The 70,817-nt window shown below is 48.5% G+C and overlaps 3 protein-coding genes and 2 long non-coding RNA genes across 7 annotated transcripts; 3 read left to right on the top strand and 2 right to left on the bottom strand.

The window, feature by feature from the left end:
- The first annotated feature begins 1,525 nt into the window (after positions 1–1,525).
- LOC109747027 (organic cation/carnitine transporter 4) lies at positions 1,526–9,776 on the top strand. Its single transcript, XM_020306121.4, has 3 exons — positions 1,526–2,049; positions 8,359–9,184; positions 9,266–9,776. Exons 1-3 carry the CDS (start codon positions 1,671–1,673, stop codon positions 9,615–9,617), a joined length of 1,557 nt encoding a protein of 518 aa, XP_020161710.1. The 5' UTR covers positions 1,526–1,670; the 3' UTR covers positions 9,618–9,776.
- A 4,942-nt stretch (positions 9,777–14,718) lies between these two features.
- Positions 14,719–21,549, top strand: LOC109747026 (organic cation/carnitine transporter 4). The gene is made up of 3 exons (XM_020306120.4): positions 14,719–15,216; positions 20,091–20,916; positions 21,007–21,549. The coding sequence occupies exons 1-3, from the start codon at positions 14,844–14,846 to the stop codon at positions 21,356–21,358; spliced, it is 1,551 nt and encodes a 516-aa protein (XP_020161709.1). The 5' UTR covers positions 14,719–14,843; the 3' UTR covers positions 21,359–21,549.
- Positions 21,550–45,160: 23,611 nt separating this feature from the next.
- Positions 45,161–46,949, bottom strand: LOC120974705 (uncharacterized). The gene is made up of 4 exons (XR_012203916.1): positions 46,827–46,949; positions 46,566–46,728; positions 45,946–46,490; positions 45,161–45,859 (listed from the first exon to the last, which is right to left on the bottom strand). It is a non-coding gene; the product is annotated as an uncharacterized lncRNA (long non-coding RNA).
- An 852-nt stretch (positions 46,950–47,801) lies between these two features.
- LOC120974706 (uncharacterized) lies at positions 47,802–52,520 on the bottom strand. Of its 2 annotated transcripts, XR_012203918.1 has the most exons (5): positions 52,392–52,520; positions 52,211–52,296; positions 51,728–51,812; positions 51,543–51,636; positions 47,802–48,207 (listed from the first exon to the last, which is right to left on the bottom strand). It is a non-coding gene; the product is annotated as an uncharacterized lncRNA (long non-coding RNA). The 2 variants fall into 2 exon arrangements; XR_012203917.1 differs by lacking the exon at positions 52,392–52,520 and having other exon boundaries at positions 51,728–52,343.
- Positions 52,521–62,597: 10,077 nt separating this feature from the next.
- Positions 62,598–64,433, top strand: LOC109745447 (xyloglucan endotransglucosylase protein 6). Of its 2 annotated transcripts, none has more exons than XM_020304565.4 (3): positions 62,598–62,891; positions 62,997–63,101; positions 63,544–64,433. In XM_020304565.4, the coding sequence occupies exons 1-3, from the start codon at positions 62,711–62,713 to the stop codon at positions 64,269–64,271; spliced, it is 1,014 nt and encodes a 337-aa protein (XP_020160154.1). In that variant the 5' UTR covers positions 62,598–62,710; the 3' UTR covers positions 64,272–64,433. The 2 variants fall into 2 exon arrangements, with proteins under 2 accessions (XP_020160154.1, XP_020160155.1); XM_020304566.4 differs by having other exon boundaries at positions 62,997–63,097.
- Positions 64,434–70,817: the final 6,384 nt, after the last annotated feature.

A 70,817-nucleotide genomic window follows, 5' to 3' on the forward strand; every position in this document is an offset into this window, starting at 1 on the left:
GGACCTCCATTAAAGTGGGCACCGGGTCCGGCACCCTATTCTAGCTTCATAGGTGGGCCGGGACCTGTCCCTTTGCGGAACGATTTTACGCGTTATTCTCGATTTGTGCCCGCCCACAACTTTCTATGGCTGTGGCGTTAGCTGACTTGGGCGCTATTGCCTTCCGCCGTACCTTCGGGGCGGTGGAGCTCGAGCAACGGGACAAATTATTCGAGTGTATTGCCCTCCACTCCCCCTCCCTTGAGCCCGATTCGTTGTCTTGGTATCTCGAGCCAAGCGGCAGATTCTCGACGAGGTCCCTATACCAGGCGATTGTTTCCACCCCTGGCCCGGTGGAACTATCGGTGCTTTGGGAGATCAAACTCCCCTTGAAAATCCGCATATTTCTCTGGCAATGGGTCCGGGGCCGACTCCCTTCGGGCACGGAGGTCCGAAAACGGAATGGCCCTGGGGACAGCCTCTGCCCCATTTGTATGGTACCGGAGGATTGCAACCACATTTTCTTCCGGTGCCCGGAGGCGCAGTTCCTATGGAGCTGCTTTCGGGAGGTGGTTGGCAGCAATTGCTGCCACGACAACCTCCCGGACCTGTTTGGGGAGGTCCTTAGGCTCCCCGGTCCTAGTCGCGCCCCCACTTGGGTGGCTTTGGGTACCTTGGCATGGACCCTCTAGTGTGGTCGCGATAAACTAGTCATCGAACGCGTGATTCCGTGCCGTGTGACTGATGCAATCTATAAAATGTGTGGCTTCTTACATCTCTGGAGACCGCTTAGCAAGCGGCGCGACCGAGACGCCGTCGACAACATCATTGCGGGTCTTCGTTCCTCGGCGTCGGCTTTTGCTCCACCTCCGCCGCCACCACCTCCCGAGCCGGATTAGTTTTCTTAGCTTTCTTTGGGGTTTGTCCTGCTGTGCCCTCAACATGACTTTATAACTTGATTGTACTATGTACTGTTGTATTGGATGCTTGGTTCGTTACTTTATAATATAAAGCGGGGAAAACCCTTTTTCTTAAAATCTTTCAGCTTGGCCGGCCATAACCGGGTCTTTCAAAAAAAAACTGGTAGAGTTGCTCTTATGATTGAGTATCCAACGGCTTACCCGGCTTCCATTGTTTACATATTATTAAGGTAAAAACGCAACCATAATTTGGATCCCTCTGCAATCCCCTCCATCAAGAATCCATTCCTAGGAAACGGTTATGTCGCTCCTGCATCCCCTTCATCCTTCACCTTTCAGCTTGTCCGGCCATAAGCGGATCTTTCAAAAAAAATAAAAAATCTGTCAACTTGGCGATTTTGCTGACGCATCTTGGATCGGGCAGACACGCTTCCTTAATACTCCCTGCAGCTGTCGTGATGCCAAAACGCCACTGCTGTCGTGATGCCTACACCTTGTTTATTTAGACTGTACTTGCAGCGAGTCAAATCTTTGCAGCTAGCATAACCAACTCAGTCGCCGATACGGAGTAGATTACCCTGAATATTTCGCTTTTTATTTGATCCGCACGATACACGCGATGAGCGAGACCGCGCCACAGTTGACTCCTGTGTCGGGCAGTTGCCTCGCTCCGCCTACGCGGCTACAAGTACCACGCGCCCTAGCTGCTAGCTAACGACGAGCGCCAAGGGTAGTAAACCAGAGTGAGTACTGCCAACACCACGCTCGCACATGTCGACCACGGAGGCGCTCCTCCCCGCCTCCGGCAGCGGCGGCGCCGGCGGCGGGGAGCGCTTGAGCATCGACGACGCGCTGGCGCTGCACGCGGGGGAGTTCGGGCGGTGGCAGCTGTGGCACTTCCTGCTGGTGACGGCGGCGTGGACGCTGGAGGCGATGCACACCATGGTGATGATCTTCGCCGACCGCGAGCCGGCCATGTGGTGCCCCGCGGGGGACGGGCGGTGCCGCGACCGCTGCGCCGGCGCCGCGGCCGGGTGGGAGTGGGAGCAGGGGAGCGGCTCGTCGACGGTGGCCGAGTGGGGCCTCGTCTGCGGCGAGCGCTACAAGGTCGGCCTCGTCCAGGCCTTGTTCTTCGCCGGCTGCATGATCGGTGAGTACGTCACTGCTCTGCTCTGCTCCCATCGGTCAAGCTTTGAACGATTCCGCCGTCTCGATGGTTCGTCATGCTATCTAGCCGTCTTGATGGCGATCCGTGATGACTCTCTAGCCGCTTACGTACATCACAAGCGTTGTACACCTCTTGTGGTTGTGGACTTGCTAGCCATGCATCTCTAGTTATATTTTACTTCAGCCCTTGTTGGACTCTCGCTGCATATTTTTTTTACTGAACTGCAGCGGAATCTGTCAGCCCCTAATGTAGTAGTATAAGCAGGTAAATGTTGCATTTTACTGTCATCCAGCAGTGTTGCTTTTTTTAGATTAGCAAGTTGGTGTTCACAATTGCTGCACAAATAACTACTCATAGTCTGCTCAGTGGTCTATACTATGAGCACCCATTATTAGAGGTAAAAACCAGGAAAGTTGCGTATGTAGCTGACAGTGACTGAGATCCGGTGTACGCCTCAAAAAGACAAAAACTGGTAACGATCGACATCTGCTTCATTAGAGCAACTGTATCGGATAACCTCTAAATTTACAGTAGCAGATAGCAATTCTAGCAAAAAACACACCGAATATATCCTGTAAATAGCAGATCCCGTAAAAGAAATTGCAGGTCACCAGAGATGTTTTGCAATACAATAATCGTTGTATTGATGGGGTGCTGGTGCACGTATATATAAGTACAGGGTAGGTCTCAACCTCAACTATACACAACTAGGAGGTGAGCCACAACACGTAATACATGCAACACAAAATACAACTCAACGCCCCCCCCCCCCCCCCCCCCGGCACTCGAAGCGTCGCCAGAGACACAGAGACTGGACCGAAACTCCTCGAAGACGGAAGTAGGCAATCCCTTAGTCATCACATCAGCAAACTGTTGCGACGTCGGCACATGAAGAACCCGAACACGGCCAAGGGCAACCTGCTCGCGCACGAAGTGAATATCGAGCTCAATATGCTTCGTACGGCGATGGTGCACCGGGTTGGCGGAAAGGTAGACCGCGCTGACGTTATCACAATAGACAAGAGTAGCTTTATGAACATCACAAAGCAACTCCTGGAGCAGCTGACGGAGCCAAGAGCACTCAGCCACGGCGCGATACTCTGCCTCGGCGCTGGAGCGGGAGACCGTAGGCTGCCGTTTCGATGACCAAGAGATCAACGAGGGCCCAAGGTAGACGCAGTAGCCGGACGTGGAGCGTCGAGTGTCGGGGCAGCCAGCCCAGTCGGCATCCGAGTAGGCCACGAGGTCGGTGGAAGCGGAGGCCGTCAGGGTGAGTCCCAAGGACATGGTGCCACGTATATAACGGAGAATACGCTTCACCAAGGTCCAGTGGGAGTCACGCGGGGCGTACATGTGGAGGCACACCTGCTGAACAGCGTACTGTAGGTCGGGTCGAGTCAGCGTCAGGTACTGTAAAGCACCAACAATGGAGCGATAAAACACTCCATCGGACGCGAGAGACCCCTCCAGAGCAGAGACCTTCGCCTTCGTGTCGACGGGTGTGGGCGCCGGCTTGCAGTTAAGCATACCGGCACGCTCCAGGAGCTCGTGGGCGTACTTCTGCTGATGCAGAAAGAAGCCGTCAGGCCGGCGGACCACCTCGATGCCGAGGAAGTAGTGCAGGGGCCCCAAGTCCTTGAGGGCGAACTCATCATGAAGACGAGCAGTCAACCGCTGAAGGAGATCGGGGGCGGACGCCGTGAGGATGATGTCGTCGACGTAGAGCAGCAGATATGCAGTGTCAGCTCCCTGATGATACACGAATAGTGAGGCATCGGAGCGAGTGGACCGAAAGCCCAAAGACTACAGGTAGGCTGCGATATGCTGGTACCAAGCCCGAGGCCCCTGCTTCAACCCATAAAGAGAACGGAAGAGCAAGCACACAAAGTCTGGGTGCTCGCCGTCGACGAAGCCAATGGGTTGCTCACAGTACACCTGCTCGGCAAGGTGGCCGTGCAAGAAGGTGTTGGAGACGTCCAACTGGTGCACAGGCCAGGCGCGCGAGACCGCCAACTGGAGCACGGCGCGGAACGTGCCCGGTTTAACAACCGGGGCGAAGGTGTCGGTGAAGTCCACACCCGCGCGCTGCCGAAATCCGCGAACCACCCATCGAGCCTTGTAGCGCTTGAGAGAACCGTCCGGGCGAGTCTTGTGGCGAAACACCCACTTGCCAGAGATGATGTTGGCACGAGGGGGTCGCGGAACAAGCTGCCACGTGCGGTTGCGCTGTAGGGCGTCGAACTCCTCCTGCATCGCAGCTAGCCAGTGGGGATCCCGAAGGGCAGCGCGAGCGGAGGTGGGGACGGGTGATGGCGTCGACGTTGAGGCGGTGCACACATACTCGTCGGCGGAGTAGCGCGTGCTAGGCCGAAGCACTCCTGCTCGGGCACGGGTGGTCACACCAAGTGACGGGGCAGCAGGGCCGGCGGATGCCGCGGCAACGGGGGCCACGGCGGCGGGGGCACCCGGTGCGGCGATGGGGGCCGCGGCCGCGGAGGGGATCGCGGCAGCAGCGGCGTCGGAGGCCGCAGCGGCGGCGGCGGAGGCGGGGGCCGCGGCGGCAGCAGCGCCGGCCGATCCGGCGGCGGAAGAGGCAACGGGCGAGCTTGACGTCGAGCCCGTCGCAGGGGTGGCGGGCGGGGTGCCGGGCTCAACCTCGTATGAGGGAGACGGGGACCCGAGGGCTCGCTCGGACTCGACCTCGGGGGAGGGAGTCGCGAAGCCGGGTGGGGGCGGCAGAGGGCGCCGGGCCGGGGGTGCCACCGCGCATCGCTCCATGAAGGGGGCGCGGGGGCCGGCGCCGAAGGAGCCGATGCCGGAGGAACCTGGAAAAAAGGAACACCGTCTCGACAAAGTACACGTGCCTCGAGGTGTACACGCGATGAGTGACAGGATCATAGCACCGGTAACCTTTGGTGTTAGGAGGGTAGCCAAGGAAGACGCATGGGACGGATCGTGGTGCGAGCTTGTGTGGCGTGGTGGACGCGGTGCTAGGATAACAGAGACACCCGAAGATGCGGAGACCATCATAGGACGGTGGTGTGCCGAAGAGAAGATGGTGAGGGGCGTAGTTCCCCCGAGGGCGACACGGACGAATGTTAACTAAGAGAGTGGCGGTGGCCTATATATACCCCTCCACCCACTCTTCATTCGTGGAGAGAGCCATCAGAACATGCCTACACTTCCAACATACATTTTCTGAGAGAGAACCACCTACACTTGTGTTGAGGTCAAGATATTCCATTCCAACCACATAAATCTTGATCTCTAGCCTTCCCCAAGTTGCTTTCCACTCAAATCATCTTTCCACCAAATTCAATCCTATGAGAGAGAGTTGAGTGTTGGGGAGACTATCATTTGAAGCACAAGAGCAAGGAGTTCATCATCAACAAACCATTTGTTACCTCTTGGAGTGGAGGCGCCGGCGTGCACGGGGTAGAGCTCATCGGGACTGTCACATCGATGAAGGACCATTCGGGTACGGGCGTCTTTCACAGAAAAGCCAACACCGTCAAATTCAACAGTAAGTGGGTTCTCACGAGTAAGATGACGAACAGAAACTAGGTTCGTGACTAATTCAGGTGAAACAAGAACATTAGACATAGTGATGGGTGTGGAAGTGGAGGGAAAACTAGTGCTACCGATATGACTAATAGGTAAGGAGGAGCCGTTGCCGACGGTGATACGAGTGGGTGTGTGAACGGGAGTGGAGGAGGTTAGGTTACCGAGATGAGCTGTCATGTGCGCAGTAGCACCTGGGTCCATGTACCAGTCGCCTCCGCCGACAGAGCTACTCGGCAACGGCGCGGAGTGCTGGGCGGCGAGGAGGGCGGGGTCCCATGGCACAGGTACCGGCGGCGGCGAAAGGCCCCCGTAGGGCAGCGCCGGAGCGGGCGGGCCATAACCACCGAGGGGCGGCGGCAGAAGGAGGGCACCGTAGCCGGCGCCGGTCGACTGGTAAGGCGCGTCGATGAACCCCTGGTGGCCCGCGGGGAGATCCTGCGGGTAGTGCGGGGCCCACCCTGCGCCCTGGGCCGGCTGCTGCTGGGGAGGCGCGGGTGGCGGCAGCGGGTAACACCAGCCCGGAGAGGTCATGGCGGGGCGGGCGGAGCATGGCCGCCGGCCATTGGCTGGGCCTGCTGCATGTGGGTGACGCCGGATGCGCCGTAGGGGGCCGACGCGCCGTATGGTGGCGGGGCCGCACCGAAGGGCGCCGGTGGCGGGACAGCAGAGGCGGCGGCGGACAGGCTGGTGAACGCCATCGGGGGTCCGACGGCGGCAGCGGGCGGTCGGCGGCCGGCGGGAGAGCGGCGGCGGCGCGGGAGGAGTCGCGCGGCGGCGGTGGCGATGGGGTCGCGGCGGCGGCGGCGCGGGAGGAATCGCGCGGCAGCGGCTACGGCGGCGGGGTCGCGGCGGCGGCGGCGCGGGAGGAATCGCGCGGCGGTGGCGGCGGCGGCGGCGGCGGCGGCGCGGGAGGAGCGCGCGTCGGCGGTGGGGTGGCGGCGGCGGCGGTGCGGGAGGAGCGCGCGGCAGCGGGGCAGCGGAAGACGAGGATCAAAACCTAAAAACTGATACCATGTAGAGAGATGTTTTGCAATACAATAATCGTTGTATCGATGGGGTGCTGGTGCACGTATATATAAGTACAGGGTAGGCCTCAACCTCAACTATACACAACTAGAAGGCGGGCCACAACACGTAATACATGCAACACAAAATACAACTCAACACCGCATATTATCACCCACATACCCTATATCTGCAGTTTTCAAGCCAATTTTAAGATGAACGGTAAAATAGTCAATGCCGGAGCAGGCGGCCAGAACATCGCCAGAGCAAGCGGAGGAGCTCGGCAGCGGCCGCCGGACCGTAGTTTTATCTATCTATGTATCGTTTATCTATCTATGTATCGTTTATCTATCTATGCTATGACTATGTAATACTCCCTTCGTTCCAAATTACTCGTCGCAGAAATGGATGTATCTAGAACTAAAATACATTTAGATACATCCATACCTGCGACAAGTAATTCGGAACGGAGGGAGTATATTGTTTTATCTATCTATTTATTATATGTATCGTTTTTATTAAAAAATATGTCTGCAATGTTCGTGCGATAGCGCGCGCTGCATTTTAGCGTGCCTGCTGGAGCTACGCGCGTGCGCTAAATTTTAGCACGGCTGCTGGAGCCAGCGCTGTCCGCCGCGCTTTTTCAGGCGATGGGCGCGCTGCAAAGTACTTTTTAGCGCGCCGGCTGTTGGAGATGCTCTAAGCAGGTAAATGTTGCATTTACTGTCATCCAGCAATGTTGCTTTTTTTTAGATTAGCAAGTTGGTGTTCACAATTGCTGCACAATCTACTCGTAGTCTGCTCAGTGGCTTATACCATGAACACCATTATTAGAGGAAAAAACAGGAAAGTTCCGTAGGTAGCTGACAGTGACTGCGATCCGGTTTATACGCCTCAAAAAAGACAAAAACTGCTGACGATCGACATCTGCTTCGTTAGAGCAGAACACACACTGAATATATCCCACATCGCGATCGACTCTAGCAGATAACCTCTGAATTTACGGTAGCAGATAGCAATTCTAGCAAAACACACACTGAATATATCCCATAAAATAGCAGGTCCCATAAAAAAGTTGCAGGTCACCGCATATTATCACCCACGTATCCTATATCTGAAGTTTTCGAGCCAATTTTAAGGTGAACCGTAAAATAGTCCACGCCGGAGCAGGCGGCCAGAACGTCGCCAGAGCAAGCCGAGGAGCTCGGCAGCGGCCGCCGGACCGTCCCTGGAGCGTCGCTGGAGCAGCGGCCGCCGGAGCCTCGCCGGAGGGTCACCGGAGCAAGCCGAGGAGCGTCGCCGGAGCAAGCAGAGGGATTTGTTTTTTGCAGTACAGTTTGGCAGTATCTGTTCTGGCAGATTCAATTTCATACCGCAAAGACAAGTTTATGGTGACCCGTAAACTGATTTTACAGTATCGCGTATAGACCATCTGCTAGACTTGCTCTTAAGTTAGGCGGCATAGCAGTGGCTGACATTTGGGTCTATATGTTAGTTCGCCCACATGTGAGCACTGCTAAGTCACCTAAGTTAAGTGAGAGGATCCCAGTCCCTCTATCTACATGGGCCCTGACTCTTCTTCACTAGGATTTCACCTAATTAGGAAATTGCTAGACTAAGTTATCAACTGGATTACAACACAAAACCTGGTTCAATCCAACAGTTTTTTTTATGTTGTCGTTGTTTCATGTAGTTGTTCATTATACTATTTGCTTGTTGCAGGCGCCGGCGTTTTTGGGCATCTGTCAGACTCTTTTATGGGTCGGAAGGGGACCCTACACATGGTGTGCTTTCTCAATGCCATCTTCGGCCTCCTCACCGCGCTCTCCCCCAATTATTGGGTCTACATGGCCTTGCGCCTTCTCACAGGATTTAGCGCTGGAAGCGTTTGCCTTTGTGCCTTCGTCCTCGCCACGGAGCCGATAGGCCCATCCTATCGTGGGGTCACCGGCATGTCCACTTGCTACTTCTTCTCCGGAGGCATCGCAGTCCTTGCCGGCATAGCCGCGATGTGCCAGTCATCCTGGCGCTTGCTCTACGTCGTCACTTCCATGCCATCACTTGTCTTCGCGCTCGCCGTCATGCCGTTCGTATCCGAGTCCCCGCGTTGGTACCTCGTGCGGCGACGCACCGACGACGCAATGCGGATTCTACGAAACATTGCATCTACTAATGGCAGAAGCATCCCAGATGGTGTCACGCTCAAGCTCGATGATGAAGATGACCTCAACAAGAAGGTCGAGGAGTCGTCGTCGACGATCTTGGATGTGTTCCGATCGCGAGCAACGCGGGGCAGGCTCGTGCTGTCGGTGATCATCAGCTTCCTTTGCTCCGCAGTGTACTTTGGGCTGAGCCTCAACGTGGTCAACCTAAAGCTTAACCTTTACATCAGCGTGGTTGCTAACTGTCTCGCTGAGATGCCCGGGTTCCTGCTTACTACAGTGCTCCTCCAACGTTTTGGCCGGAAACCACTCGCTATTGGCTCGATGATTCTCAGCGGCATTTTCTGCACATCTGCCAGTCTTATTGCCGGTGTCGGTGCCTTGAGGTAATTGAACCCTTCTTGATTTTGCATGTGCATGACAGGGTGAGGTTTGCTTTAACCGCATACAAGTGCGTGTCATTGTAGGGTGGTGAGGATGGCATGCGGGATGGTAGGAATCTTTGGAATGGCAGCGACATACAGCCTGTTGGTCGTATACACTGCAGAGTTGTTCCCAACAGCTGTACGTACCGCGGCGATGGGATGTACAGCACAGGCATCGCAGATGGGCGCCATACTGGCGCCCTTGGTGGTTGTGCTTGGGGAGCAAGTGCCATTCGCGGTGTTCGGCGTGTTTGGCATCATTGGTGGGCTGCTTGTGATCTGCCTCCCAGAGACTATGAACAAGCCCTTGTACGACACCATGTTCGGGCTGGAGAAAGGGGAGAGGGCGCCTATAAGTGAAGGAGGAGTTATACCGGGGAACTCCGAAATTTGACTAGTTTTTGTAATTATCGAGACTGAAAGATGTTACCACGGAAATGTTGCACACAAGAGCGATTGGCACATGCTTCAACGAATTGTTATTTGGCGTTGTGCTAATGCATAGCTTACTTTTTAAGAATTCAGTTGATTGTTCCTACATGTAATATGTTTCTAGTTTTGTGTCTCTGTGTATGCCATTCTTTTGGGTCTTCTTTTATAGTGCTAACAACCTCCTATACTAGTTAATTTGTTTGTTGGAAAAAAAATACTCCCTCCGTCAATTAAAACAACCTCATGTGGTCATGAGTAACGTACCCTCTTGTTTAGGGTTTCTCTCCTCTGGCGGCGACTCCATCACCGCTGCGAGTTTACTGGCCGCCAAACCTAGCCACCGGTGCAGTCTCTCGTGGCTGCTGCTGGCCGGGCTATGGAGAGGCCGATCTGATCTGTACCCAAGATGGCGGCGCCGACAGGATCGTCGTCTTCGGGGGGGCTGGAGCGGGAAGAACCTCGAAGAGATGTTGCAGCACTTGGACCTGCAGGATAACGAATTGGACAATGTGATCGTGGGGGAGGAGGAAATGAAGAAATGCGAGGTAGATGCAAGATGGCTCACGATTGGTAGGTTGAACGCAAATCGTCCCTTTAGTTCATCAGCGATGTTCGAGACGCTCAAATCGATCTGGGGGCTGGCTCATGTTCCAAAGTATAGGGAGGCAGGAGACAATCTTTTTGTCTTCCAAATGTTTTGTCTCGATGACTGGAAGAAGGTCGTCCATGGCGGCCCATAGTTGTTCCGAGGTATGGGATTACTCGTGGAGGACTATGATGGAAAAACGGACCCTACTTCGGTGGTGTTCGATGGCATGTACGTTTTGGCTCAGATTCATGGGATCCCAGAGATGTACCATGATGCGGGTATAGTGGATCAGCTCACTCGTCGCATTGGCCGTGTCAAAGAGGTTCAGTTGGCTCCAAGGTTTTTCTATGAAGGCGACTATGTAAGGGTTTGGGTACGCGTTCTTGTGGCTAAAGCTCTTACCAGAGTCACGCCGTTGAATGTCACATGTGAAGGACGTCGTGTGCTCCCAAAGTATGAAAAAATTCCCTACTTCTGACAGGTATGCGGACTCATGGGTCACAATCGAAATATGGGCCACAAACAAATTGTTCCTCTGTCTCGAAGCCAAACAATAACTATCCAGTAGGTTTGATACTTCAACTTGCCCATCATTACTTGACTTAAAAAGCAACAGGCTATCATCAGAAAAAAGAAGATGGTTCACAGTCGGAGCTGTAGGAGCCACCTTAATACCATCCAGTGATGATGAAGAACTAGATTTCAGGAGGCACGAAAGGCCCTCTGTGCAATTAAGAAAAGATATGGGGATATTGGATCTCCCTGCCGAATACCTCTGCTTGGCATGAACTGGTCAAGTCCCTCTCCATTAAAAAGAACTGAGAAGGAAACTGATTGGACCATACTGATGACAATGTACACCCATGATGGAGCAAAGCCCAACTTCAACATCATAGCTTCAAGGTAACTCCATTCGAGCTTATCATATGCCTTCATCATATCAAGTTTTAGCGCACAATAGTTGTTCGCCTTTGCCTTGCTGCGTTTAATAAAGTGAAGACACTCATATGCACTAATGATATTATCCGTGATGAGCCTACCAGGAATGAAGGCCGATTGCTCCTCCGATATGATGTCCGGCAAAATTTGTTCCAACCTGTATTGCTCCTCCCAAAGGTAACAAACCCATCCCAAAGGTAACGGACTCGTCTTGTATAGTACGTTGCATAAATTGACAGGTCTAAATTGTGTTAGTAGAGATGATTTCGTTACCTTTGAGATCAAGACCAACACTTATCGTTGATACATTCTGGGCTTTAATTCTTCTCCTCTCACAATACTCAGCACCGCCTTTGTCACATCGGCCCCGCATATGTCCCAATGCCTTTGGTTAAAATGCGTTGGGAAGCCGTCTGGACCCGGGGATTCGGTCGAGAACATTTGGAAAAGAGTAGTCTTGACTTGTTCACATGTGTATGGAGCAACAACAGCTCGTTCATCTCAGGCGTAACCTTGTTGGGTACGTTGTTAAGCACCGCGTTCATATTGCTTACCCCCTCCGACATATAGAGGTTTTTATAAAATTCATAGAGGTTTTTATAAAATGCATGCACCATATAAGCTCGGCTGGCAGGTCTCCCTAGTATCCAATGCGGGGTCGATTCCCACCACTGCAATTTTGTTCGAAGCATGTGAATTGGGCCGGCCCGTTTGCACTTGCCCTTAGCGAAAGCTCGAGCCAAGGCCCAAGCGGGCTAGCCAGCCAAATAAGGCGCCGAATACAGGCCATTTGGTACAGGGCGCACACCCCCCTGTACACTTGGTTTTATAGCGGGCCGGCCCATTTTGCTTTCCTGTTTCTTAAAAATTCCCCAAAAAAGGTGCGCCAGCCGCGACTCGAACCACGCCCGTTCGTTTAGGTAGACATCACACCAACCAGTTAAACCAGATAACCACATGTGCTATGGTCGTTCTTTTTATTTTCTTTATATATAAACGCAGAAAAGGCAGTTGTTTTCCCTGTTTCATTTTCTATCTTTTTTTTTCTCTTTCTTATTAAAATGAGTGAACTTTTTAAAGGTGACCAAATTTTCGCAAAATCGGTGCACTTTTTTCAAGTTCAATGAACTTTTCTCAAATTCGATGAACTTTTTTCAAATGTGATGAACTTTTTTAAAAAAACGATGAACCTTTTTTCAAATTGATGAACTTTTTTCTCAAAGTTGATGAACTTTTTTCAATCTCGATGAACTTTTTTTGAAAACCGGTGAACTTTTTTCAAAGTCGATGAATTTTTTTTTAAAATCGATGAACTTTTTTTGAAAACCGATGAACTTTTTCAGTTTTATGAAACTTTGAATCGGTGAACGTTTTTGAATACATGAAATTTTTTTCTAATTCGCGATTTTTTTTAAATATGTGGACATTCAAATTTTGTTCATATTTCTTTTCAAAAGAAATCCCGTTTTTCTAAAAAGCGCGTCTAAAGTTAGTTCTTAGAGGTTTGGTGTTGCAATCTATCAATAAGAGCTTAATAGGTCTATTGGTTGGCCACCAAGCTTTGGAGCTAACTGGCGCAGGATCGAATCCTATCAATATTTAGTTTCTCGGGTAGTTTTTCTGCGCATTAATACATTTTTTGCACTGCCTTGCATTCTCATGGGCCGGCCCATTAGCGTGGTGCAGTGGGCGCCAGTTGCGTCAAAGGGCGCATAAGGCGCTGGGGAGGAGCTCTCGGCTAGCCAAGCGAGAATATATATCGGGAGAATCGCACGCACTCACGCCAGAGGATCGGTAGTCGGGACAGACGAAGGAAACTAGTCCCACGACGGGCGAAAAAGTGCCTGGGTCCCACCGTGAAAAAAAAGTGAAGATTAGCAAAATACAATGTTCGATACTATATTTAAAATCGAAGACTAATGTAATAGTACTTCAAAACAAGACAAAACTTTTCATTCCCCGGCAAAAAGGAAAAAAATCATACCCGGAAAATATAGCGTGAATCTTTAAATCACCGGCGAACCGTGGATCCATGCAAGGGATATACTTCCTTCATTCCCAAATATAAGTCTTTCTAGAGATTGCACTAAGGAGTACATACGAAGCAAAATAAATGAATCTACACTCTAAAGTGTGTTTATATACATTCGTATATAGTCCGGATTGAAATCTTAAAAAAGACTTAGGCCTCCTTAGAGCATCTCCAGTCGCCCTTCAGGAGGCATTTTTCGCCGCTTGGAGAGCTGCCGGTGAGAATTTCGGCCTTGGGACGACAAAATCTCCAATCGTTTTCACCCCCAAGCGAGTCCTCGCCTCTGCTGGCCGCTGCTGCCCCGCCCGCTATGGCCGCCGCTGCTCGCGCCTGCGCCTGCTGCTCGCCACCCGCGCCAGGCCCTGCTCGCGCGCGCCCGTGGCCGCTGCTCCCGTGGCCGTGCCCACTACTAGACTGCTAGAGCTAGTTGTTGCCGATCTTCAGGCCGCGAGCGCGCAACAAGTGTGGTCATGCACGGGGCAAAGAGCACCGGATCACCACCACCTCGCAGCAGCAACAGGTTGGCGCGGCGATGGGCGGCGGCGTGGACAGCCACGGGCACCGGCGCGTCGCTGTCGCTCAACATGCCTGCCTTCGCGCCGAGCATCCACCTCTGGGACTCCACGGCGCTCCTCCGGGACCTCAACACCACCCGCGATGCGCTCTCGCTGGCTCGCGCGGAGCTGGCCTCCCTTCGGGGGCCGTGCGGGACGTCGTCGCTCCTCCTCGAGTTCGTGCTCGCCAAGCTCGGTGCCGTCCACGGCGATACGCCGGCGGTCCAGGACTTCAATGGCTGGCCCGAGGAGCCCACGGGCGAGCTCAAGACGCGCCCGCGCCTGGCCGCCGCCGCCGAGGACGGAGAGGAGGAGGAGGAAGGGGGGGCGCCCGGCACGCCACGCCCCACGCGCCGCCCGGCCTCCCGCCCTGGCCGGCGCGCCCGTGGCGCCGTGGCCGCCGCCAGTCATGCCCGTGCGAGGGGCCGGTGCCGCCCGTGCGTGGCTCGTCGTGGTCGGGGCCGCCCATGGCCGGCGCGCTCGGGGCCTCCTCCGCCGAGTCCTTCACACTGGCCAAGACGGGGCGACACGAACAAGGACGGCGGGTTCCGGCGTGGCTGGAGCTGCAGGAGAGAGGCCATGCACGTGGTGGGCCTGTGAGGAAATGAGGAGAGAGACTGAGGAGAGAGGCTGACGTGTGGGGCTTTTGCGTGCAAAAAAGAGTGCTGCTCCACAGCTTTCTGGGTTTGGGTTGGTACCGCCGGCCGTAAATTTGGCTAAATCCCACCCTATTTCGGGGTCTGGGGGCCTGACTGGGCGAAAAATTGCATGCCGGCGATGAAAAAGGCCTCCTGAGGGGACGGCTGGAGATGCTCTTAGACTAGATTTAGGAACGGAGGGAATAGAATGTCGTCATTCCTGAGGGGTGCTAGTTTGTTTTGGTTTGCTGCGGGTCTTGGCTGGGTCCAGCGACTCTGATTGATAAACGCAGGTGCCTCGCTACAAGCCTACAAGCAGCACACGATCAAGCTCGTTGCCCCAACTAGTACACGCACGCACTGACGCACACACCACGAGCCCCAAAGGCAACTGAATAGCTACCACTCTCGCTCCGCGCGCGACCTACGGGCGGCCATGTCCACCACCGAGCTGCTCCTCGCCGCCTCCGGCAGCGGCGGCGGCAGCAACCGCGTGAGCATCGACGACGCGCTGTCGCTGCACGCGGGGGAGTTCGGGCGGTGGCAGCTGCGGCACTTCGTGCTGGTGACCGCGGCGTGGATGCTGGAGGCGATGCACACCATGGTGATGATCTTCGCGGACCGCGAGCCGGCCATGTGGTGCCCTGCGGGGGACGGCCGGTGCGGCGACCGCTGCGCCGGCGCCGCGGCCGGGTGGGAGTGGGAGCAGGGGAGCGGCTCGTCGACGGTAGCCGAGTGGGGCCTCGTCTGCGGCGAGCGGTACAAGGTCGGCCTCGTCCAGGCCATCTACTTCGCCGGCTGCATGATGGGTACGTCCGCCACTGCTCTATCATTCCGGCATAGCTTGACTGTCTCTAGTGGTGGCGCATTCCCGCATAAAAAAAACGAACCGATGCGATTTGCTAATTCTCTTTTCGCCGGTCCCTGTCATACACATGACTTTTCCGCTTCAGACAAAGAACCACTACTCATCTAAACGATCATATGTTTCTTTACAGATTCTAGAGCATGTGCAATTATATCTTATGCTATACTTCCTTCATTTTAAAACCTAAGGTGTATTTTTTTTAAGTTAAAGATGTTTTTATGTTTGATCAAGTTTATACATTTATATCAACATATATAATATTAAACAAATAAAATATGAAGTGATGACTGTTTGGTGTTGTAGCTACTGAAATTTTGCTATACAAATTGGTCAAACGTTGAGAAGTTTGCCTTTCTATAGAAATTAATGCACCTTATAGAGTTTGTTGCTTTTCCAAGTTAGGAGACGGGTACCTATGAAAGTGAAAGGCATGATTATTGCAAACAAAAAAAAGTGAAAGGCATGAGTTCTTGTATAAAATAGCATTTTCTTTGGGTATCTTGAACAGAGGGAGTATAAGTCATTTAGAGAAGACTAAAATACATACTACACTACACAATAAAGTATCTTCCAGTTTGTGGGATGAATAATTTTAAACTAAAAAAATACTCCCTCCGTTCCTAAATATAAGTTTTCAAGAGATTCCACTATGACTACATACGGAGCAAAATGAGTGAATCTACACTCTAAAGTATGTCTATATACATCCATATGTAGTTCGTAGTAGAATCTCTAAAGAGACTTATATTTAGGAACGGAGGAAGTATATATGTAACAGTGGTATAACTGTCTTGTCTTTTTCCTAAGATATGATCTCTTAGCTACAAGAAGGCAATATTTTTTCTCTTCTCTCTTACTCTTCCAATTTAACAATTCTTTTAGCTGACAGTGTTCAGATAGCATCATTGTGTATGTCTTAAGCCTCCTTCCAACCACTTTTGGCTCACATCAGAGATGATGTAATCCAGAGAGCGGTGTCATATACTCTAAAAGATCGAAATTTGCCATCAAGTGGCTTATAGGATTTTTTTTCTACGCTAGTAATACAACACTCTCAACTATCTTTCAGCTGTTGTTTGGTTTAATTAACAAGAGAAACGTGTCTTCGTCAATCATGTCTTGATCGTAATTGGCAGCTCGCATCACTGGATCGCCTGGACGGATGCATTACTAATTCAACAGGGTATTTGTAGTTGTATTTTACTTCGGCCCTTGTTTGACTCTCACTGCACTCTTCTCTACTAAACTGCAGCTAGAGAAGTATACATGTGCAGCGGAAACTATCTTACGGGTACAAATTACTACGTAATGACTACGTTGGAGTAGTCTTTTACTGTCATCCAGTAGTGTTGGGGCATCTCCAACAGCTACCCGCAAATTTTCACCTGCATCCGCCCACAGATAGGGGTCAGTCCGCTTACATTTCAACTACCATCTGAACTAACCGGACAAAAATCATGCAAACGCGGTCAGATTTCATTCAGGTTCGGATATAATTTACATAAATGGACGACATTCATGCAAACACGGCGGGCTTTTATTACATTTCAAACATTTAGAACAAAAAAACCTACAGCAACCGCCGGCGTCCAAGCCCTTATTGTTCCTTTCCTGGGACCGCCTCCTCCATCCGCCGTCTCCATGAGTGCCGGCGATAAAACCCGTGAAGTGAAGGTGCGGTCTCCAACGAGGGGAAGAGCGAAACATGGGAGACAGACCGACCCACATGGGACACAAGGCCCTGCCGCCTCACGTGTCCGACTCATTCTTGGAGGAGTCCGCGGCCTGTTCGTCGCCGGTGGACTTGAGGTCCATGATAAAAATGGTGGCGCCCACACTATCATCGTCCCACCAGGCCGCTGGATAGTTCATCGGCGGCACGTAGGAGGCACAGCTGGCATTGTTCTCCTCCGCGGCGGCGGCTTTCTGGCGAGCGGCGCCTTGAGCGCGGATGGCCTCGTAGATCGCACGATGCTCCGCGACGAAGTTGGGGTTCGCCGCGGTCATGGCCGCTACGGCATCCTCACTCGCGCGCTCGCCGTCGATCTGGCCCTCTGCCAACTGCTGCTGCTTCAGGAGGAACAGGTTGTACTGATGTTCCACCTACGCCTGTTGGAACGCCGACATAGGCGCCGAAGCTGGCTGCACCTCCGCCATGGCGGAGTTATAGTGTCGACAGCGCCTGCTCCATGATGAAGCCGGCGTGCACAGGCGAGGGTGTCGGTTTGGTGTCGTCTGAGCCTGTCTTCATCGTGGGATCGTCCTCGTCATCGGAGAACTTGGGCGAGCTGGCCGGCAAGCCGGCCTCGATCTGACTGGCATGACGGCTCTGCCTGGCGGCCTCAAGGGCGGCCACCTGTGCTTCATCTCCATGAAAATGGTCTCTCACAGAGCTTCGCCGTTTGCAGTCATGGCGGATACGTGCAAAGGAGAAGGATGGGGAGTGCCTTGTATTGTGGCGTGGAGTTAGTCGGCCGTGGCCGCCTTTTAATAATGGATTCCGGTGAGGCCACGCGTCCAGATGCGTCAATGCACGGCACCGGAGTGGGTTTCTCGGCCGGCGAGCCTGCTTAATGGCGGCATACGGACAAACGGAGCATTGTATAGGCATGGTAGATATATGTCCCGTCCTGCCCAGTAACTCGTCTCCGGTATTGAACGTTCGCAAATTGCGAAGGCAGTGAGAGGTCACGTCCGCTCTGGGCCGGCTTCAATGTGGAGCAGCCACTCTACAGCGGCATGAATGCAGGTAGTTGGTGCCGGCGGAAACGCACGGGCGAAGGAGGAGGGGTTTGGGTGGGCCAGGGTGGTCAGAAGCGGGCTTGGGTGCTATCCGGACGCCCATAAAGCACCCTTCATGTTTGTCTTCGGTTTGTGAGACAAAGTGCGTCCGGACTGCCCTGCGGACCAATACAAAATTGTGTTGGATCGCACAATACGTCCGGACGGTTTGAGAATCGACGTTAGAGATGACCTTACTTGCTAGTTGGGGTTACAACGACAATTATTATCTACTCATAATCTGCTCGGTGGCGTATAATAAGCACATAATTGAAAGTTTCCGAACAGGGTCTAGGATCCGACATATCTCATCTCTCCTACCTTAAAACAGACGTAAAGTTCTATTGTCGATTGCTCATCTTTCGTCCAACATTCTTTACCTTTTCTCTAGAAAAGAAGGATGGCCCATGACCTCTGCATCTGGAAGATGCATGCGGCCATTTTATTGGTTATTCTCGAGGACCTTACAAAGTAGAACAATAATATGCATAAATCCATCATCTTGGCAATCTGCCGCTAGTCCTATCTATAGGATGAAGGGTGCAAGCTGGGCCACATACCCGGACCTGTCACCTAAGCCTAACATCTAAAGCCGAAGGCCCCGACTGAGCCATCTGCCAGGTCCGGGGCACAAATCGGTCCGACGCACTCACATGTGTCGTCGCCGCCATCTTCCACTCGTCCATCTTTAGAGCAGATTGAGGTGTCAACCTTGGCAGGTCCTCTGCCATCGATGCCACCACGACGCTAAACGACGACCTCCACCTACGCGAGCCTTGGCAGGTCCTCCGCCATCGACGCCACCACGACGCCAAACGTCGACCTCCACGAACGCGAGTCCATCTCCAAGCAACGGACGTAGATCCATGCTAGGATAGGACCGCACCACCCACAAGCGCCACCCAACCCCAAGGTTCCCAAAGCGGTGCCTTCAAGAAGGGAACGGTGCCATGAGCGCCGCCGCCGCCAACAAAGTTAGAGTTTTCGCCCGGGAGACCTAGGGGAAGGGGAAGTGAGGAGATCAGTCCATACTGACGCCTCAAGGAGGTGAACAGCGCCCTCAGGTGTCGCCGTCGGCGCGGCCGGTCATGGCCGGCCAGGGATTTTGCCCGAACTATATCCCCGCCACCAGCAGCGCCTCCTGTACAGAATCGGCGACCAAGGGAGGCACGGCCCGACTAGGCTAGCCCGCACGCCGAATAGGGGAGGAGGGGAGGCGCCAGATCGCGCACACCGACTGCTGCAGAAGCCGCCGCCAGCCGCCAACAACCATCGGGATCTCACCGCCTGCGCGGCCAGGACGCCAGATCCACCGCCCGCACGGCTGCTTGCCGGAGCCTGTCGTGCCTCGCCAAAGGAGCCGCCGCTCCAGATCCGGGACTCCCCACGCAGGCAGGGCAGCCGAGGCCCCGCCGCCACCATCCTTGGTGCCCCGGGCTTGCCCGGCGGCTGCCTCAGGCGGCGGCGAGGAGATGGGGCGAGGTGGGGGAGGGGGCCGCGGCGGCGCAGCTAGGGTTCCCCCCGCCGCCACCGGGCGAGGCTGCGCGGGGGTCGTGGGAGGGGTTAGGTGCCTATGTCTCCTTTTTTTATCCTCATCTTTTTTGATTATTTTTCTTCTGCATCTAATTTTGTTACTGGTTTGGCTTCAAAACATCTTCAATTGTCCTATCTTTCATTGAGTTACCAAACAAAATCATGGTTTCTTTTGTAAGCTAATAAATGATTATGCTTACAAAACAAAATTCAGTTTTTCACGCAATCACATTAACATTCAAATTACAGGTAAATCGCGGGCTAACCTACAAAAATATGTATACCTCCCTTGCCATGCACGGATAATTATAAGTGATGATATCTGCAGGGTTTCCACCATGCGGCTCTGACTTTTGTTCACTTGGATTTGGGCTAATTAGGGAATCTCTTCACTAAGTGATACATTAGATTAGAACCCAAAACACAGCTTATTAGCTTATTTGTTTGCTTTTACATTGTTGCTTCATGTGACTGATCATATCGTTGGTTGGTTGGTTGCAGGATCCGGCGTCTTTGGACACCTGTCAGATTCTTTTTTAGGTCGGAAAGGTTCCCTCCAGTTAGTGTGCTTCCTTAGTGGAGGCTTCGGCCTTCTCACCTCGCTCTCCCCCAACTATTGGGTCTATGCGGCCTTCCGCCTACTCACGGGCTTTAGTGCCGGAAGCATTTGCTTTTGCTCCTTCGTCCTTGCCACGGAACCTATTGGGCCATCCTATCGAGGCGTCGTTGGCACATCCACTTGCTATTTCTTCTCCGGCGGTATTGCAGCCCTTGCTGGCATCGCAGCATTGTTCCAGTCCTCTTGGCGCATCCTTTACATTGTCACCTCTCTGCCATCCCTCGCATTCATGCTCGTCGTCATGCCATTCGTCTCTGAGTCCCCGCGTTGGTACCTCGTGCATTGCCGGACGGATGATGCGATGCGTGTCCTACGAGACATAGCGTCCACCAATGGCAAGAGCATCCCACATTGCGTGGGGCTCATGCTAGACGACGAGGACGACATCGCCAAGAAGGTCGTTGTGGAGACGTCGTCGGTCTTAGATGTGTTTCGGTCGCAGATAATGCGGGCTAGGCTCATGCTCTTAGTTATCATCACCTTTCTTTGCTCAGTGGTGTACTTTGGGTTGACCCTCAATGTGGTCAACCTAAAGATCAACCTTTACATCAGTGTGGTTGTTAACTCTCTCGCTGAGATGCCTGCATACCTGGTCACTGCGGTGCTCCTTCAACACTTCGGCCGGAAGCCACTCACAATTGGCTCGATGCTTCTCAGCGGCGTCTTCTGCACAACTGCTAGTCTTATTCCCAACTTCGGTGCCATGAGGTAATTAAACCCTTCATGTTTTATGTATTTGAGTCACAAGTTGAGTCACAAGGGTTTGCTTTAACGACATGCAATTGCATGCCATTGTAGGGTAGCAAGGATGGCATGTGGGGTGGTCGGGATCTTTGGAATGGCAGGAACATACAACCTATTGCTCGTATATGCGTCAGAGTTGTTCCCAACGGTGGTGCGTACCGTCGCACTGGGGTGCAAGGCACAGGGGTCACAAATGGGGGCCATACTAGCGCCCATAGTGGTGTTGCTCGGCGAGCGGGTGCCATTCGTGGTGTTCGGCATGTTGGCCATCATCGGTGGGCTACTGGTGTTCTGCCTCCCGGAGACTATGAATAAGCCTTTGTATGACACCATGGCTGGTATGGAGAAAGGGGAGAGATCATCAAAAAGGGGAGATGAAGTTGCAACTAGTAACTCCCTAATCTAATCACTTAGGCTAAAGCATTGGCGCACTGAAATATCATTGTTGCCCATAAAACAATGTTGCACAAAAGAGGGAATCACACAAATTGGATTGTCTACTTGTTTTAGCTTGGGAAATGTCTATACATTGTTTCATTTCTTGATAAATCATATATTTTGTAAGTCTAAATTATTTCAGAATCGGTGACCCACACATATCCATGAATTGATTTTTTTTCAGTTTAATAGGTGTTGCAAATATAAGATGAATTGTGGTATATTGTGTTGCAACTAAGTGTCGATCCTCCAGCCCAAAACCCATGGGGGTTGCGAAATAATTGTCGCACGAGGTCAGATGATGACATTTTTCTCCCATGGTAAGGGTGATGTCACACTAACCAGGACGATTTATATTCATATATGTTTATGTATGTGTTTTTAAAGTGTTTGTGCATTCGACACACAAGGAATCAGACCCCTGGTTTGATGCTTTGGTGTCTTACCGATGCGAACTATCCTTTTAGTTGGAAACGACGTTCTAGTCAATAGTGAGGCATCAATGGTGATTTCATCAATCTTGAAGCTCCGCAATTTCGACTTGGCTTCAGTACATGATGTGTGAGCATATGCGTGTGTGCACCTACGTTGTAATTGGTATTCCTAAAGAAGTTACTTATTTGTTTGTTATCACTTGGAATGTTTTGCTTCATAGAGCATTATATATTATACAACTTCATGGGTTTTTCTTTCAAATAGTACACATAATATTTTGAATTTCGTTGTCTAGTCTAGGAGTGTTCACGGGGGCATGTCCTCATGGGAGGATGGGAGCTAGTGGCTTTTGGTTTGGCTTTACAGTAATGGTATTATTTTTCTAAGTACAAAATATTCCATGAAGGATTTTCTAAGACTATAAATTATTTGGATGGGTTATTTTGGCAAGATTTACAAAAGAGGAAAAGTTGTACGTCTCATTTTCAAATATACATGCTCTTATTTAAAGGATCGTCATATTAGCGGGATACTTTGCAGCTCGCCACTCAAAACAATGCAATCATGTAGGTTATGCTCAAAGGTGGCAACGGAGACCGAAGGCTTAGTGAGGGTTACGGGTAAGGGAGAGAGGAGCCTAAAAATGAAATCCCCCCTCCCCTCATTTTTTCTATTTACCAAATTATAACACATGATTGGTTTGACCTATTGCCTACTGCAATAATGCGATTAAGCTTCAAAAGAAAAGGTTAACTCTAGTATAAAAACACGCATTATGGCCTTGACCATCGGATGTGTATAATGTATTCCTACGAGTGGTGCGGCCCTATTGAAGGCCTTGTCTTGGTGTCCTGACTGCTACATGGCTTGTTACATGTTTGTCAGTAATTGATTGATTATAAGTGTTTCAACTCGCTTTAGACCATGGATAATAGTATAGCCAACTAATTGCTATATGGAGTTGTCATATCATCTAGAGACATCATTCATAGTTACTCACATACTCTCTCCATTCCAGTGAATAAGGCATGCACACATCTCAAAGTCAACTTTGACCATAAATTGGACCAACCAAACGTGGGTTATATGTAATACAAAATATACCATTTAATTCGTATTGAAAAGAAGTTTCCGATGGTACAATTTTGAAGTCACCAAAATCCATATTATTGATGTAATTAACAGTAAAAGTTGGATTTTAAAAAGTGTGTGTGCGCGCGCGCGCCTTATTCATTGGAATGGAGGGAGTAGTACGGTTGGCCCTTATATTAGTACTTTTGGCAACCTTCTCTCTATCTCTTTCCTCATATGTATTACATTTCCATAGGATCACGTGTACAGATTGGATCTTACATGAGAGCCCACTCCCCTCATTTTTCATGTCTATCTCCTCCACATAAGTAAGATGTTTTGTCCAAAAGGACCCCCGGCCAACAGAATTGTCAAAAAGGACTACCTGTGGATAAATTTGACAAAAAAGACCCCCTGGGCCGTGGCGGCAGGTGCGGCAAGCGACACGTGGCACCTGCCGCCACGCCAGGAGGCGGCGGGCTCTGCCGCCACCGTAGGAGGCGGCCACCCAGCCGAACGGGAATCCCAACTACTCACCGCGCCGCGACGGAACGGGGCGGGACAGATGGGCCCTGCCGCCACGGGCGGAGGCGGCCTCTCCTGAGCGTGGTCGCTGGCTGGCCGATAGGCCGTGCAGGCCGCGGGCCCCGCCGGTGGGCCTCGCCGCCACTGCCGGAGGCGGCCTCTCCTGGCGCGCTGGCTGGCCGACAGCCCCTGACCACTGATGGTGCTGATTCCCATGACAGCGACCTGACGACGCTAATTCCAACGGCGGGAAATGGACGCTGATGTGCTGCTGCTTTTCCCGGGAATCACTCCTGCTTTTCTTCTATCCGGGAATCACTCCTGCTTTTGCTTGTTCTGCTTGAGTGGGTGCGACGGCACTGCGGAAGGAATCCTAGGCTGCGGGAACCTGTTGTGCCGACACTACAGGGATCGTAAAATTTCGTATGTTCGCGTTTATTTTCTGGCCATCATTTGTCGTCTGAGCCTATAAAGGAGACACCGAGGCTCTCGTCATCTTCGTCCAGCCATCCTCGAAATCGCCACTGCGCAAAGTGTGTAACACATTTTTCTAGACGGTATGAGTTTGCCTTGCTCGGATCAAAGCATTAGGCCGAGGAAAATGAAGAATGCAAGTTTGCCTCCGGGGATGGCAGTCCTGCGGTGTTGGTGTGGCGATCTTTGCAAGGTGAAGGAGGTGACAGATTTTTCAGATTGGTTGGGCATGAAGTTTTTCATGTGCGCCAATTATGAGCAAGATCCAACCGTAGCTATTTCAGAGTACGACAAGCCTCCGGTATGCTTTAACCATCACGAATAGATATTGTTGGTATTTTGATTGATTCGTTAATAACATTCTTGTTTCTTGTTGTAGTCTCCTCCGCCTCTGTGCATGTACTATCATTGGATTGACACGGAGATGCCGGCTTGGGCAGTGACTGAGATTCGTGAAAGAAGTCGCCGTGCGTGGAATAGTTTCTATGCGGAAGAGCGACGCGAGAAGGCGGAAGCTGAGGAGAAAGCAGAGCAAGAGAGAGAGTTAAAAGAATACTATGCGGAGCAACACCGTTTTTTTCAGGATTTAGGAAAGAAAAACAGGGAAGAGGCTCGTCGCATGGAGGAGCAGGAACGACAGCGAAAGGAGGCTCGTGAGGCGGAGAGGCAGAGAAAGAAAGAAAGGGCTCGTGAGGCCAAGGCAGCAGAAGAAGCTGGCGATGGAAAAGGAAAATATCCACGCTGGACTCAGTAGATTCCTGTGGTAGTATTTTTAAATTTCGCAATCATTTGTATCTTTATTTCTGCAGTTTAATGTAGGTTTATTTCAGTAGTTAAATGTAGTTGTATTTCAATCGTACGATGTATCTTATTTTCAGCTGTACCGTGTCGTAATGGAAAAAATATATAGTTTTAGAATAAAGTAGTGGCATTTTCTTTCCCTCCACTAATACCGAACATCATGCAAGAACTACAAAATGAAATTAAGATAGAACATAATGCCCTACAATAAGAGAGTACAAACTAATAATGCAAGTATATCTGAATTAAACGGTAGAACTGGAATATAGCTTAAAAACTACATGAAGGCATCATCGTCATCCTCCGTCGATGCAGAACTCTTGCCCTTCGACGATGCAGAACTCTTATGTGACGCCCCTGATTTGACCGTACACTAATCATGCACGCAAATGTGTACGATCAAGATCAGAGACTCACGGAAAGATATCACAACACAACTCTACAACATAAATAAGTCATACAAGCATCATAATACAAGCCAGGGGCCTCGAGGGCTCGAATACAAGTGCTCGATCATAGACGAGTCAGCGGAAGCAGCAATATCTGAGTACAGACATAAGTTAAACAAGTTTGCCTTAAGAAGGCTAGCACAAAAGTAGCAACGATCGAAAAGGCAAGGCCTCCTGCCTGGGACCTCCTAACTACTCCTCGAAGCCGAACTCCATGTAGAATCATCCTCGGGATCTCTAGCTCCTGGACTCCAGCATCTGGTTGCGACAACCAGGTATAGAAAGGGGAAAAGAGGGAGAAAAGCAACCGTGAGTACTCATCCAAAGTACTCGCAAGCAAGGAGCTACACTACATATGCATGGGTATATGTGTAAAGGACCATATCGGTGGACTGAACTGCAGAATGCCAGAATAAGGGGGGGATAGCTAGTCCTGTCGAAGACTACGCTTCTGGCCACCTCCATCTTGCAGCATGTAGAAGAGAGTAAATGGTAAGTTCACCAAGTAGCATCGCATAGCATAATCCTACCCGGCGATCCCCTCCTCGTCGCCCTGTTAGAGAGCGATCACCGGGTTGTATCTGGCACTTGGAAGGGTGTGTTTTATTAAGTATCCAGTTCTAGTTGTCATAAGGTCAAGGTACAACTCCGGGTCGTCCTTTTACCGAGGGACACGGCTATTCGAATAGATAAACTTCCCTGCAGGGGTGCACCACATAACCCAACACGCTCGATCCCATTTGGCCGGACACACTTTCCTGGGTCATGCCCGGCCTCATAAGATCAACACGTCGCAGCCCCACCTAGGCTCAACAGAGAGGTCAGCACGCCGGTCTAAATCCTATGCGCGCAGGGGTCTGGGCCCATCGCCCATTGCACACCTGCACGTTGCGAGGGCGGCCGGAAGCAGACCTAGCCTAGCAGGCGTTCCAGTCCAATCCGGCGCGCGCCGCTCCGTCGCTGACGTCAAGAAGAGCTTCGGCTGATACCACGACGTCGAGTGCCCATAACTGTTCCCGCGTAGCTTGTTAGTGCGTATAGACCAAATGGCCAGACTCAGATCAAATACCAAGATCTCGTTAAGCGTGTTAAGTATCCGTGAACGCCGACCAGGGCCAGGCCCACCTCTCTCCTAGGTGGTCTCAACCTGCCCTGTCGCTCCGCCACAAAGTAACAGTCGGGGGCCGTCAGGAACCCAGGCCCACCTCTACCAGGATGGAGCCACCTGTCCTTTCAGCCCCCTCATTAGAATCACTTGCGGGTACTCAACGAGCCGACCCGACTTTAGTCACCACATGTGTCATGTATAGAGTATATAAGTATATACCCGTGATCACCTCCCGAAGTGATCACGGCCCAGTAGTATAGCATGGCAGACGACAAGAGTGTAGGGCCTCTGATGGAACACTAGCATCCTATACTGAGCAGTAGGATAGCAGGTAAGGGTAACAACTGTAGCAACAATGACAGGTTATGCATCAGGATAGGATTAACAGAAAGCAGTAACATGCTACACTACTCTAATGCAAGCAGTATAGAGAAGAATAGGCGATATCTGGTGATCAAGGGGGGGGCTTGCCTGGTTGCTCTGGCAAGAAGGAGGGGTCGTCAACTCCGTAGTCAAACTGGGCAGCAGCAGCGTCGGTCTCGTAGTCTACCGGAGAAGGAGAGGGGGGAGAAACAGTAAATACGAAGCAAACAAAGCATCACAAAACATAAGGAGGCCAAACGCGGTGCTAGGTATGCCCTAACGCGGTAGGAGGTGATACCGACGAAGGGGGCAACATCCGGGAAAGTATTCCCGACGTTTCGCATTTTCGGACAGATGAAACGGAGGGGGAAAGTTGCGAGTTCGATATGTTAGGGATGTGTGGCGGACGAACGGGCTGTGTATCCGGATTCGTCTCGTCGTTCTGAGCAACTTTCATGTACAAAGTTTTTCCATCCGAGCTACGGTTTATTTTATATTAAATTTTAAAGATTTAAATCATTTTTAGAATTTAATAAATTAATTTAATTCGAAATTTAATTAATGCATCAGCATGACGTCAGCATGACGTCAGCAGTCAACGTTGACCGTTGACCTGGTCAACCTGACAGGTGGGTCCCACCTTTCAGGGGCTGTTAGCTAATTAACAGTAGTTAATTAGGTTAATTAGTTATTAGGTTAATTAATCTTAATTAGTTAATATTAACAGGGTTAATTAAGTTAATAAATTTCTTAATTAATTATCTTTATTATTTATTTATTTTTATTAATTTAATTTATTTTTTAAAATCAATTTTTTTAATTAAAACGTTCCAGGGGACGTGGGGCCCCAAGGTCAGTGGCTCACGGGAGCCTTAGCGGGCGAACGGGCGCGGGTCTCGGGCGCGGTTGCAGGCGCCCATCGAGGGCGAGACCGTGGCCTCGGCTGGGCACGCCCGCGTAGCAGGGGGGGCCTCGGTCAGGGCCGGCGATGGAGCAGGGCGGTCGCCGGGAGCGGGGTGGTGAGCGCGAGGCCACGGTGCGGGGCGGCGGCGGCCGCAGCAGCAGGCAGCACGCGTGCGGCACAGCAGTAGCTCGAGGAGCGAGCAGGGCGCGGGTGCAGAGGAAGCGAGGGCGCGAGGCAGCAACGAGAGAGGCACGGGGGCCGTGGAGCACGCCAACGGGGCAGGGTGCGTGGCGTGAGCCGGGCGCGTCCGGGACGCGTAGGGCGGCGTGCGCGAGGCAGGAGCGGGCGTTGGCATCGGGAGTGGCCAGTGGAAGGGGCCGGCGACGGGGTGATGCATGTGCGTGCTAGACGGCCAACGGGCGCGCGGCGTCAGGGTGACCGCGGGCGCGGAAGCCGGACGGCGGCCGCGGGCGTGGGCAGCGCGGTGGCCAGGGGGTAGGGAGCAGAGGGGAGAAGAGAGGGGTTGGGGTCCTCACGGTCGAGTAGAGACCAGGGGGGCGACGAGGCTCAAGGGAGGCCGTCGGGGAGGAGGACGGGGACGCGTGCGTCGACGGAGTCGAGGCGGAGGAGCTCCGGGTGGCGGCGAGAAGCGACGGCGAGGTCGTCCTCGGGCGCTGGGGGTCGGCGGCAGGCGACGGTTCCTCGGGCGCGGTCGCGCGGGCGAGGTGGGGCTCCGGCGCAGCAAGGGATCGGGCGTGGGCCAGGCGGCGTCGGTGGTGGAGGGGCGAGGGGATCGGCTGTTGGAATTATGCCCTAGAGGCAATAATAAATGGTTATTATTATATTTCTTTGTTCATGATAATTGTCTATTGTTCATGCTATAATTGTGTCATCCGAAAATCGTAATACATGTGTGAATACATAGACCACAACGTGTCCCTAGTAAGCCTCTAGTTGACTAGCTCGTTGATCAACAGATAGTCATGGTTTCCTGACTATGGACATTGGATGTCATTGATAACGGGATCACATCATTAGGAGAATGATGTGATGGACGAGACCCAATCCTAAGCGTAGCACAAAAGATCGTGTAGTTCGTTTGCTAGAGCTTTTCCAATGTCAAGTATCTTTTCCTTAGACCATGAGATCGTGCAACTCTCGGATGCCGTAGGAGTGCTTTGGGTGTGCCAAACGTCACAACGTAACTGGGTGACTATAAAGGTGCTCTACGGGTATCTCCGAAAGTGTCTGTTGGGTTGGCACGGATCGATACTGGGATTTGTCACTCCGTATGACGGAGAGGTATCTCTGGGCCCACTCGGTAATGCATCATCATAATGAGCTCAATGTGACTAAGGAGTTAGCCACGGGATCATGCATTACGGTACGAGTAAAGTGACTTGCCGGTAACGAGATTGAACAAGGTATTGGGATACCGACGATCGAATCTCGGGCAAGTAACGTACCGATTGACAAAGGGAATTGTATATGGGATTGATTGAATCCTCGACATCGTGGTTCATCCGATGAGATCATCGTGGAACATGTGGGAGCCAACATGGGTATCCAGATCCCGCTGTTGGTTATTGACCGGAGAGGCGTCTCGGTCATGTCTGCATGTCTCCCGAACCCGTAGGGTCTACACACTTAAGGTTCGGTGACGCTAGGGTTGTAGAGATATTAGTATGCGGAAACCCAAAGTTGTTCGGAGTCCCGGATGAGATCCCGGACGTCACGAGGAGTTCCAGAATGGTCCGGAGGTGAAGAATTATATATAGGAAGTCAAGTTTCGGCCACCGGGAAAGTTTCGGGGGTTATCGGTATTGTACCAGGACCACCGGAAGGGTCCCGGGGTTCCACCGGGTGGGGCCACCTATCCCGGAGGTCCCCATGGGCTGAAGTGGGAGGGGAACCAGCCCTTAGTGGGCTGGGGCGCCCCCCCATGGGCCTTCCCCTGCGCCTAGGGTTGGAAACCCTAGGGGTGGGGGGCGCCCCACTTGCCTTGGGGGGCAAGTTTCCCCCCTGGCCGCCCCCCCTTGTAGATGGGATCCAGGGCCGGCGCCCCCCCTCCCAGGGGCCTATATATAGTGGGGGGGAGGGAGGGCAGCAGTACCACAGCCCCTGGCGCCTCCCTCTCCCCCTGCAATACCTCTCCCTCTCGCAGAAGCTTGGCGAAGCCCTGCCGAGATCCCCGCTACTTCCACCACCACGCCGTCGTGCTGCTGGATCTCCATCAACCTCTCCTTCCCCCTTGCTAGATCAAGAAGGGGGAGACATCGCTGCTTCGTATGTGTGTTGAACGCGGAGGTGCCGTCCGTTCGGCACTCGGTCATCGGTTATTTGGATCACGACGAGTACGACTCCATCAACCCCGTTCTCTTGAACGCTTCCGCTCGCGATCTACAAGGGTATGTAGATGCACTCCTTTCCCCTCGTTGCTAGTATACTCCATAGATGGATCTTGGTGATGCGTAGGAAATTTTAAATTTCTGCTACGATCCCCAACAGTGGTATCAGAGCCAGGTTTATGCGTAGTTACTATGCACGAGTAGAACACAAAGCAGTTGTGGGCGTAGATGTTGTCAATTTTTCTTGCCACTACTAGTCTTATCTTGTTTCGGCGGTATTGTGGGATGAAGCGGCCCGGACCGACCTTACACGTACGCTTACGTGAGACAGGTTCCACCGACTGACATGCACTAGTTGCATAAGGTGGCTAGCGGGTGTCTGTCTCTCCTACTTTAGTCGGAACGGATTCGATGAAAAGGGTCCTTATGAAGGGTAAATAGAAATTGGCAAATCACGTTGTGGTCATACGTAGGTAAGAAATCGTTCTTGCTAGAAACCTACAAACCACGTAAAAACTTGCAACAACAATTAGAGGACGTCTAACTTGTTTTTGCAGCAAGTGATATATGTGATATGATATGGCCAGAAGATGTGATGAATGATATATGTGATGTATGAGATTGATCATATTCTTGTAATAGGAATCACGACTTGCATGTCGATGAGTATGACAACCGGCAGGAGCCATAGGAGTTGTCTTTATTATTTTGCATGACCTGCGTGTCATTGAATAACGCCATGTAATTTACTTTACTTTGTTGCTAAACGGTTAGCCATAGAAGTAGAAGTAATCGTTGGCGTGACAACTTCATGAAGACACAATGATGGAGATAATGGTGTCATGCCGGTGACGAACATGATCATGGCGCCCCGAAGATGGAGATCAAAGGAGCAAAATGATATTGGCCATATCATGTCACTATTTGATTGCATGTGATGTTTATCATGTTTTGCATCTTATTTGCTTAGAACGACGGTAGTAAGTAAGATGATCCCTTATAATAATTTCAAGAAAGTGTTCCCCCTAACTGTGCACCGTTGCGAAGGTTCGTTGTTTCGAAGCACCACGTGATGATCGGGTGTGATAGATTCTAACGTTCGCATACAATGGGTGTTGACGAGCCTAGCATGTACAGACATGGCCTCGGAACACACGCAATACACTTAGGTTGACTTGACGAGCCTAGCATGTACAGACATGGCCTCGGAACACGGAGGACCGAAAGGTCGAGCATGAGTCGTATAGAAGATACGATCAACATGGAGATGTTCACCGATCTTGACTAGTCCGTCTCACGTGATGATCGGACACGGCCTAGTTAACTCGGATCATGTTTCACTTAGATGACTAGAGGGATGTCTATCTGAGTGGGAGTTCATTGAATAATTTGATTAAATGAACTTAATTATCATGAACTTAGTCTAAAATCTTTACAATATGTCTTGTAGATCAAATGGCCCACGTTGTCCTCAACTTCAACGCGTTCCTAGAGAAAACCAAGCTGAAAGATGATGGCAGCAACTATACGGACTGGGTCCGGAACCTGAGGATCATCCTCATAGCTGCCAAGAAAGATTATGTCCTAGAAGCACCGCTAGGTGAAGCACCAATCCCAGAGAACCAAGACGTTATGAACGCTTGGCAATCACGTGCTGATGATTACTCCCTCGTTCAGTGCGGCATGCTTTACAGCTTAGAACCGGGTCTCCAAAAGCGTTTTGAGAAACATGGAGCATATGAGATGTTCGAAGAGCTGAAAATGGTTTTCCAAGCTCATGCCCGGGTCGAGAGATATGAAGTCTCCGACATGTTCTTTAGCTGTAAAATGGAGGAAAATAGTTCTGTTAGTGAGCACATACTCAGAATGTCTGGGTTACACAACCGCTTGTCTCAGCTGGGAATTAATCTCCCGGATGACGCGGTCATTGACAGAATCCTTCAGTCGCTTCCACCGAGCTACAAGAGCTTTGTGATGAACTTCAATATGCAAGGGATGGAAAAGACCATTCCTGAGGTATATTCAATGCTGAAATCAGCGGAGGTGGAGATCAAAAAGGAACATCAAGTGTTGATGGTGAATAAAACCACTAAGTTCAAGAAAGGCAAGGGCAAGAAGAACTTCAAGAAGGACGGCAAGGGAATTGCCGCGCCCGGTAAGCCAGTTGCCGGGAAGAAGTCAAAGAATGGACCCAAGCCTGAGACTGAGTGCTTTTATTGCAAGGGAAGTGGTCACTGGAAGCGGAACTGCCCCAAATACTTAGCGGACAAGAAGGCCGGCAACACCAAAGGTATATGTGATATACATGTAATTGATGTGTCCCTTACCAGTACTCGTAGTAGCTCCTGGGTATTTGATACCGGTGCGGTTGCTCATATTTGTAACTCAAAACAGGAGCTGCGGAATAAGCGGAGACTGGCGTAGGATGAGGTGATGATGCGCGTCGGGAATGGTTCCAAGGTCGATGTGATCGCCGTCGGCACGCTACCTCTGCATTTACCTACGGGATTAGTGTTAAACCTCAATAATTGTTATTTAGTGCCAGCTTTGAGCATGAACATTGTATCTGGATCTCGTTTAATTCGACATGGCTACTCATTTAAATCCGAGAATAATGGTTGTTCTATTTATATGAGATATATGTTTTATGGTCATGCCTCGCTGGTCAATGGTTTATTCTTGATGAATCTCGAACGTGATGTTACACATATTCATAGTGTGAATACCAAAAGATGTAAAGTTGATAACGATAGTCACACATACTTGTGGCACTGCCGCCTTGGTCACATTGGTGTCAAGCGCATGAAGAAGCTCCATGTAGATGGACTTTTGGAGTCTCTTGATTACGAATCATTTGACACGTGCGAACCATGCCTCATGGGTAAGATGACCAAGGCTCCGTTCTCCGAAACAATGGAGCGAGCAACCAACGTATTGGAAATCATACATACCGATGTGTGCGGTCCAATGAGTGTTGAGGCTCACGGAGGATATCGTTATGTTCTCACTCTCACTGATGACTTAAGTAGATATGGGTATGTCTACCTAATGAAACACAAGTCTGAAACCTTTGAAAAGTTCAAGGAATTTCAGAGTGAGGTTGAGAATCAACGTGACAGGAAAATAAAATTCTTACGATCAGATCGTGGTGGGGAATATTTAAGTCACAAATTTGGTACGCACTTAAAGAAATGTGGAATCGTTTCACAACTCACGCCGCCTGGAACACCTCAGCGAAACGGTGTGTCCGAACGTCGTAATCGCACTCTATTGGATATGGTGCGATCTATGATGTCTCTTACCGATCTACCGCTCTCATTTTGGGGCTATGCTTTAGAGACTGCCGCATTCACTTTAAATAGGGCTCCGTCGAAATCCGTTGAGACGACACCGTATGAATTATGGTTTGGGAAGAAACCTAAGCTGTCGTTTCTAAAAGTTTGGGGATGCGATGCTTATGTCAAGAAACTTCAACCTGAAAAGCTCGAACCCAAGTCGGAAAAATGCGTCTTCATAGGATACCCTAAGGAAACCATTGGGTATACCTTCTACCTCAGATCCGAAGGCAAGATTTTTGTTGCCAAGAATGGGTCCTTTCTGGAGAAAGAGTTTCTCTCGAAAGAATTAAGTGGGAGGAAAGTAGAACTTGATGAGGTGATAGTCACCCCTTCCGAACTGGAATGTAGCGTAGCGCGGGAAGATGTTCCTGTGGTGCCTACACCGACTGGGGAGGAAGTTAATGATGATGATCATGAAGCTTCGGATCAAGTTAATGCTGAACTTCGTAGGTCCACAAGGACACGTTCCGCACCAGAGTGGTACGGCAACCCTATCCTGGAAATCATGTTGTTAGACAACGGTGAACCTTTGAACTATGAAGAAGCGATGGCGGGCCCGGATTCCGACAAATGGCTAGAAGCCATGAAATCCGAGATAGGATCCATGTATGAAAACAAAGTATGGACTTTGACTGACTTGCCCGATGATCGGCGAGCCATAGAAAATAAATGGATCTTTAAGAAGAAGACAGACGCGGATGGTAATGTGACCATCTATAAGGCTCGACTTGTCGCTAAGGGTTATCGACAAGTTCAAGGGGTTGACTACGATGAGACTTTCTCACCCGTAGCGAAGCTGAAGTCCGTCCGAATCATGTTAGCAATTGCCGCATTCTATGATTATGAGATATGGCAAATGGACGTCAAAACGGCATTCCTTAACGGCTTTCTTAAGGAAGAATTGTATATGATGCAGCCGGAAGGTTTTGTCGATCCTAAGAATACTAACAAGGTATGCAAGCTCCAGCGCTCCATCTATGGGCTGGTGCAAGCATCTCGGAGTTGGGACATTCGATTTGATGAGATGATCAAAGCGTTTGGGTTTACACAGACTTATGGAGAAGCCTGTGTTTACAAGAAAGTGAGTGGGAGCTCTGTAGCATTTCTCTTATTATATGTGGATGACATACTATTGATGGGAAATGATATATAATTCTTGGAAAGTATAAAGGCCTATTTAAATAAGTGTTTTTCAATGAAGGACCTTGGAGAAGCTGCTTATATATTAGGCATCAAGATCTATAGAGATAGATCAAGACGCCTCATTGGTCTTTCACAGAGTACGTACCTTGACAAGATATTGAAGAAGTTCAATATGGATCAGTCCAAGAAGGGGTTCTTGCCTGTATTGCAAGGTGTGCAATTGAGCACGGCTCAATGCCCGACCACGGCAGAAGATAGAGAAAAGATGAGTGTCATCCCCTATGCCTCGGCCATAGGGTCTATTATGTATGCCATGCTGTGTACCAGACTTGATGTAAACCTTGCCGTAAGTTTGGTAGGAAGGTACCAAAGTAATCCCCGCATGGAACACTGGACAGCGGTCAAGAATATCTTGAAGTACCTGAAGAGGACTAAGGATATGTTTCTCGTTTATGGAGGTGACGGAGAGCTCGTCGTAAAGGGTTACGTCGATGCTAGCTTCGACACAGATCTGGATGACTCGAAGTCTCAAACCGGATACGTGTATATTTTGAATGGAGGGGCAGTAAGCTGGTGCAGTTGCAAGCAAAGCGTCGTGGCGGGATCTACATGTGAAGCGGAGTACATGGCAGCTTCAGAGGCAGCGCAAGAAGCAATCTGGATGAAGGAGTTCATTAACGACCTAGGGGTGATTCCCAATGCGTCGGGCCCGATGACTCTCTTCTGTGACAACACTGGAGCTATTGCCCTTGCGAAGGAGCCCAGGTTTCACAGGAAGACCAGGCATATCAAGCGTCGCTTCAACTCCATTCGTGAAAGTGTTCAAAATGGAGACATAGATATTTGTAAAGTACATACGGACCTGAATGTAGCAGATCCGTTGACTAAACCTCTCCCTAGAGCAAAACATGATCAACACCAGAACGCTATGGGTGTTCGATTCATCACAATGTAACTAGATTATTGACTCTAGTGCAAGTGGGAGACTGTTGGAAATATGCCCTAGAGGCAATAATAAATGGTTATTATTATATTTCTTTGTTCATGATAATTGTCTATTGTTCATGCTATAATTGTGTTATCCGGAAATCGTAATACATGTGTGAATACATAGACCACAACATGTCCCTAGTAAGCCTCTAGTTGACTAGCTCGTTGATCAACAGATAGTCATGGTTTCCTGACTATGGACATTGGATGTCATTGATAACGGGATCACATCATTAGGAGAATGATGTGATGGACGAGACCCAATCCTAAGCGTAGCACAAAAGATCGTGTAGTTCGTTTGCTAGAGATTTTCCAATGTCAAGTATCTTTTCTTTAGACCATGAGATCATGCAACTCCCGGATGCCGTAGGAGTGCTTTGGGTGTGCCAAACGTCACAACGTAACTGGGTGACTATAAAGGTGCTCTACGGGTATCTCCGAAGGTGTCTGTTGGGTTGGCACGGATCGAGACTGGGATTTGTCACTCCGTATGACGGAGAGGTATCTCTGGGCCCACTCGGTAATGCATCATCATAATGAGCTCAATGTGACTAAGGAGTTAGCCACGGTATCATGGATTACGGTACGAGTAAAGTGACTTGCCAGTAACGAGATTGAACAAGGTATTGGGATACCGACGATCGAATCTCGGGCAAGTAACGTACCGATTGACAAAGGGAATTGTATATGGGATTGATTGAATCCTCGACATCGTGGTTCATCCGATGAGATCATCGTGGAACATGTGGGAGCCAACATGGGTATCCAGATCCCGTTGTTGGTTATTGACCGGAGAGGCGTCTCGGTCATGTCTACATGTCTCCCGAACCCGTAGGGTCTACACACTTAAGGTTCGGTGACGCTAGGGTTGTAGAGATATTAGTATGCGGAAACCCAAAGTTGTTCGGAGTCCCGGATGAGATCCCGGACGTCACGAGGAGTTCCAGAATGGTCCGGAGGTGAAGAATTATATATAGGAAGTCAAGTTTCGGCCACCGGGAAAGTTTCGGGGGTTATCGGTATTGTACCGGGACCACCGGAAGGGTCCCGGGGGTCCACCGGGTGGGGCCACCTGTCCCGGAGGGCCCCATGGGCTGAAGTGGGAGGGGAACCAGCCCTTAGTGGGCTGGGGCGCCCCCCCATGGGCCTTCCCCTGCGCCTAGGGTTGGAAACCCTAGGGGTGGGGGGCGCCCCACTTGCCTTGGGGGGCAAGTTTCCCCCCTGGCCGCCGCCCCCCCCCCCTTGTAGATGGGATCCAGGGCCGGCGCCCCCCCCTCCCAGGGGCTATATATAGTGGGGGGGAGGGAGGGCAGCAGTACCACAGCCCCTGGCGCCTCCCTCTCCCCCTGCAACACCTCTCCCTCTCGCAGAAGCTTCGCGAAGCCCTGCCGAGATCCCCGCTACTTCCACCACCACGCCGTCGTGCTGCTGGATCTCCATCAACCTCTCCTTCCCCCTTGCTGGATCATGAAGGGGGAGACGTCGCTGCTCCGTACGTGTGTTGAACGCGGAGGTGCCGTCCGTTCGGCACTCGGTCATCGGTGATTTGGATCACGACGAGTACGACTCCATCAACCCCGTTCTCTTGAACGCTTCCGCTCGCGATCTACAAGGGTATGTAGATGCACTCCTTTCCCCTCGTTGCTAGTATACTCCATAGATGGATCTCGGTGATGCGTAGGAAATTTTAAAATTCTGCTACGATCCCCAACATCGGCCTCCTCCCGATCCAGATCCAGCGGGGAGGAGAGGAGAGGAGTGGGGAACGTGGGGGGCGACGGGGTGTCGGTGGAGTGGATAAGGGGAGTGGGGGCGCGGGGTGGGCCGGCCCATTCGTGCGGCTAGGGGCCCGCGTGGATGGCCAGCTGGGCCAAAGGGCCCAGCGGGGGGGGGGGTTCCCTTTTTTATTTTTTTATTTTATTTGCTTGTTTTCTGTTTTTATTTCTTTTGTTTATTTTCCTTTTCTGTTTTATTTAATTTTACAGCACTTAAGAATTTTATAAATTTGTGTTTTCTTTACTATAATTATTTTTGTAATATTTGGCACCACCCGAGCATTTTTGTTTCCACTTCTGAAAACTTTAATTGTTTGACTTATTTTGAATTTAAATTTTGAAACGTTTTCGAATCATTGCGAGGTTAGCAACAGTAACCAAAGTGACGTGGCATGATTAGCGTGGGATTACTGTAGCATGATTATCCGGGCGTTACAAATCTCCTCCACTACAAGAAATCTCGTCCCGAGATTTAAGCGGTGGAGTAAGGGGGAAAAAGTGCTGGTAGCGAAAACCTAACGAGTCTCGTCGGTCTTGGCTGCCCCTTTCGAAGAGGTTGATCCCTTTCGTTGATGTCTTCATTACTCTGCTTCAAGTCACCATGATCAAGTCGTCATCCTTTCTTCGGGATTTTCATTGTACATATGAAGGACAAGGGGTAACTTCGGAAAAACGGACCTCAGAAAGGTTGACTATCTGGTTGATAATATCGGGGATGGTGGCGGAAAGTAACTCTTGAATGGAAACTTAAGACAATATTGAGAGCAAGGTAAGTAGGTACCATGAGAAGTTTCGAGCGGGTGAACTGTTCGTTGCCTGAAACAAAGTGTGAAAGGGGGTTCAAGCAGCGAGAGTAAGTATTGCGTCTGATACCAGAATAGATCAGTAGGACAGTGGTCCGTGAATTACATACGAGGCCACGCGCGATGAATAAATTTGGGAACAGGGGGTGCATAGGAGAGTCAAGTTTTGATCCTGTGGAACTGTGGGTTATGGGCCCACCATGTGGTTAAAGTAGGAAGGGCGGTGACATCTTGCACGATCATGATAGCAAGGCATGTCAGAGGGTAGCCTGTCAGTTATATGTCAGCAACATCGTCGATACCAAGGGCGAGGGACGAAGAGAACCATTTTCCTGCTCGTTGAAACGAGGTGGACCAATAGGCAAAGTTCTCGTCCATCGGTGGTTACCGGAATGCACCAACAATAGTAACAGGGTCTTACTGACAGAGTTGTACACCGAGGTGTTTGCACAAGCAGGGAATTAATACTGCTTAGATCATAATGATCACCAGAAACGTTAAGCCAACCAATGGAAAGGAAAATATGATTATCAGATTAAACAGAACAATGGAAAGGAAAATGTGTTTAAACACATATTTCAGGGGGTATATCCTTCCCAAGGACAATGGTTAGAAGAGAACCATTTAGGTTAGGGAAGAGGAAGTTCATGACATTACCCAAAGAACGGTGTTTGAATAATTGATAACGAAAATTTAGCATTGTGCTTCAAATATTTTTATTGAAGATCGGAGTAACACAGACATGCTTCGAGATGGCATTGACATGGTCATTAGGTAAGATCAGGCTATGGATACACAAAGGATCCATCAGGAACAACTTATAGAGTAAGTCTTACAATTTCCTCATGGAAGAATAGCTAACCTTGCTAAAAAGGGAAAACTTATAACAATAGGTCCTCCGACCAGGTGGGTTAGGCATGACATCACCTTATCGGTTCATAAATAGACCAATGTTATAACTCTTGGAAATATGTTCCAACCATCATATTTGACCGAGATTCAGATCTGATTGGTGTCAGGATATCTCAGACTCAGGATGCCTGAGAAGAAAGGTGCAACACAAATTGTCGAAACGACATCGAAGATTCTCGGGAGATGAACTATGGAAGCGAGTTCCGAACAAGGGTTCATCATTGAATCAAGGAGAGCTGAGGAGGTGACTGATTGACTCAGCGACAATCCATTGAGATTTCCAAAAGATGGATTTCCACAACTATGTGAACAAGGAGATAACATTAGCTAGATCGAATGACTTAATGATGTATGCTCGAGGAAAACATACACAATTAAACATTGGTTGAAAGGTGCACCCGAATATGGGCTTAGGTAGCATGATCAAGGTTAGAATGGTGATTCGATAACCAATACACAAGGAATGAACTATCGTTCATTAACTTACAAGCAATAGGGTTGCTGGAAGTTTTGAATTTTACACATCACAGTTCATTTGTGGGTACTTCGGTTAAAATCAACATGGGGACCAAGAACTGAATGTAGACGGCAAGATGTATTACTATATCAAGAATTCTAAAGAGGTGGTGAAATTCTCATGACATTCTTGATATAAAATTTGGTAATACTCCAAAGTAAAGAGGAACAAATGCTGGATAGCAAGGATCTCAAGGTATAACACAAAACACGAACAAGTTTGTGTTGGAGGGAAGGCAGTAAAGTGGCCGATGATAACACAAATCATCAAGGGAAAGGATGGTCTTTCTCATCATGAATTCAATTGATATTCTGGAAGGACTCAGAATGCTCATAATGATCACGACACATTTGTCGAGAGATTCCATGAAGATGCAATCGCTCGGCGATGACATCAAGTCAAAGGAATGATGAAGCGAAAGGTTATTGGAACCCTGGGTACGACGCAAACTCGGAATCAAGCTTGTTGTTCAAGGCGAAATGATATGACGAGGAAAGTCGGCATAAGCTTAGCTCATCGTCAAAATCGTGCTTTGGAAAGAAGGACCAGATAGCACAGTTAAAAAGTTGCATGATAATGATATAGCCGATCAGGCTAGGAATGACTTGAAGGGTTATTAAATCATAAGCAACGAAAATTACTTAGAGTTATTGAATCGGAGTGCGGAATCGATTCACTTAACGGTGTTCTCGAGTGACTAATAACTTAGAACCCGAGGGAAATTGGAATTGGCGAGAATAATAGTTGACGAAGAACTCATAAGAAGTTATGTAGTTCCGTGGTATTCTTGAGATACTAGAGTGTAATGCTCGACGGTAGATCAAAGTAGAGGTTGGACTGGGGTATTGCTCTGCAGAAGACAAGTGCTCAACTTGTACGAGAAATGGTATTTAAAGGAGAACGTGGTCGGAACCACGATTGCAAAAGGCCAGATCACAGATATAAGATGAACTTATACCAAGGGAATAATTAATTTAAGAGAAGCTTTTAATGATAAGATCTACATCGTGTACATGGGCATGAACACAAAGTCCAAGGTCGACTCCCACTTCTCCAATGCATAACCTTTCATTCACTTCTCGCATTCGATGAAGTTGTATGGTAGAAAATTATCTGCTAAAATACCAGAAGGGTATGGCTTGTGAAAACCTTCAGGTTCATACGGTTTTTAGGGAAGGTATAGGTTCAATCCATCGGGGCATCTTAGAAACATATACCTCAAACTTCAGGAGTAAATAACACAAGCTCGAAAGGAGAGCATTGTTGACAAAGCATAGGATACAATTTACCAAAGGCATTATGTATCCGAGAAAAGACTCACAAAGTTATTGAATATGAAGGACATCGTCGGATAAAATCCAACAAGGTTCTGATGGTCCATAAGAGATCTGGTGTGAGCATCGGTACTCAACCAGAAGAAAAAGCATGTAGGTAAATCAGATGATAGAAACAACTGACTACTTCAGAGCTCATTTGCAAAAGAATTATGAATTCCAAGACAAGGGATCAGAAGCAATGCTCTGATTAGGGATGGATAAGCTGAATAGCCTTAGGGGTACAAACGATGACGATTTGATTGGTCGAGATCCAGCTCATGTTAAAAATGATGTCTGAGCCGGAAGGATGAATTCTAGGATCTGATTGAGGGTTGCGAGCATTCGCAACATATTGAATCAATGGACTCAAAAAGATAATGACAAAGGGTGCCAATAAGATTTCGAGACTTATGGGATTAATCATAATGCTAGTAAGCAAGAATTTCAAGAGCAATAGGCTCCTGAGGATTTTCGGAAGATCGAATGGTATTCTGAACACTTTTGTGATATACTTGAATCAACTGGGGATGAGCGGATACTCGGTAAGTGCGAGAATTATCCGTAGGGGTATTCAGGTGACAAAGAACAGCAAGGCAATAAGCTCAAGGATTCTCGGAACAACAGAGATAATTTCAGCGTATCTTGTAATAACAAGATCAACTGGGAAACATTGCATGAATGGCGAGTATACGCGGTTATCCATAGGAGTTTATCGATGAAAGGGAATGGCAAAAGCGATGAACACAAGTTCTCGGGTTATCAGCGGAGAGTATCTTCAGGGTCTTCACGTGCAGCAGACGATCATCAGTAATAAGGGGCTCTCCGGGTGAAAGTGATAACGAGATCCTAATGTTATATTTAGCAAAATTCACTTAACCCGAATAGAAGAGAGATCAGAATCCCAGAGTATAGACAAGGAGTAAAAGATCCTAATACCACCCAATGGCGACGTGGGCCCGTAAGCCACACAGCCATGTTAGTAAAAGTTTTTCACTGGCTAGACTCGACTTCGGCCAAGGAGTTGGAAAGGGGGATTCCTACAGGCAGTCGGCTCTGATACCAACTTGTGACGCCCCCGATTTGACCGTACACTAATCATGCACGCAAATGTGTACGATCAAGATCAGAGACTCACGGGAAGATATCACAACACAACTCTACAACATAAATAAGTCATACAAGCATCATAATACAAGCCAGGGGCCTCGAGGGCTCGAATACAAGTGCTCGATCATAGACGAGTCAGCGGAAGCAGCAATATCTGAGTACAGACATAAGTTAAACAAGTTTGCCTTAAGAAGGCTGGCACAAAAGTAGCAACGATCGAAAAGGCAAGGCCTCCTGCCTGGGACCTCCTAACTACTCCTCGAAGCCGAACTCCATGTAGAATCATCCTCGGGATCTCTAGCTCCTGGACTCCAGCATCTGGTTGCGACAACCAGGTATAGAAAGGGGAAAAGAGGGAGAAAAGCAACCGTGAGTACTCATCCAAAGTACTCGCAAGCAAGGAGCTACACTACATATGCATGGGTATATGTGTAAAGGACCATATCGGTGGACTGAACTGCAAAATGCCAGAATAAGGGGGGGATAGCTAGTCCTGTCGAAGACTACGCTTCTGGCCACCTCCATCTTGCAGCATGTAGAAGAGAGTAAATGGTAAGTTCACCAAGTAGCATCGCATAGCATAATCCTACCCGGCGATCCCCTCCTCGTCGCCCTGTTAGAGAGCGATCACCGGGTTGTATCTGGCACTTGGAAGAGTGTGTTTTATTAAGTATCCAGTTCTAGTTGTCATAAGGTCAAGGTACAACTCTGGGTCGTCCTTTTACCGAGGGACACGGCTATTCGAATAGATAAACTTCCCTGCAGGGGTGCACCACATAACCCAACACGCTCGATCCCATTTGGCCGGACACACTTTCCTGGGTCATGCCCGGCCTCGTAAGATCAACACGTCGCAGCCCCACCTAGGCTCAATAGAGAGGTCAGCACGCCGGTCTAAATCCTATGCGCGCAGGGGTCTGGGCCCATCGCCCATTGCACACCTACACGTTGCGAGGGCGGCCGGAAGCAGACCTAGCCTAGCAGGCATTCCAGTCCAATCCGGCGCGCGCCGCTCCGTCGCTGACGTCAAGAAGAGCTTCGGCTGATACCACGACATCGAGTGCCCATAACTGTTCCCGCGTAGCTGGTTAGTGCGTATAGACCAAATGGCCAGACTCAGATCAAATACCAAGATCTCGTTAAGCATGTTAAGTATCCGCGAACGCCGACCAGGGCCAGGCCCACCTCTCTCCTAGGTGGTCTCAACCTGCCCTGTCGCTCCGCCACAAAGTAACAGTCGGGGGCCGTCAGGAACCCAGGCCCACCTCTACCAGGATGGAGCCACCTGTCCTTTCAGCCCCCTCATCAGAATCACTTGCGGGTACTCAACGAGCCGACCCGACTTTAGTCACCACATGTGTCATGTATAGAGTATATAAGTATATACCCGTGATCACCTCCCGAAGTGATCACGGCCCAGTAGTATATCATGGCAGACGGACAAGAGTGTAGGGCCTCTGATGGAACACTAGCATCCTATACTAAGCAGTAGGATAGCAGGTAAGGGTAACAACTGTAGCAACAATGACAGGTTATGCATCAGGATAGGATTAACGGAAAGCAGTAACATGCTACACTACTCTAATGCAAGCAGTATAGAGAAGAATAGGCGATATCTGGTGATCAAGGGGGGGCTTGCCTGGTTGCTCTGGCAAGAAGGAGGGGTCGTCAACTCCGTAGTCGAACTGGGCAGCAGCAGCGTCGGTCTCGTAGTCTACCGGAGAAGGAGAGGGGGGAGAAACAGTAAATACGAAGCAAATAAAGCATCACAAAACATAAGGAGGCCAAACGCGGTGCTAGGTATGCCCTAACGCGGTAGGAGGTGATACCGACGAAGGGGGGAACATCCGGGAAAGTATTCCCGATGTTTCGCATTTTCGGACAGATGAAACGGAGGGGGAAAGTTGCGAGTTCGATATGTTAGGGATGTGTGGCGGACGAACGGGCTGCGTATCCGGATTCGTCTCGTCGTTCTGAGCAACTTTCATGTACAAAGTTTCTCCATCCGAGCTACGGTTTATTTTATATTAAATTTTAAAGATTTAAATCATTTTTAGAATTTAATAAATTAATTTAATTCGAAATTTAATTAATGCATCAGCATGACGTTAGCAGTCAACATTGACCGTTGACCTGGTCAACCTGACAGGTGGGTCCCACCTGTCAGGGGCTGTTAGCTAATTAACAGTGGTTAATTAGTTATTAGGTTAATTAATCTTAATTAGTTAATATTAACAGGGTTAATTAAGTTAATTAATTATCTTTATTATTTATTTATTTATTTTTATTAATTTAATTTATTTTTTTAAATCAATTTTTTATTAAAACGTTCCAGGGGGCGTGGGGCCCCAAGGTCAGTGGCTCACGGGAGCCCTAGCGGGCGAACGGGCGCGGGTCTCGGGCGCGGTTGCAGGCGCCCATCGAGGGCGAGGCCGTGGCCTCGGCTGGGCACGCCCGCGTAGCAGGGGGGCCTCGGCCAGGGCCGGCGATGGAGCAGGGCGGTCGCCGGGAGCGGGGTGGTGAGCGCGAGGCCACGGCGCGGGGCGGCGGCGGCCGCAGCAGCAGGCAGCACGCGTGCGGCACAGCAGTAGCTCGAGGAGCGAGCAGCGCGCGGGTGCAGAGGAGGCGAGGGCGCGAGGCAGGAACGAGAGAGGCACGGGGGCCGTGGAGCACGCCAGCGGGGCAGGTGCGTGGCGTGAGCCGGGCGCGTCTGGGACGCGTAGGGCGGCGTGCGCGAGGCAGGAGCGGGCGTTGGCATCGGGAGTGGCTAGCGGAAGGGGCCGGCGACGGGGCAATGCATGTGCGTGCTGGACGGCCAACGGGCGCGCGGCGTCACGGTGACCGCGGGCGCGGAAGCCGGACGGCTGCCGCGGGCGTGGGCAGCGCGGTGGCCAGGGGGTAGGGAGCAGAGGGGAGAAGAGAGGGGTTGGGGTCCTCACGGTCGAGTAGAGACCAGGGGGGTGACGAGGCTCGAGGGAGGCCGTCGGGGAGGAGGACGGGGACGCGTGCGTCGACGGAGTCGAGGCGGAGGAGCTCCGGGTGGCGGCGAGAAGCGACGGCGGGGTCGTCCTCGGGCGCTGGGGGTCGGCGGCAGGCGACGGTTCCTCGGGCGCGGTCGCGCGGGCGAGGTGGGGCTCCGGCGCGGCAAGGGATCGGGCGTGGGCCAGGCGGCGTCGGTGGTGGAGGGGCGAGGGGATCGGCCTCCTCCCGATCCAGATCCAGCGGGAAGGAGAGGAGAGGAGTGCGGAACGTGGGAGGGGGGACGACGGGGTGTGGGTGGAGTGGATAAGGGGAGTGGGGGGCGCGGGGTGGGCTGGCCCATTCGGGCGGCTGGGGGCCCGCGTGGATGGCCAGCTGGGCCAAAGGGCCCAGCGCGGGGGTTCCCTTTTTTATTTTTTTATTTTATTTGCTTGTTTTCTGTTTTTATTTCTTTTGTTTATTTTCCTTTTCTGTTTTATTTAATTTTACAGCACTTAAGAATTTTATCAATTTGTGTTTTCTTTACTATAATTATTTTTGTAATATTCGGCACCACCTGAGCATTTTTGTTTCCACTTCTGAAAACTTTAATTGTTTGACTTATTTTGAATTGAAATTTTGAAACGTTTTCGAATCATTGCGAGGTTAGCAACAGTAACCAAAGTGACGTGGCATGATTAGCGTGGGATTACTGTAGCATGATTATCCGGGCGTTACATCTTACCCTTGGACGATGCAGAACTCTTGCTCTTCGAGGATGTAGTACTCTTGCCCTTAGACGATGCAGAACTCTTGCCCTTTGATGATGCAGAACCCGGAAGCGGCGGCATGAAGATATCATCTTCGTCCTCGCTCTCCTCAGTCCATAAAAATGTATGCTTTTCTGCAGTCCTTCTGAAAGTTTCACTCTCCGGCTCCACTCCTGCATAGGTGGTGGAGTCTGTAATCCTTGTTGCGAACCTGATGCGTAATTGTAGGCGTATGGTTGTTGTGACTCCTCGGGAATAAAAGATGGGCCAATAACGTCCTCTTTGAAGAAATCTGTATCTACTGCGTTAACATTGTCGCCAGGTTGGGTGTACTCATCGTTCCAATTTACATCAGGTATGCCCTGCACATAGAAACATTGTAAACAAAAACTGTTAGAGGATAATATGTAATATCACTGTAAATGTGTTAAAATGTAAACATGACTACCTGATCAGATCCCTCGCCTGTACTGTCTGGACATTCTACCTGGTACTGGTTTAAATCTGGGACACGAGTCTCCTCGGGCATGGAGATCCCTCGCGTGGAGAGATACAGCCGAGATCCCTCACCTTGAGTGTATGCTCCATATCCTGTGTATGCATATGGGTTTGGGAAAGATACAGCTCGGGCATCGAATCCAAGCCCATGCCATGGTCCTGTGATGTCTGCCCCTGACGAAGCAGCACCGAAGAAGAGCGATGTAGTGGCAGAGATGAGTCATGTCGTGGCAATGTCGTTGTTGTACTCGGACCCTCCCCCCACTGCCCATGGCTTGTACGCGCCTCGCTCGGTCTGGACGACGGCGCCGCACTCGGTCTGGCTGACCTCGGTACTGGCATGTTGTACGCTCCAGTGACAACGTCGTCGCCTCTACCACATCTCAACTTTGTTAGCACGTATTCTTTAAAACGTTTATTGAATGACTTGACAGCTTGTCCCCTGGGCGGCATGCTTTCCGTCGCCATCTGCCCTATGTCGTTGGCAGTTTGAAGCTGGAAAAATATTTGGTTGTTATTTGGTTGAAATGATTATGAAATGATGGACCTGAAAAAATTACTAGTGATTACCATCCGGTCATGATAGTAAGCTGCATGCAGCTCAACAGGTCTCTGCATCTGCTCCTCGTGCGTGAGATTTGTTGATATCGTAGTTGGTTGACCGGCCAGGCTTGTACGCGTGCTGATGCAGTACCACTGCTTGTACGCTTGAGCTGTACTTCCATCGTACGGTCTGCAAAATTATATAATAACATCAACCGTTGTGATGAAAGCAAAGTATCTTCACGCATCGTATGGTCATCGTAATAAAATAATGTAAATAAAATGTACCTAAGTTGATACACTATATCTGCTAGCGCTTCATTTTCCCACTTCTGTACCCATTGAATGTTGCGTTCCCTCCAATCGTAAAGACTCCAACCGTGGCCCATATTGGTTAGCCTGCAAATTATGTAACAAAGTGTGAGTTTAGTAAATTAAAAATGACACTAACTATTTAGGGAGGTCACATCTTACTTATGGGTTTCCTCGTCCGTACATCTTGGAAAAGGTGGTGGAATCTTTTGATACAGACCGAACTGTCTCATGACACGCTCTGGGTTGTAAGGCTCAACACACCACAGGAACAATAAGTAGCAGCGAGTCAGCCAGAATGCACTATCGGTCAACATGCCTGCTGTGATGGGTCGTATATCAAAGACCATCTGTACATGCTCCTGAGTCCATGGGTTCCATGTGACTACAGACTCATCAAGTGCCTCAAACTGCTGGTGGTATATAGGGTAACAATTTTTCGCAATACTTGGAGACCAATGTTTCCGTGCCTTTGTCCACCTGCTGGCCATAGTTACACAGCTGCCCTCGCTATAGTCGTATGGGTGTATGGGATTTATTATACGAGGTCGTCCTACAGGGAGGTATTCCCAAGACCACAACTGTAGAAACTCGTAGGGGACACAAAGTCACGGAGCTTTTTTGCGAAGGAAGTTTTTTTTGTGGCATCACACAAGCCTCTATATGTATGAGATAGAATGGCAGAACCGAAGCTGTATTTTGGCTGCTCGGGTAAAGGTTCATCTACCATCTTCTCCACAATGTAGATGAGACCAGGGAGAAGTACGTCCCCGTGTGAATTTGGAAACATAACCCCGAGGAGCCACAACAAATACGCAAACAGATGTCTTTTCCTTGTCTCAGAATCAGCAAAGCTAGAAAAATTAAGAAAGTTATCATGAAGCCAGGGGAGTGGGATGCCACGAGCGCCACCAGTATGTTGTGATTCTGGCATTGTCATCCCAAGACGATCTGATATATTTTGTGCCCAAGTTTTAGACACTCGTCGAGAGACTAACGGCTCACCTCTAATTGGTAGAGCAAGGATCATAGAAACATCTTTCAGTGTAGGTGCAAGCTCCCCAAAACGAAAGTGAAAGGTGTGGGTTTCAGGTCTCCACCGGTCAACGAGGGATGTCAAAAGGGATGGGTCCGAACGTAACTGGGATGGGTCTTCGCTTGATGTGAGCCTAGCAAAAGCATGTAGTCCATAAGCGTCAAGGTGAGGAATGAAATAATTGTGTATTGGCCTGGTTTTCTTTACGGTTCGAAGTCTGAAACTCCGATAATCATGTTCTTTATTTGGGTTCAAAAATAGGTGGCAACGGTGGCCGGCGTCATGGGGCCCCTCCAAAAGCCGCGGCACTTCAGCCATAACCTGCACACAAACATACAAAAAGAAACACAAAGAGATTCAATAATACAAAGAGATTCAATTTAAGATAAATATAAATACAATAACACAATAATACAAAGAGATTCAATTTAAAATAAATATAAATACAATAACACAAAGAGATTCAATAATACGAACATATTCAATTTAAATTAATAAAAGTATAATACAAATATAAATAGACATAGCGAGTACAGATAAATGAACATCATGCGGTGTTGTTCGCTCGATACGGGCATTCCCTACGTGAATGTCCAAGACACCTACAAACGCGGCATCGCCTTGGTTCTCCCATCTGGCTATGGTCCATGTCATTGCGATGACGCCTAGACTGACGTCGTCCCTTGGCGGTTCTCATCAAGTCGGTGTTCGGAACCCATTTCGGCCATCTGACCACATCATTTTGTAGTTCATATCAATGCCCCAGGCCCAGAACTCACCGTTCCAAGTGTTGTACAGATTATACATGTTGAAGTACGGTGATATGTATGGCTCAACACTGATTTTTTGATCTGCAGCCGCCCGGAGCACATGACTACAAGGGTAGCCCTCAAGCTTGGGCTTGTTACACGTGCACTCACAGGACGTTGGGCCGAGGGTGACAGCTTGCTTTTTTGATCCTCTATGGTGACCCTTAACGTACTTAGCTCGCACATTGACCTCCCACTTATTCCTAAGTGTGTCCACTTTCCTGCAGCCATGGCTTTGGGACTTCTTTGCTTTCTCGTCCAGATGTCTTTGCATCTTCTCGGACCATGGCTTGTTCAATTCAACTTGTGCTTTAGCCACGGTAACCCTGTCTGCAAAGTATGACAGGGTCCGGTTCCAAGTTTCTTCAATTAGGGCTGTGATAGGCAAGGCTCTCACCCCTTTAAGAACACCATTGTACACCTCTGACATGTTGCTGGTCATTATTCGTGAGCCTGCGCCCACTTGTACAAATCAGGGCAATTCTCGCCGATCCACTGGCTCAAATTTATGGCCGTCCTTCGACCCCTCCGGTCTTCTCTCTGCGGCAAGGCCGCGCGCTCGATCTCACCATTGATACTTGCCCAGATGGCATTCATTTTGGCTTCAGTTTTCTGCATGCACATCCTCTTGAATAACTTGAACCAATCCTTATTCTTGAATTTGGAGTAAAAGTTTGCTGCCAAATGCCGCATGCACCACCTTCCCTCTAGATCCGGCCAGCCCCACTCTTCTGACGACTCCTTAATTATGTTGAGAGCACTTAATAATCCTGTGTTGCGATCAGAGATGATGCAAACACCTAAACGCTCTTTCACGACACCCATCTTCACGCAGCTCAGGAACCACAACCAGCTATCTTTGTTCTCGCTCTCGACCAGTGCGTATGCAATAGGAAGAAGCTGATTATTTGCATTTGCTGCAATCGCCACCAATAGTGTGCCCTTGTACTTTCCAGTGAGGAAGGTACCATCAACTGATAATACCGGGCGACAGTGCCTGAAGGCTTGTATAGTCTGGGCGAATGCCCAGAATAAGCGGTCCAGGATTAGCTCACCCGGGTTCTTTGGGTTCTGACGTTCTCTCCGCCAAACTTGAGTCCCCCTATTAGCACTTGCTATCTGATGAAGCATTCTGGGGGCATAAGAATAGGCCTCCTCATAGGTTCCATACAAGTTCTTGAATATATTTTCCTTCGCACGCCTAGCCTTGCTGTAGCTGACAGGGAAGCCAATCTGATCTTCTGCATCTTTTTGCAAAGCCCTAACACTAATGTTGAGACTTCCCTGCACAATCGTTTCCATCACCTGTGCCACATATCTTGCCATCACATTGCAGTGATTTGAAAGAGTCCCAGTTTGCTCACAGCTATGCTGCACTATTTTTGTGATATGCCATGACTGACATACCCCAGGCTTCAGTCTAGCGAGAACTCCTCCGCGGCAACCTTTCGCGGTGTGGATGCATATGACCTTCAACTCTTTTTTATCAGACTGCTTCACTTTTTGCTGGCAGTGGAGGGCGATTGCATACCTATTAATTGCTTGGTAAGCAGACTTCTTGTCTGGGAAAACCTGCCCAACCTCTAGGCTCCCCGCTTCTAGGCCAGAAACAGAGTGAAATTCATTTGTGATGCTCATATCCTGTAAAAACCCAGGTTGTAGTGACGCCGCGACCGCCCTTTGGGGAGGAACATCTTCTTCTTCGCTTGACTCGGAAGACGCGGAAGAGTGATCTCATCATCGAGCGCCTCCGGCAATCCCTCCACGTGTTCACTCATGTCAACGGCCGCAGACCAATATCCTGTGTCATACACAGGCTGGTCGCCCGTCGGTTCCGATGGGCCGATGCTAGGGGTTGATGTGATGGCCAACTCGACCTCACCGCCCCTGCTACTGCATCCGGCAACATCAGTGACTGAAATGAACTCCACATACACCATCGGCTGACCAAACACTGGTTATTGGGATTGCTTGCAAACCTCATGTACGACCCCCACGACTGATCACCTGTGACAGGCCGCAAACCCCAACGGGCAGCTGTCCCATCATTTGCTCCGTCAGCGACGAACCTCCATTTTCATTTTTTTCCCCTGCATCCTTGGGCCAAACACCGCTCGGATCCACCTTCTGACAGCTGCGTAACCCACGTTCACCATGTCTCTAACTACAACTGTAGTCGACTCGCACAAGGACACATCCACCCCGAAAGGACCGTCCCGTAAGACGTTCCCATAGTACACTACTAAATTTTCCATAGTACCTAACCAAAATACATGTTTACATTTCAAACAATTAGTAACTGAACATTTAATAGTAGTACGATGACAACATTTACATATCAGACGACTAAAATAATAATCGTATTTTCGTTACAAATATTCGTTTTGTTTTTAGAATCATTTGCTTAGACTTTCCGGGGTTGTTTGGTTAATGGGTATTTAGAGATCTTTTTTTTTCTAACTCGTCTACGAGGGTCACAAACTAAAACTCGGTTTGCTTTTCTCCAACTACCCCAAAAATATCCTAAACTGATTCTCGTAACATGCAAAAACTGAGCTTTTGGAAAAACGACTATTAGTAAAAACTAATTTTCTTACAACAGGTTATGACAAAACCGATGGTAATTACTCGTTATGACAAACAACCACTAAACATAATAGTATGATAATAACATTTTAATATCATATGAGTAAAACATTTAATTTCTTCCGGCTTTATATAATTTTGTCATATCATACGATAGCAATCATTTATTTACAAATAATAATATTTGCAGCGGCATGCACATTATTCACAACAGTACATCAATATAAAAAATATTAACAAAATTACGGCGTCATTTTATACCTTAGCTCCAATATGGATGTGCTTGCGAATGCAATTAAGCGTCCAAATAGTTCGAATAAATATCCGTCACCAGTAATATATGAACGGAGTCGACCTATTATCACATGAACATCAATATTACACACGGATTTTTCTTTCTGCTATCAAAAGTATGAAAATAGCACTTGCATGTATGTGGTCATCACCTCACAAGGGACAGCGAAGATGGATACACAATTTCTTCAATCACGTCATCTCCTCCTTGTTTGCTACTAAGATGAATTATTTTACCTAATTACATACATCATTAAGTACATTAGCACCTAATCTTAACATATAAAATTTAGATTATTGCGACATAACAAAGTAGACCTACGGTTTTCTAACTATAGACTTATTAATAAACATACCACATGAAATATCGTACCACATGCAATGAACAATTATAGTACAAGTTTTTCTTAATTACCGTATTAAGATTTCTCGCATGTCAATACTAATGGACGCACCTAACATTGATACAACATCTTCAACCTACTCTTCTAAAAAATATATTATAAATGGTACATCTGTCGTCTGAAATTATTTCTAACCTCTAAGCACTAACATTGCATAGCTAATGACGAGCTAAAAGACTAACTAATTACCATCCTGCATGCACAAAAAACAATTTATTGCAAAGCTCATACCTTGATCTTCAACTTCGTAGTTCACTTCGCTAGGCAAATCGTACTCCTGAAGCTCTAAATGACTCCAAAAAGTGATGAAATAATGCCTAACAAAACAGAGAACACATAGTTATGAACTAAAACAAAAAGAGTAAAAACATCATGCATGCGAACGAAACCAACAAAAATGGATAGATCTTACCTTCGTCTATCTTTTCTTCCACTTCAGCATATTCAAAATCCAACTCTAAATCGCCCTAAATCACGAGTGAAAGTGCTTAGTGAGTACTTCTTTCTCTCCGTTCTTACGACTTAGAGAGCAGAAGAGGAGGCCAGAGACAGTGTGCTTGTGCACGGAGCTGAAGCATAGTATATAAAAAGAAGAGGATCTCTGTAGTGTCGGCACAACAGGATAAACTCACCTACCGCAGCCTCGGATTCCCGCAGCGAGTGAGTGTATTTCTACAGTGCCATCGCGTCCTTTGAAGCAAAAGCCAGTGCTGGGTGAGTGATTCCCGCAGTGCCGTCGCGTCCGCTCAAGCAAAAGGCAGTTGAGTCCCTAGGCAGCACCGCGGCGGAATCAGTGCGGGTGCATACAAAGCAGTCGCAAAAGCCAGCTCACGGGCAGCAGAATCATCGCGAGTAAAGAAAACCAACCAGATTCCCGCCCGTGACTGATTCCGCCCGTGAAAATCAGCGCCGTCAGCACGGGAATCAGCGCCGTCTACGACGTTGTCGCGCGTGCAGCAACAGAGGGATGCCGCCTGCTGCGGTGGCGGCGTGGCCCACAGGCTGGGCCCGCGAGCAGCACGGCCTGTCGGCCTGCGAGCGACAGCGGCAACAGAGGCCGCCTCACATAGTGGCGGCGTGGCCCACCTAGCCTCGCCCGTTCCGTCCCGGCTCGGGGTACTGTGCGAATCGCGTTTTACCCTGGTTCCCGCCTCCTGCAGTGGCGGCAGGGCCCGCCGCCTCTTGGCGTGGCGGCAGGTGCCACGTGTCGCCTGCCGCGCCTGCCGCCACCGCTGAGGGGGTCCTTTTTGTCAAATTGATCCACAGGTAGTCTTTTTGTCAATTCATCTCGGCAGGGGGTCCTTTTGGACAAAAAATCCATAAGTAAAAGTGTTATGTAAGAGGGTTATAGGCTCCTTACTATACTTGTTCTATTGATGGTTAGATTCTCGATGGTAGCTAACATGTGGCATATTCTTGCCTCGATGTCTTTGATGGCATTTTAATAAAATATCGGTTGTGTACATCTTGCAGATACAAAAGGTCGGGAGGCTAATCCTTCCATAATATACTTCTATATAAAACACGTGCTCTAATAAATTTAAATATCTAAGGCTATGGCACATGTGTCAAGTGGTTCTAAGGGGCCATTTGGTTTGTCCCAATGCTTGCTTTTCCAATCATGGCCTCGCTAAATATTTGGTGGAAGATTTGGCCACCCACGCCTTGCCAAAAAAAGTTGGCTAAGAATTGAGTTGAGGCTGTTGTAGAGGCGCAGGCGCACCAATTATTTGGTAACCATACAAATGAACATCCAAGGTTATTCAACATCCAATTTTCTAACATGGCGTTAGAGGGCAATGATCCAAACAGCCCGGAGAATCCACAAGAATTTTCTAACAAGGTCTTGGGCATCATAATGTAAATCCCTATCTCATTTAAAAATTGGACTTAATCAAAGTTCTAATTCCATTCTTGTATCTACATGATGGTGCCATTATATCTATATAAAGAAGTAAGGGCTTCTTTGATTAAGGAATTTCTTCCTTACATCACTACATAGTGGAATAGCACTGACTGGCCAAATCTTATCATCGCTGATGCGGTTTTGGCCCATCTGTGGATGGGGTTAATGATGACCTCCCTAAGGTAGGTGGGCCACTTGGCCTGATGACTTCTAAACACATAACGCTGGCAGGTTAGTGATAACATCCCCAATAATTTACATTCTAGGCTTTTGTTTTCATTCTGGTACCAGCCAAGGAATCGAAATTGACAAAAGGGCATGCACACAAAATATACAGGCACACATCATACATTTGGACAAGCACTTTACTTTTCATAACTTAGATTCATATACTTGGAGTTCACAACCAACATGCCCATTAATTGAACATACTTCGTAGCTAACGTATTGAACATACTTGTAAAACCTATATATATATAAGCTTGTTGTATTTGTAGTCCCGAGTAATTCACCCATCTTTCCTATAGTGCAGGCGCGTGATGGAGTAAATGAGACATGGTCTTTTTGTGCAGTGCCACTAAAATATAATCTGTCCAAAACAAATTAACAAGTTATGAATTATAATAATAGGACATGAGTACAACGACGTCCACATCTATAGGATCATAATTACCTATGGACAAGAAGTTGATAGGACAAAGCAAAAGAGATAGAAGTCATGAAGGCAAACCAATAGACCTGAAGGCAAACATAATTGTCTGGAGTAGCAAGTGCTTTCTCCTAATTCTTCCTCTTCTCTTCAGAATTTTTTGTGCAATGCAACTAATTATTTTTTGTACGTTTTGATGACATCGTACAAAAAAATTGACTTGTCTTTACTACATCAACTGAGATATGTAATCTAAAGCTTTAGATGTGTTAAGACTGGTAATATGTGTTAAAGAATTTTGGTTATTCTTCAACACCATTAGAATAATTGTACTGAAATCTAAAGCATTAACAGAATTCTACAAGCATTATCTATATAAAATTTTGTGAAGGTACCAAGTTTCATTATCGGATTACTGTCGAGTGCAACACCATAAGCATAATTTGACTACAATCTAAAACATATAACACAATTCCATAACCATTAGCTATAAAATGTGAAGGTGGTAGGTTTCATCATCGTAGTGGTGGCTAGTGGAACACCATTAGCATGGTTTGTCTTAACATTAAACCCTTAATAGATATCCAAAGGCAGCAGCAAACTCTAGAAAAGTTTTAATCCAAAACCCTAAAATATACATCGAAGTGAAGGCCACACATACAGAAATGAAGCTCGCCAACTTGGACGCCGCCGCGACCATAGAACAAGTTGCAACATGCCAGGTCTCCGATCATGCACGCCGGCGCGGGAGACCTGGCGTTCCACAACAAGAAAAAAGATTAGACGGAGGCATCATCGTGTGACCGACGACATGAAGCACGGCGAGAAAAGCCGCTCATAACGACGTGCGAGTGGACGCACTAGGAGGCCACAACAGCATCGGGATGGTGCGGGTGCAGAGGTATTTGGAATGGAGACAGGCTACAAACTGAATTATAAACAAGCTTCATAAACAACAACACTGACCGGCGGTAAAACCAAAAAGGCGGAATCAAAGGCTCAACACAAACGGGTCAAATATAACAGCCCGTTAGTGAAAATTGTTGGTCCATTTTGGCTGTCGCTACACACGATCACTGACCGGTTATTTTCAAACCCGTCTGTGATAAGCATCAAGCCGAGCCCCAAATGCAATATCATTGACACATCTCGGCTCGCCGGTCAGTGCAAAGGCTCATCACTGACGTGTGGTCACTAGCCAGCCAATAATGAGGGGCAGTGCTAGTCGGATATTTAGTAATGTTAGAAATATCTACATATCAAGACACTTTGGATCATGGGATTGGTGTTACCAAATTACTATAAAATCCCCATACATGACCTACATCATTTCATAGGAATCTAAACATGAGCTTCAACTTCCTTTTTCTTTGAGAAGTCTAATTCACTTACAATCCATCTCCTCAATCATGTGTTTATTTTTTATGCACCGTCCAAAGGGACTTCTTGCAAACAGACATGTGTGGCCAATTGGCTGGCACGGACCCGCATGGGCTTCATGCATATGTTGCGGTGAGGGTGTCGTTGGTGTTCGTTTGCGGTGAATCGCAGTCGTTAGGTCGTTGGAGTGACGACAACGATGCTTGCACACAAGCTTGGTGATGGTCTTCCTCTCAACAGTGTGTGTGATTGTGTGTTGGTCCATAACATTGGCTTTGTGGGCGAGTCGTAACAGTTTTCGAGTATTTTTTTTCTAACAAATTGCTAATTCTCTCGTGCTTTCTGTGTGCTTCAAGCTCCTACGGTTCAAACAGGTCAGACCATAGCACAAATAGAGATCTAGGCCTATTTAGCCATTTTCATTCCTAACTGGGCCTTATGGGAGGGGGGGGGGGGGGGGGGGGGTGATGTACCTATATTACTATCTGGTGTGGGCTCAAAACTACCTTCTGAACCATTGCCCGCCACTACCACTCAAAAACCAAAAACATTGCCCAGCGTGATAGCAGCCCGTGCGCATCGGTCATTGTCAAAGAGAAAGTCGGTTTCCCTCCTCAAAAGAAATAGAGAAGGGCTTCACCGCGGGAGCTATTTCTCGCCTCCAGTGAGACCCAGGAGATGTCTCGCTGAAGGGGTCTACAGTAATGGGCCGGCCAAAACGCGCATAGTAAATACAGTAAAAAAGAGGAGAAAAGGACGCACGGCCAAGATTCAAACCGCGGCATCCTCGCTGCGGGAACGCGCAGCTAGCCACCGGGCTAGGCTCGGGTTTGTGACGTACTAGTAGGGCGGCCTTACTTAAGTCGAAGCGAGTCAGTTTTTCCACTGTTTCTTCTTCATTTTTTCTGTTTTTCTTTTTCTTTTGTTTTTTCATTGGTTTTTCTCTATTTCCATTTTATTTATTTTTTCTTTCTTTTTCCATTATTTTTATTTATTTCTTCGTTCCTTATTTCGTTTTCTTCTCCGATTTTTTCATTCTTTTCTTTTTTTCTTCTCCTTTTTGTTTCATTTTTTGTTTTTCCTTTGATTCTTCTTTTCATTCTTGTATACATTTTTTCAAATACTTGTTCAACATTTTTTAAATAATTCCTCTACATTTTTTCAACTACTTGTTCAACATTTCTTAAAATAGTTGCTTAACATTTTTCAAATAATTTTTCATTTCTTCAAACACTTGTTCAACATTTTTTATATACATGACCAACATTTTTTGAAATACATGTTCAACATATTTGAAATACTTATTCAAAAAAATTTAATACTTGTTGAACATTTTTTAAATACTTGTTTAACATTTTTCAAATACTTGTTCAACATTTCTTTAAATACTTGTTCAACTTTTTTCAAATACTCGTTGAACATTTTCAAATACTTGTTCAACATTTTTCGAATACTCATTAATCCTTTTTAAAATAATTTTATAGAGTGTATTTTAAAGTATAAAAATGTAAAAATAAAGCAAAAAGGGAAAACAAAAAACATATAAAAATAAAAAACAGGCTATCGTTTCCTGGGCGCGTGGGCCGGCCCACCTTCCTCACCCCCTTCATCGAGTCTAGAAGTTAGACTCGATGAAGGCGAGGAATAGGGGCGCCTGCGCTGTGGAGGATAAAAAAAGGCTTCATTAGAGATGTGATTTGGACCAACGGGCATCAGCCAACCCGTTCTCCCTCTTGCTGCGGGAATGATCGCCACCTTATACAATGCTAGATGCTTAGGGAGTTGCTTAGAAAATAAATCAGGTTTTTTTGAAACACTGATGCCTATTTCTACAGAAGAGACGCCTAATTAAGCGTCTATACTGTACAAATAAGCACTCCTGATTTATTTCTCTAAGCACATTCTATAAGCACCTTGCATTGCACAAGGGCTAAAAAGATACCGGATTGCATAATTGCATTTCGTGTGTGTCGATTCAGCCACCGCTGAAAAGAAAAATGTGCGTCGATTCAGCCGTAAACTCGAGCTGCCCCTTCCAATCCGCTGTTGGTTGTACAGATCACCGGGTACACAGCACGTAACGTAAGAGCTCAGCTCCAGCTAAATCCAGCGTTGCATAGTACGTACTCGGTGTGAACCTCTGAGACTTTCAAACCGCAACAGAATCCATACACAGACGTTGGAGCAACTACGTGCAGGCAATCATACCGTGGCACACCGGCACGTCACTAGGAGGCCAATGCGGACGGCGTGAGCCCACAGCCATTGACACAGGCAGAGGAGCCAGCCACGTTTCAGAAATGGGGTTCCCCCTCCGTCGTCCTCCTTGCAACCTCTGGCATGCGCCATGCCATTGGCGTGTGAGGATTGATGGAGAGTTTTATTGCGCTGCTGCTGGCCTGGGCGATGCGATGCGATGGCGATGCGACGTGACATGGCCAGGCCCAGGGTAATAATTTCGCACGCGCGCCCGGCCGGGATCATTCGTTCGTGGCGCTGCTCATCCCTGATCCCGGGGCCATCATTTCACTACACATCATCATGCATCGCACACCATGTCATGTCGCTGCCATGCCATGCCACCACGAAACCGCCAATGCCATCGAGGCGGAGGCCTGCCACGCGGTCGTCCGTCGCATGTTAAATACTTTCTTCGTTTTAAAATATAGTGTTTCCTCCGTATCATAAATTTAACTAACGAAGCCGACTGTGGCGGGAGCACGCAGGAGAAAAGCGCGGACGCGCTATATTTTAAAATGGAGGAAGTAAACTCTGCTGGCTGCACGGAGTAGTATCTTCCATGCCTTAACAATCTTACACAGAGTGCAGTGCACTGATCACATGGTTAATTACCAGAGTATCGAAAGTTACTGAGGCAATTTACTGTACGTGCATGCAGGAGATCAATCGATGCACACAGGAATTATCTGGTCACGGAAATAGAGAGGGAGACGAAGCATACGTCCAGAAACCAACGTTGCAGTGCAGCGCCCACAAGTCGCTGTCGATCGACCGAGCGCGCGCGCGCACGCAGTGGAGACGAATCCGTGACGAGCGCAAACGGACGCGAGCCACTGCCTCCTCTCCTAGTCTCCTGGCTAGGGCCCGGCGCCAGAGGTAGAAACGGGAAATTTTACCCCAGAAGAAGAGGAGGACACGATTCGAGGGATGGGCGTCGTGAGGCAAAACGTCATGGGGACGTTCCTCATACGCGGCCATGCTCTGACAGTCACAGGCTCGCTGATGTCTCGTCTTTTTTATTTTTTTCCCACGGTGCGCAGCTGCATAATTACCGCACGGCAAAGCTTTTGCGCCCGTTTAAAAAAAGACACCGCACGGCACGGGATGGCTGCCGTGTGTACATTGTACTGTTCTGCTGCACTGGAGATTGTTACAGTGTGTATCACTGTTCGTATTAGGGACTAGGGATTACTACTCGTACGTGCAACCGTAGGTACTATACTCGTTCGTCGCACTTGTAGCTAGCCACTGCTAGTACTGCTAGCCTACAGCTACTGGACAAGCAGGGCAGGAGCGCTACGCTGCAGTGTACGAATACGTTCAGCAGTGTTGCTGTTCGTTCACAGGTAGGAGTACGTACGTACGTGCTCTTTGGTCTCATCGATCGCTGCCGATCAGTACACAAGGCAAGGACGAGCGAGCAACGGCACTATTTTTAAATTTGAAAAACATTACTGTAGTTGTAGTACCTGACAAAAGGTTAATCGGGACCGGAGGAGTTGTTGGTTTCGTCTTAAAACTTTTTGGACGCAAAAGATGAGTCCAAACTCCGAGACCTTTTCCTTTTCACTTTTTCCAGGACCGGAAAAGGACCGGCCCCGCTCCCGCTAGTATGATCACGTTACTGTAGATAACTTCACCACTCTTACCGGAGGCGAATGGATGTGGCCCACACGCCAGTACTACTCACCATCATGGCCTTCACTTGGCTATCAGAAAACAAAAGGAGGCTCGAGTATCTCTCGTCCTCCAAAATCCAAAAAGGAAAAGAAAAGAGAGCATCTTTTCTCTCCACTGGTAAATGGTTTAGCAGCGCCTGTGATGACTGATGAGAAGCATATTGGCGCCGTGAATCCGTGGGATACGATGGACCGTAAAATCGTAACATCACCACTCTTACAGGATGGTTAATTTGTGCGCCGCGCGAGAGTCGAGAGAGACAAGGATTATGCGCCTCGTTACCGGCGCCCGAGGGCGAAAAGAAGAGAGCTCGTGGGATGATGCCTCGCGAGCTTTGTCCGTTCCAGCAAAAGACAGAGCATGCATGTGTGCGTGTGATATTATCATCGTGCTTTGCACCCAAAAAATGCGAGTATTGAGTGGGGCGTTTCATTTAGAACGGGCTCCATGGAGTTCTTTTTAAGAAGAAAAATCAGAATGCATTTGGAAGTTTTGAAAAGGAAATGTTCTGTAAAATTTCATTCAGGCTAGATAAAAAAGACCCAAAAAAAATTGGCCCGAATACAGTGAACAAGAATTGGCCATATATATCCCTCAAAAAAAAAAAGAACTGGCCATATATATTCATGAAATTTCGTACTTATATTCTTACCTACATACTGTTAGAAATATTAGCACTTTTTCAACTAATCTAATCCAGAAGTAAACCGTAAGCATGGCAAATACGGCATTGCATCTCATACCGATAACCAAGCATGTTAGCATGTACAGTACGTGAAACCGAAACATCCATGAACATCATATATACGGGCAACACATGAACGAGCAAATAGGGGATGAACGAGTCATACCCTCCGGTTGGCCAGGCCAACGCGGCGGCGGCAGCAGCCTCGGCATCGGCCGATGCCTTCTTCTTGGTGGCTTCGTTTTTAGCCATGGAGTCGATGCAGGGGAAGTAGTGGACTCAGAGGCGGACGGAGACGAGGGCGGATCAGGAGCAGTCGGCTCGGCTCATTCCTGCAACCTGCGGCACGCGCGCGCGTCGTGACGAGGCGGGCGGCGGAGGAGGAGGAGCGCGCGTGTACAGCTCTTATTCCCAAGCTCCCAATAGCAGTAGAGCAGCCCTTATAAAGAGGTCTCACTCTTCTTACTGTAGCGGTATGGGACTAAACTTCTCACACTTCCCACCAGTTGTTGTACACATGCATGGCCTTAGAGATTAATTAAGGATTATTATCTTATATGAACCTAACCCTATCCATAATCCATCACATACTTTCAAAAAAAATTAAAGGTTGGTAAATGTTTTTTTGTTGAAAATAATAAAAGGCTTCATGGGTCCCGGCAACCAAATGCACTCTCGGGAGGGGTATGAAGCTTGGACGGGAAAACGTACTCCTTGTACAACTACACAAGTGCATTGTGATTTTTGTAGAGTACTTTAAGCAGCAATACTAGTACTGGTATTTGGCAACGTGAACCCTTTCTAAAGTAGAGATGTTCTCTCGTAGTACTCCCTCCGTCTCAAAATACTTATCGAAAAAGTAGATAAAAATAGATGTATCTAGACCTAAAATATGTCTAGATATATCCATTTGTTCGACAAGTATTTTCGGACGAAGGAAGTGCTCCACAGCTGGAACCAACATGATACTGCTCCCTCTTGGGGACCCGTTCCTAATGCGGTACACCATCAGATAGATTAAGCATAAAGTAGTGTACACTAAACACGGCAGCGGCATCTGCCCGGACGTCACCGTTCGATCTGCTCACGTAAAATATTCCTTGAGCCGCTAGGATAAAGATGCCCATTCCACCCTCCGTCAATGCGCCTACGTTTAGGGCTTCTTTGATTCAAAGGAATTTTAATGAATTTTTGAAGGATTAAAATTTTTAGGATTTTTTTCTTATGTTGGTCCTTTGATTCATAGGATTGAATCTTATGGGATTTTTTCCTATGGAATTTTTTGTACTACATTTCATAGAAAACCTAACAACCACTCCAACCTCTTTTTACAATTCCTTTGTTTGTCCCGTGCCATCAAACACTCATTGCTAATTCTATAGGATTCCACTCCAACCCTATACTTTTCCTATTCCTGCGTTTTTAAAATCCTACGAATCAAAGAGGCCCTTAATTAACGACTAGGTTACGTTATCAGAGCATCAATGTTAGCACTTAGCACTAGAGGAGATGAGACTGGCGTGCGCAACGGAGATGAGTATTTGAATGCACCTTGCTGCAGCGCAGTGCAGTGCGGGAGGTAGCACTGTCCGCCCTCCCTGCATGCCTCTCGCTAGCTTCTCCATCAAGCCGTGGCGCAGCGGTACGTACCAACTGGTAGCACGCACTGGACGCTACATTGACACGCATTGATCTGCTGCTGTACTCGACGGTACCGCTGTGCTGTGTTTGCTCACTCTCTTTTCTACCTTTCGCACTTTGCTCTTTACCGTGTCACGTACGCCCCCGCGAGGCAGCCAGCTGTGGCCAGCGAGGATCGTGCTGAATGATGCGTACGGTTCGGCTCGGCTCGGCCGGAGCCAGTAGAGCTAGCACTCTTGCAGGCTAGCAGCGTGACAGACAGGGGCGTGGCCAATGCCGCAAAAGTTGCCAAAATTATTACGGGCCTGGCCCCACCACCCAACGGCTACCTCGCCTTCCTACGTGGGCGCCCGGCGCCCTCGTGTCACGTGCCACCCTTCCTCCGCAAGCCGGCTCCCACCCCCACACTACCAGCTTGCCCCGCCTATATAACGCGCGCCAAGGCCCTTGCCGGAACAATCACGGTTCACACGGGGCACACGGCGAGCTCAGTACAGTGAGGAGGAGCACTGAGCAGGCAGTAGCTAGCGTCGTTACGGGTTGGCGGCAATGGCGTGGTGGAAGAACGGCGCATTGGTCGCCGCGGCGTCGCTCGCCGTGGCCGCGGTGGTGTGCGCCGGGGTGGCGGCGGCGGCGAGCAAGTTCGACGACGTGGTGCAGCCCAGCTGGGCCAACGACCACGTCCTCTACGAGGACGACCTCCTCAAGCTCCGCCTCGACAGCTCCTCCGGTACGCTCCGTCCTCTCGCTGCACAGGCGCCGCCAGCATTTGTCTCAGTAACAATGGAGCTCTTTTGCTGATGGCTTCTTCTTGTCTGCATTTTCATTTCGACAGGCGGCGGATTCGCGTCCAAGAACAGGTTCTTGTACGGCAAGGCGACCGCGGATCTGAAGCTCGTGCCGGGGGACTCCGCCGGCGTCGTCACTGCATTCTATGTGAGTGAGTGCAGGCCCGCCTTGCTTTGCCCCGATGTTGCTCTTCGTCTTGGCATTGCCATTTTCATCTGCTCGTGACATCTGCCCCGTGAACTGCTGCATTCATTCTGCATTAGGAAACAAGAATATGCATCTTTCAATGTTGATTCCATTATAAGGATTAATCTGAGTAAAATGGGGATGGGTCGATGGGACATGCTCGCCATGTCTGTCATGGTCAGGCCATGGATGCTGCCAAGCACCTATTTACAAACAACACGGCACGTGAACAAGCTCAGCAACAGAACAACTTTCTTAAAAGCTGCCACTTTAAACAAAATAACCCTGAAAGATTTACCCCCGTTGAGTTACCACTTATTACTACTAATGCTTAGTGCTTGACAGTATTTGCATCTTCAACCTCGAGTAACTAATCTTTGTGATGTGCTTGTATGATGGACTTGCAGCTGTCGTCGGCGGGGGAGAAGCACAACGAGTTCGACTTCGAGTTCCTGGGCAACGTCACCGGCGAGCCGTACCTGGTGCAGACCAACCTGTACATCGACGGCGTGGGCAACCGGGAGCAGCGCATCGACCTCTGGTTCGACCCCACCGCCGACTTCCACACCTACGCCGTGCTCTGGAACCCCAGCCAGGTCGTCTTCCTCGTCGACGACACCCCCATCCGCGTCTACGACAACAAGAACGCCTCCGCCACCAAGCCCAAGGGCCACCACCGCCACCCCAACGCCACCACCACCCAGGCCCAAACGGCGTCCGCGTTCCCGTCGCCGCAGCCCATGGCCGTGTACAGCTCCATCTGGAACGCGGACGACTGGGCCACGCGCGGCGGGCTGGTCAAGACGGACTGGTCGCACGCGCCGTTCGTGGCCACGTTCCGGGACGTGCGCGTGGAGGGCTGCGCCTGGGCCGCCAACGCCTCCGACTCGGACGCCGGCGAGGTGGCGCGCTGCAGCGGCAGCTCGTGGGGCAAGGAGGGCCGCTACTGGTGGAAGGAGAAGGACATGCAGGAGCTGTCCGTGCACCAGAGCCACCAGCTGGTGTGGGCGCGCGCGCACCACCTCGTCTACGACTACTGCGTCGACACCGACCGCTTCCCCGTCCAGCCGCCCGAGTGCGCCGGCCGCTGATCCGCCGCGTCGTCGCCGGCCACCTCCGTCGGAATCTTAATTAGTAGAATGGATCCATGACATCGATGGATCGTCGCAGCTGCTCGTTTTCAGTTTCGATTTAGGTCCGCACGTCTCTCCGATGAACTTCGACCGTGTTTGTTATCTCTGCCTTGTAGTTCCGTTGTTATGTGGAGGTGTTTTTTGTATAAATTCGTCCGTGGAAATGATGCTCTTTTCTCTGTTCCCCAATGCAATATCTGTTCGTCCGTAGAGTATCTTCTTTGATACCCGTTCCATGTTTGGAGGACAATGCTCAAATTACGCTCTTGATACTGCGCTCATCCATGCGATGTTGTTCCATGTCTAACGCACCGTGGTCCTCTTATCAAGGTTCGATCCAGTACTTGGTACACTTTAATCAAAGGTAGCTCAGTAAATAGAAGGTACAGTTCAGTAACTGGTGGTCCATTTGAGCGAGTACGTAGATGCCACTGCTTGGCTGCAGGAAAGGCCCAAAAAGGATAAGGCGTCAGTACTGATGAGGCTCACAAGACAATAGAGAATCGTTTGGATGCATCAGCCTCTGTAAATCTCCCTCGTCACGAGCTCCCTATCTTTTTACCTTGCTGCTCATGATGGTAGCATTGGTCAGAATGGACCAAGCAGCCTTTCATTTTTTTTCTTTGGCCCAGCCGCATGAGATGATGGGAGTCGGCTCGCCTTTCGTTCACAAACTTTGGAGCTCTGCAGCATTCGAGTGAGCGCACAGTCCCTCCATGGATGGATGGATGCCATCAAGCACCAACGAAAGGACGCTGCATCTTTGTTCTTCTTCAGGGAGTAGAGGAGGACCGTGGGGCATGTGGAATCGATTGATTGGCATGGCACGCTCCGTGAAGAAGTGCCGCGTGTGTGTCTTGCACGGAAAAGGATAGGCAGATGCCTTGTCACTTGCCAGGGCGGAATAGATGCAGCCAAATTTATCCACGGGCTGTGTTCGCTTTTGAAATGCAGGATTTTTAGTTGCGGGCAAGAGGCTTTGAACCCTCGAACTCTGCACAGCTGCCTGAGATGATGGGGGCTCAGCTCGTCTTTCTTCACAAACTCGGCTCGGTACAAAACCCCACGCCTGTAAACATGGTCGTCCTCTCGGTTACAAAAATGCGACTGTGGGATTTCGAACTATATTTTCCTTTCTTCAGATTTTAAAATTTCAAATTATTTGGATTTAAACAAAATTTCCGCTGATTTTTCTCAAATAAAATTACGTATATTTATTTTGCACTATATTTTCTATATCCAGCTTTTTAAATTTAAAATCTCTCGAACTCAAATAAACAATTAGTTGATTTGTCCGAAAAAATTACGTACATTCATTCTGACATATATTTTCATTTATCAAGATTTTAAAATTTAAAATTATTCGAATTCAACCAAAATTCCGTTGATTTGTCTGAAATAAATTTATGTACATTCCTTTTACCCGGATTATTTAAATTAAAACAAAATTTAGTTGATTTTTCCGGAAAGATTACGTACATTCATTCTGAAATATATTTTCTTTTATCTAGATTTTTTAATTAAAATAACACGAATTCAGACAAACAATTTGGTGATTTGTTCAAAAAAAAATTTACGTACATTCATTGTGCACTATATTTCCATTATCTAGATTTTTAAATTTTCAATTCCTCGAATGGAAACAAAAAATTAGTAGATTTGTCCAAAATAATTATGTACATTCATTCTAACCTATATTTTCATTTATCAAGATTTTAAAATTTAAAATTATTAGAACTGAAACAAAATTCCGTTGATTTGTCTAAAATAAATTTACGTACATTCAGAATGAACTATATTTCCTTTTACCTGGATTATCTAGTGATAACAAAATTTTAGTTGATTTCTCTGGAAAATTTACGTACATTCATTCTGACCTATTTTTTCTTTTATCTAGATTTTCGAAATTAATATTATTTGAATTTAAACAAAATTTTCATTGGTTTCTCTCAAAGAAATTTACGGACATACATTATGAACTATATTTTCTGTCATCTAGATTATTCAAATGCAAAAGAAATTAGTTGATTTGTCCGGAAAGGTTACTTACATTCATTCTGAACTATATTTTCTTTTATCTAGATTTTGAATTAAAAATAACAGGAATTCAGACAAACAATTCGTTCATTTGTTAAAAAAAATACATACATTCGTTCTGAACTATATTTTCTTTTATCTAGATTTTGAATTAAAAATAACATGAATTCAGACAAACAATTCGTTCATAAAAAAAATTGACGTACATTCATTGTGCACTATACTTCCATTATCTAGATTTTTAAATTTTAAATTTCTCGCAAAGGAACAAAATTTTAGTAGATTTGTCCAAAAAAATTACGTACATTCATTCTGACGTATATTTTCATTTATCAAGATTTTAAAATTTAAAATCATTCAAATTCAAACAAAATTCTGTTGATTGGTCTGAAATAAATTTACGTACGTTCACTATTGACTATATTTCCTTTTACCTGGATTATTTAAATGAAAATAAAATTTTAGTTGATTTGTCTGAAAAATTGCGTACATTCGTTCTGACCTATATTTTACTTATTAAAAAAAATTCAAATTTAAAATTATTCCAATTGAAATACAATTTTAACTGATGTTTCCAAAATAATTTATGTACATTCATTCTGCACTAGATTTGTTTTATCTAGAATTTTTAATTGAAACTTATTTGAATTCAAACAAAAACTTAGTTGATTTGTCTGAAAAATTTACGTACATTCACTCTGCACTATATTTTATTTTATCTAATTTATATTTAAATTGTTTGAATTCAAACAAAACTCAAGTTGATTTGTCCGAAAAGTTTATGTAGAATATAAGTTGTTTTTTACATAAAAAAATAAAGAAGAATACATAAGATAAATTGTGTTTATTTCTTGAACTATGATTGTGGCCGAATGGTTGGCTTTCGAATACGCAGCGAGCTTATGAGGTCATAGGTTCGACCTGTGGCTTCTGCTTTGATTTCTATTTTCATTCGTACGGTTAATCATATATACTCAATTGGCCATCTTATATATACTTAATTGTGCTCGATAAATGTTAAACACAAGTTGGTTGCTATCTATGCTAGGCGAATCACATCAGGTCATAGGTTCGAATCCCACCCACCCTGCAGCATTTTCATTTTATTCAATGATTTTTTGCATATAAATAAATAAAATGCGAGGGTGCTTACTGAAAAAAATATTGTGTGCACATTACCCACCGCCTCAGCCACTGACAGCGAACCCTAACACGTAGGCATGCCACGCATGCACGGGATAAAACTTGATACGGTAGAAAGCACCATATACGAACGGAAGGACAAGTTAGATGACCAAAAACACGTATTTTACAAGTTTACACACCAAACTGATCGTTGCGTGCAAGTGCTATGACTCCCGGGGTATTTACTGTGACGCCCCCGATTTGACCGTACACTAATCATGCACGCAAATGTGTACGATCACGATCAGGGACTCACGGGAAGATATCACAACACAACTCTACAACATAAATAAGTCATTCAAGCATTATAATACAAGCCAGGGGCCTCGAGGGCTCGAATACAATTGCTCGATCATAGACGAGTCAGCGGAAGCAACAATATCTGAGTACAGACATAAGTTAAACAAGTTTGCCTTAAGAAGGCCAGCACAAAGGTAGCAACGATCGAAAAGGCAAGGCCTCCTGCCTGGGACCTCCTAACTACTCCTGGTCGTCGTCAGCGGCCTGCACGTAGTAGTAGGCACCTCCAGTGTCGTAGGAGTCGTCGGCGACGGTGGCGTCTGGCTCCTGGACTCCAGTATCTGGTTGCGACAATCAGATAGATAGGAAGGGGGGAAAGAGGGAGAGAAGCAACCGTGAGTACTCATCCAAAGTACTCGCAAGCAAGGAGCTACACTACATATGCATGGGTATATGTGTAAAGGGGCATATCAGTGGACTGAACTGCAGAATGCCAGAATAAAAAGGGGATAGCTAGTCCTGTCGAAGACTACGCTTCTGGTCATCTCCATCTTGCAGCATGTAGAAGAGAGTAGAATTGAAGTCCTCCAAGTAGCATCGCATAGCATAATCCTACCCGGCAATCCCCTCCTCGTCGCCCTGTTAGAGAGCGATCACCGGGTTGTATCTGGCACTTGGAAGGGTGTATTTTATTCAGTATCCAGTTCTAGTTGTCATAAGCTCAAGGTACAACTCCGGGTCGTCCTTTTACCGAGGGACACGGCTATTCGAATAGATAAACTTCCCTGCAGGGGTGCACCACATAACCCAACATGCTCGATCCCAATTGGCCGGACACACTTTTCTGGGTCATGCCCGGCCTCGTAAGATCAACGCGTCGCAGCCCTACCTAAGCACAACAGAGAGGTCAGCACGCCGGTCTAACCCTATGCGCGCAGGGGTCTGGGCCCATCGCCCTATGCACACCTGCACGTTGCGAGCGCGGCTGTGAGCAGACCTAGCAACCCGCACGATCACGGCGGTCACGTCAAAGCGGTCCAACACGGCGCGCGCCACTCAGTCGCTGACGTCAAGAAGGCTTCGGCTGATACCACGACGCCGGGATACCCATAACTACTCCCGCGTAGATGGCTAGTGCGTATAGACCAAATGGCCAGACTCAGATCAAATACCAAGATCTCGTTAAGCGTGTTAAGTATTCGCGAACGCCGACCAGGGCCAGGCCCACCTCTCACCTAGGCGGTCTCAACCTGCCCTGTCGCTCCGCCACAAAGATCCACTTGCGGGTACTCCTACGAGCCGACCCGACTTTAATCATCACATGTGTCATTTATATAGTATATAAGTATAAACCCGTGATCACCGCCCAGGTGATCACGGCCCGATAGTATAGCACAGCAGACGGACAAGAATGTTGGGCCACTGATGGAAAACTAGCATCCTATACTAAGCATGTAGGTTTGCAGGTAAAGGTAACAACAGTAGTAGCAAGGATAGACTATGCATCAGGATAGGATATCGGAAAGCAGTAACATGCTACACTACTCTAATGCAAGCAGTATAGAGAAGAATAGGCGATATCTGGTGATCAAGGGGGGGGGGCTTGCCTGGTTGCTCTGGCAAGTAGGAGGGGTCGTCGACTCCGTAGTCGAACTGGGCAGCAGCAGTGTCGGTCTCGTAGTCTACCGGAGAGAAGAGGGGGAAGAAACAGTAAATACAATGCAAACATAAGCATGACGATGCGTGACATGACAGTGAGCGGTGCTAGGGGTGTCCTAACGCGACAGTAGGTGGTACCGGTGAAGGGGGGGAACATCCGGGAGGTATTCCCGATGTTTCGCGTTTTCGGACAGACGGACCGAAGGGGGAAAGTTGCTAGTTCGATAGGTTAGGGAGGTGTGGTGGACGAACGGACTGCGTATTTGGATTCGTCTCGTCGTTCTGAGCAACTTTCATATAGAAAACATCTTCATCCCAGTTACGGTTTAAAAGATATGAATTTTCAAAGTTTATTTGAATTTCTGGAATTATTTTTATTAAGAAAATGAATTATGACGTCAGCATGAGGCAATGCTGACGTCAGCAGGTCAACAGGTCGGCTGACCAGTCAAACCAGACAGGTGGGTCCAGTGGGACCCACATGTCAGCCTCTGCTAGTCTAATACTTAATTAAACTAATCTAACAGTATAATTAGAGGGGTGGGCCCCACATGTCAGTGAGTGATTAGTTAAAATAATTATTTTTATTTAGAAAAAAATTTCTTTTTCTTTTCTTTTTTTATGTTTTTGCGGCGGGGCCCGCATGTCAGTGACACTGGGCTGCCCAGTCAGCAGTTGACTGGGTCAACCCAGTCAACTGGGGCCCGTGGGGGCCACTGGCAGTGAGCCAGGGGTGGGGCCCGGTGCAGATGGGCCACGGGTCCAGTGAGGGGGGAAGGGCCTTTTCCCCTTTTCTTTTTCTGCTCTGTTTGTTCTGTTTTCTGTTTTTTTATTTGTTTATTTCCTTTTCTGTTTTATTTCATTTAAAAGTATTTAGGTATTTTATAAAAATGTGTTTTCTCCACCATAATTACTAGTGTAATATTTGGCACCCACTGAACATTTTTGTTTGAGTTTTTGAAAACTTTTATTTTTCACTTTAATTATATTTGAAGTTTGAACTAGGAGTTTGAAAAGGAAGGTGATTCAAATGTGATCAAGCCCTGTTTAGCAACATGATTAGCTTAATCACAGGGAGTTACTGTAGCATGGTTCCCAGGGTGTTACATTTACCTCTTAAAACAACACTATAGGATTAGTATTAGTCCTTTAGATAACGCTGGAGTACCCGCCACCTGGAGAAATCCACGCTTTTTGATGCATTCACAGTGCCCCCGCTGCCTGCCTGACGGCCTTCCCTCCTGTCCGGTCGCGTTATCCTATCCCTTGACGCTCCATGGCTCCGGAGGTCCATGACCTGTGGACCACGGACACTTGGGGCCATCTTTTGTGTATTGTAGTGTCTTTTTGCGTTGTCCCTTGGTGACCCATCTATCGTAGTCCTTTCGATAAGTAAGAGTGTCGAACCCAATGAGGAGCAGAAGGAA

Source organism: Aegilops tauschii, chromosome 2 (genome assembly GCF_002575655.3).
Source record: "Aegilops tauschii subsp. strangulata cultivar AL8/78 chromosome 2, Aet v6.0, whole genome shotgun sequence".
Lineage (NCBI taxonomy): Eukaryota > Viridiplantae > Streptophyta > Magnoliopsida > Poales > Poaceae > Aegilops > Aegilops tauschii.

What these genes read in the sequence shown, in the direction of transcription:
- LOC109747027 (XM_020306121.4), top strand. Translation starts at nt 1,671, where the DNA reads ATGTCGACCACGGAGGCGCTCCTCCCCGCCTCCGGCAGCGGCGGCGCC. An exon ending in CTTCGCCGGCTGCATGATCG is followed by an intron (nt 2,050 to 8,358) that starts GTGAGTACGTCA and finishes TGCTTGTTGCAG; the next exon opens with GCGCCGGCGTTTTTGGGCAT. An exon ending in GCCGGTGTCGGTGCCTTGAG is followed by an intron (nt 9,185 to 9,265) that starts GTAATTGAACCC and finishes GTGTCATTGTAG; the next exon opens with GGTGGTGAGGATGGCATGCG.
- LOC109747026 (XM_020306120.4), top strand. Translation starts at nt 14,844, where the DNA reads ATGTCCACCACCGAGCTGCTCCTCGCCGCCTCCGGCAGCGGCGGCGGC. An exon ending in CTTCGCCGGCTGCATGATGG is followed by an intron (nt 15,217 to 20,090) that starts GTACGTCCGCCA and finishes GGTTGGTTGCAG; the next exon opens with GATCCGGCGTCTTTGGACAC. An exon ending in CCCAACTTCGGTGCCATGAG is followed by an intron (nt 20,917 to 21,006) that starts GTAATTAAACCC and finishes ATGCCATTGTAG; the next exon opens with GGTAGCAAGGATGGCATGTG.
- LOC109745447 (XM_020304565.4), top strand. Translation starts at nt 62,711, where the DNA reads ATGGCGTGGTGGAAGAACGGCGCATTGGTCGCCGCGGCGTCGCTCGCC. An exon ending in CCGCCTCGACAGCTCCTCCG is followed by an intron (nt 62,892 to 62,996) that starts GTACGCTCCGTC and finishes TCATTTCGACAG; the next exon opens with GCGGCGGATTCGCGTCCAAG. An exon ending in CGTCACTGCATTCTATGTGA is followed by an intron (nt 63,102 to 63,543) that starts GTGAGTGCAGGC and finishes ATGGACTTGCAG; the next exon opens with CTGTCGTCGGCGGGGGAGAA.